We start from the raw sequence: 72,089 nt of genomic DNA on the forward strand, positions 1-72,089 counted from the left end.
TTAAGTGATGGTTTTATGTTATCAAATACTCTCGTTGAAGTTTTTGATGCTTGCACTAGTTCATCTCCTAGTCCGGATGGAAAAAGATCACGGAGATATGCAAGACACAAGAACGTTAGGAATATACAACTTAATTGTACTTACTCTTTACCAATTACCAAACTATACAAACCTTTTGTCTTGTACTTCTTAGTTAAATCCGAGCCTAGTGTAGATACCGATGTCCTTAAGACAGATTTTCCCCTCCACGATGCTTGAAGGTTGATAGAAAGCTGTTTCCCAAGATAGAAGCGGATTTCTTTACGTAGAAAGCTAGCACTTCAATTCTATAGAATCGCCGACACAACATAGTATTTGACTAAGAGCGGGGAGAAGAGAAAGATCGAGAACTTCTGTGTGATCCGGTGTGTCTTTCTCTCCAAATTCATTCACTATTTATAGGTGAGTGGTGCCTCTTGAAACAACCACGGTGACTCTTGGGAAAAAAGTAAGCAACTCTTTGAAAAGTCACATGTTTCGAAAAGACACATCATTTCGGCATAAAGCACTGTTTCGAACCAGTGCCTATTTTGAAAGGTCACACCCTTTCGGCATGATGCACTGTTTCGAACCAGTGCACATTTCTAAAGGTCGCACCTTTTCGGCATAATGCACTGTTTCGAACTAGTGCATTCTTTTGAAAAGGTTTTTCTTACTTTATGTACTGTTTCAAAAGAAACCCATTTCATCTCAATGTGGGATAACTTAGGAGACAAATTACTCATTCATATCTCAATGGATTTGTGCCAATCCATTTTTCTAACAATCCCCATATGAATGAAAATTTGGCTTATTCTATCATAAACATCGGTTTTCTATTTTTTACAAATGAAAAGATACATCAAGTTAAGTAGCATGGGAGGCCTTGAACTTGCCTTAGTGAAAGGCGATCGGTTTAATGGATGATCAATAGACTTCAATTAATGTCCTTGAACTATCACCCGTTTGTATAAACCTAGACAATCATCTTCACGCAGTACCTTCTCGAATACTGTTGGTTCTCACGTTTGTGTTTATTTTAGCCTTGAACACTTCTTGGTTTCAGATAGTGCTTTTAAGACATTTACCTTTAAAATTCTCATAGAAGCGGCCCCACTTCACGCTAACATAAGTGATTTCTATAAAGAGTATCCTGCAATACTCCACTTAGATAACATAATTTTCCAAGATATAGTAAATCATTAAAAGCTTGACTTATCACGGTTACCATGACGGATATGCCTTTGTCTTATATAGGAATGGGTTATAGTATAATATTACTCTCTAGTGCTAACCGGAGTCACAAACATAATTTAGTTGGCCCATTGAACCTAGATCTTGGGATCTCCAATCCAACTAGGTTGGTTTTCCATTATGAGGACTCTTAGTTGATTATCTCAAAGGCTTTAAGCTCATTCCCTTGATAATCTTTCCACTTGCTCTCTTGTTAAACCTTTTGTAAGCGGATCCGCAATGTTATCTTTTGACCTTACATAGTCGATTGAGATAACTCCATTTGAGAGTAATTGTCTAACGGTGTTATGTCTACGACGTATGTGTCGAGACTTCTCGTTATACATGCTACTTTGTGCTCTACCAATAGCAGATTGGCAGTCACAGTGTATACACACTGCTGGCACAAGTTTAGCCCAGTTGGAATATCCTCTAAGAAATTTTGAAGCCACTCTGCTTCTTCTCCAGCCTTGTCCAATGTAATGAATTCTGATTCCATAGTGGACCTCGCTATGCACGTTTGTTTTGGGGATTTCCAAGAAACAAATTTGCACCTCAAGTGTAAGGACATATCCACTTGTGGACTTTGAGTCTTTAGTGTCAGATATCCAATTAGCATCGCAGTATCCTTTTGGAATAGCTTGATATCTTGTATAGTGCAGACCAAAATTCTGAGTATACTTTAAGTATCCCAAAACTTCATGATATGGCATCCAATGATCTTTGCTAGGATTACTTTCATTATATCGACTTAGCTTGCTCCACGAGTATGCTATGTTAGGCCTTGTCTGATTCATGACATACATTAAACTACCAAGTATCACGAGTACTCTAGTTGAGATATGCTATCTCTAGTATTTTTGGCTAGATGAAGATTTACATTAACTGGTGACCTTTTTTGGTGTGATGTTATATTTCTTGAACTTTTCAAGAATCGTCTCAATATATAATGAGATTGTGATAGAACAAGTCCATCCTCTCCTCTAGAAATTTTTAATTCCTAGGATAACATCAACGACACCTAAATCTTTCATGTCAAACTTACTAGACAACATTTGTTTGGTAGATTTTATGACATGCATATTACTACCCAAAATTAGCATATCGTCTACATAGAGACAAACAATGACACATCCCTTTTGAGTGCTTTTGACATAGACACACTTGTCACACTCATTTATTTTGAAACCGTTTGACAACATTGCGTTGTCAAATTTCTCATGCCATTGTTTAGTTGCTTGCTTTAATCCATATAAGGATTTAACAAGCTTGCAAACTTTCCTTTCTTGTCTAGGAGCAATAAACCCTTTGGGTTGTTCCATGTATATTTCTTCATCTAGCTCACCATTCAAGAATGCCGTCTTTACATCCATTTGATGTATCTCAAATCCATGTATTGATGCTATTACTATTAGCATCCTTATGGAAGTTATTCTTGTAACTGGAGAGTAAGTGTCAAAATAATCCAATCATTCCTTTTGTCTAAAGCCTTTGACCACAAGTCTAGTGATAAGCACCCAAAAGTGTATTATGAAACCCCCATTGAGACATATAAATTTGGTTAATTATGTGTTTAATAATCATGAAATAAATATGTTTTCATACTTTTGCAGGTATTCGCGATAAACATGGAAATATTATTTAAACCTGCGATAAAGCCGCGAGGAGCGACATATATATGAATTCTTCCAAATCCGCGAAGCATCAAACTTCGAAGCTCCTACCTCTTGAACTAGGACTCGAATCGACAAGTGAGCTGCTTTCGGACAATCGTAGGCGATGAACTCTAATGTAGATAGGGAAGTTGTAAAATTGCCCCAAGACCAAACCGCCAACTGGACTACACATAGGACCCATTATGCAGCCCCCAAGATTGGATGAGTCATCAATCATGGAGCATGTCAAGACAAAATGACAAATTATTGGTGCAAAGTTGACACCTTGCATGTAATTAATTAGATTAGGTGTTAATAGTGAAAAAAAAAAGCAAAGGTGTCACTTTGTTTTAATGTGGTGGATAAAAATGAAGTAAATGTGGTTTTGATGTTTCACATGGGAGGAAATGAGATGTCTCTCAAATGGAGAAGAAAACAAAACAAAGGGGGGACACTCCCTTGACTTCTTTTCCTTACCTTGTATTATTTTTTAGTTCCTTAGCCATTTTTATTATTTAGTTTTAGTTTTGTAAGAAAAGCTTGTAATAGTTTTAATGGAGGAAACTTTGGTTTTCTTCTAGAAAATAAATAAAAATCAAGTGAGTTTAGATAGTTACTTTTCTTTTTCTTCTTTCTCTCTCTCTCTTTGTATTTCTAACTAATAATCCTTTATCCCAAGGATCATGAGCTAACTTCCCTTTTGGGGAGTTAATCCAACTCATGTGAGGGAAAATATTTGTTGTTAGGTTGGTAAGTTATTTAGGAAGAATAACTAGACATACATCCTATCCCAAAATGATAGTTGGTGTAGTGTCTAGTTAGGAATCAAAGTGATGAGCTTAGAGATAAGTCATTGCTTGGTTCCATTTGCTAACATGTATGAGCTTAGAGATGAGCCATACATGTTAGGGATCAAGTTTTCTTCCATTAGGGCCTGTCTATGAGTCTAGGAAGAATCAAATGAACCTATTCAATTCAACAACAAAAGTTATTTTCACATGAGGAGGATTAGCTCTCCACCTTTTCTTTAGCAATTTGTATTTTGTCTTAGTTTCATGATTTCTAATCTTAATGTTTTTCTTTAATGTTTGTGTAGGAAAGAAACTTAGTATTTGTATTCACTTACTCACTAGTTCCCTAAGAGTAAAACCAAATTGTAGTTGTCCTAGACTTTAGGTTGGTTCGAATCCTTATTTCAACTTTTACTGAACACGAAGATGCGTGGAGTAAGGAAACTTTGAATTAAACTCTTTTCGCCAAATTAGAGAGTCAAATCTCTAACGTGAGTAAAAAGCTTATATCATCTAGCTTTATACTTGTTGATTGATCCATCAGTCTTAAATTTCTTTGTGAATATCCAAGTATATCCCAAAGTCTTGGAATCTAGTGGTAAATCTACCAATTCTCATGTATGATTTTGCATTATGGATTCAATCTAAGCTATTTATTGCTTCTTTCCAATAAGTAGCTTCGGAGATGACATTGCCTCCTTGAATGTTTGAGGATTATTTTCCAACAAGTATGTTAGAAAATCAGGTCCAAAAGACGTTGACGTCCTTGACCTTTTGCTACGTCTAGGTTCCTCCCTCAATTTCACTTTGTGTAGGATGGTTACTAGTTGTAGCGTCTAAAGTTCTCTTTGTTGAACTTGGCTCTATACACATGTTATCTGAAAACGTATTTTCAAAGAATGAAGCATTCCTTGACTCAATAATCGTATTAACATGTATATCTTGAATCTCTGATTTATGAACCAAAAAATGATATGCACTACTATTGTTTGCATATCCAATGAACACACAATCAATAGTCTTGGGTCCTATCTTCACCTTCTTAGGTTTAGAGACTTCCACTTTAGCAAGACACCCCCACAATTTTAAGAATTCGTAGGAAGTCTGATGACCTTTCCACAATTCGTATGGTGTTTTAAGCGTCTTCTTGTTAGGAATCTTGTTGAGAATGTAATTGGCGGAAAGGAAAGCTTCTCCTCACAAATTCTGGGGTAAACCATAACTTAACAACATAACATTCATCATCTCTTTTAGAGTTCGGTTTTTTCGTTCCGCAATACCGTTTGATTGAGGTGAATAAGGAGCCGTAGTTTGATGAATGATTCCATGTTCAGAACAGAAACCTTCAAAAGGTGATTCATATTCACCTCCTCTATCAATCCTTATAGCCTTAATCTTTTTTGCTTAGTTGATTTTCAACTTCATTTTATAGTGTTTGAACACTTCAATTGCTTCATCTTTACTTCTCGACAAGTAAACATAACTATATTTAGTGCTATCGTCAATAAAAGTAATGAAATACTTTTTATCACCTTTAGTTTGTCGTGCGTTAAGATCACATATATCCGTGTGTGTATTAAGTCTAGAGATTCAAGATACTTCTTTCAATGGAATGAAAGGATGATCACAGTCAACTTGGATTCTACACAAATTTCACATTTATGGTGTGGGTCTATTTTTATCTTTGGTATATAGTCCAAATTAATTAATCTACATAAAAGTATCATAATTAACATGTCATAATCTACCATGCCATACATGTAAAGACTCAATCAAGTAAACGAAGATTCAACTTTATTGGGCTCTTTGACCGCAATAGTAAAACAAGACATCCTAAAGAGCCCATCCCGAAGATGGCCCTTACCCACCGAATACATCATTCTTAGTTAGCACAAATTTATCGAAACAAAGACTAACTTAAAGCCATTCTTGCTCAAGATGACCCGTGAAACCAAGTTCTTGCGAATGGCGCACATAGAGCACCTCATTTAGAGTTAGTTCCTTCCCGGAAGTCAACCTCATCACCACCTTTCCTTTGCCTTCAACCTTGGATGTAGAAGAGTTTCCTATAAAAAGTTGTTCTTCCTTTTCCACAACATGATAAGTGGTGAACATCGACTTGTTGGAGCATATTTGGCGAGTAGCACCAGTATCCACCCACCATTCCCTTTCATTTCCAATCATGAGACATTCAGAAACCACAATAGATAGGTTCATGTCATTAACATTGTCGGAAAGCGTGTCCATTGTCACATTTGCTTCCAGTCTTTTTGTTTTTGTACTTTTTGGCTTGCGACATTCACTTACCTTATGTCCAAATTTCTTCCCATAGTTAGAAGCACTTGCCCTTGAACTTAGTAGGCACACTACCATCTTCTCCTTGAGTTTTTGTCTTGGCGGCTTCCTCTTTCCCCAGCACTTGATCCTTCCACAACATTGGCCTTTGCCACCATGGGATCCTTGCCCTTCTTCTAAGATAGACGGTTATCTTCCTCTATCCTTAGACGGACAATCAGTTCTTCAAGATTCATATCTTTGCGTTTATGCTTAAGATAGTTCTTAAAATCCTTCCAAGATGGTGGTAATTTCTCAATCATAGCAGCCACTTGGAAAGATTCTCCTAGGGTCATTCCTTCAGCAATGACATCATGGAGGATTACTTGAAGTTCTTGGACTTGGCTTATGACGGTCTTACTATCCGTCATTTTGAAATTAAAAAATATGCCAACTATGAATTTCTTCATGCCAGCATCTTCACTCTTGTATTTCTTGTCCAACGAATCCCAAAGTTCCTTAGCAGTCTTGAACACACTATACACATTATATAATGAGTCAGCCAACCCGCTAAGGACATAATTTCTACACAAGAAATCAACATGAAACCAAGCATCCTTGGCCAAAACCTTCTCCTTGTCGGTTTCATCAAGGCTTACATCAGGAGCCTTACCCCACATAAACCTTGCCAAGTTAAGGGTGGTCAGATAAAAGAGCATCTTTTGTTGCCAGCGCTTGAAATTAGTTCCATTGAACTTTTCAGGCTTCTCCCCATGAGGAACAGAATGGGGAACAATAGTAGGAACACGATAACAACAGTGTGGCGGTGGTGTTGCCATATTCTCAAAATATAACCACACTTTGTTATTCCTTTAAACCAAAAAGAAAAGAAAATGTAAACAAATTCTGTTCGGTAAAAAAGAAGAAGAAAAAAAAATATGTCTTAAGTTGTTAGGAATATACAACTTAATTGTACTTACTCTTTACCAATTACCAAACTATACAAACCTTTTGTCTTGTACGTGTCTTGTACTTCTTAAATCCGAGCCTAGTGTAGATACACTATGTCCTTAAAATAGATTTTCCCCCTCACGGTGCTTGAAGATTGATGGGAAACTGTCTCCCAAGATATAACGGATTTCCTTCTATAGAAAGCTAGTACTTCACTTCTATAGAATTAGCGAACACAACATAGTATTTGACTAAGAACAGGGGGAGAAGAGAAAGATAAAAACTCTGTGTGATCTGGTGTGTCTTTCTCTCCAAATTCATCCACTATTTATAGGTGAGTGGTGCCTCTTCGAAACAACCGCGGTGACTCTTGGGAAAAAGTAAGCAACTCTTTGAAAAGTCACATGTTTCGAAAAGACACACCATTTCGGCATAAAACACTGTTTGGAAAGGTCACACCTTTTCGGCATGATGCATTGTTTCGAACTAGTGCATCCTTTTGAAAAGGTTTTTCTCACTTTTACGTCTTTGTTTCAAGATAAACCCATTTCATCTCAATGTGAGATAACTTGGGAGACAAATTACTCATTCATATCTCAATGGATTTGTGCAAATCTATTTTTCTAACAAACAAATCAACACGTTTAATGCCTTGCTAATTCAAATTTTTATACCAAAGATAGAGTATACGTAGCATAATCTTTGATTTAATCTTTTTGAGAAAGTGAAAGGCCATACACTGGAGATCGAAGGGAGCGACGTCCTTATTGGTGACATGTCTCCAAAGACCACCACAACCTCTTCTCTGAGTGAGGGGGAACAACCTCGGTTTCTTATAACCACCTTTAGTCACACACTAATCGCACCACCCTCATGATCGGGTTTGTCATCCTTTACCACATATTTATCATTGGAAGCTACAAGAATTGAACGCATATTTTCTTGTTGTTTGTTTGGCAAATCAACCTCTCTGCAATTACCCATCAGCCGAGATGAAGCAAAGGAGGGGATCACCACTTTGTAGTGTAAGTTCTTTGGAACCAAACGAGCTAAAGCCATGTTTGGTTCCTACAGCTCTCGACTACAGAATACTATTAGTTTAAAGAACTGATAACATATACAACACATGCTAAGTTGAAACAGTTTTTCTACGGCAACACACATTATGAATCGAATAGGCAAACACAATGACGTGGCAAGGGAAACTCACGTGCCTTATTTTGCTAACACCAACTCCCATCGACCCATCTTTAACCTCAATATCATCTACTATTTCTACATACCAAACAAGAACTGATTCTTGTAAACCGCCATTAATTGTTTTCCTTATTTTCACTTTAACCATTTATCTCTTGATATATTGCATCCATCTATCTTAGTTTTCCGATGATCCAAAAATCGCATAAGAGACAACCCATGGATAAATATCCTAAACTTTTTGACCTATTACTTAAGACAATTTTTTTGTAAAGTTGTAAATCTTGTTTCTTGTATTAATTAATCATCAATGTACCTATCCGGTATCCCACTTGTTATCATCATCGATTAATGGGGGCCGACTCATCCATGTAGCAAAATAAAGCGGCTTAGGGCCCCACAGCTCAAGGGCCCCAATATATTCCAGGTCCAAAGGTGATCCACTACCCAAATCCACTATCGCGGTAAGAGGAAAAAAAAGCGTTTTACATTGGAAAGGAAAAAAAAAGCGGTATCTGATAACGAACCCTTTGTTTCCCTTTGCCTTCACCGGCTTCTCCACCGTTTCCCACACCTTCAATTCTCAAGCAAAATAATGCACACTTCCATAACTAATCAACGTTCTTCTTCACCTCTTTATAAAACCAACAATAGACTCTTACCTCTATCATCTTCTTTTTGCCTTCTTTGGTTTTATAATCCCTCATTCTCTTTGACTCTCTATATTTTTCTTCTTCTCTCTATTTTCAAGAAAGATAAAAGAAAAGAAAAGGTTGGTGTCTTTTTTTACTTTAATTGTTAAATTGTTATCTTATAAATTCTAATTTAATTCCACTCAAATTCATTCTTTTCTTTTTTGGATAGTGTATAATGGTTTTAATAGGTATAATTGGGCTAGTTGCTTAGCCAAAGTGGTTGACTGGTTGTCGTGGTCTCGTGGATTGTCTACTTTTTTACCCTATACTTGAGCGACTTGGCTATCAATTAAAAGCTTCATCTCATGGTGATTGTTTCCATTTTATTTTATTTTTTGGTATGTTATGTGACTAGGTGAGGACTTATTGCTTGCTGCTTGCATATTATTTTACTGTTTTAACATGAACTGAAAGTATAAATCCGGTAATCAAAATCGTCAAGAAAAGAGAAAAGTAGATGAGGCGATTGAATCTCAAAGAGGAGCTGTTTTTAAATTTATAAAAAACTATAAACAAAGTGAATCGGTTAGTTCAAGTGATAATTTAGTAAATGAACAACCCGACCAACCAATAGAAGTGGATAATGATGAAAATATAGAACACATTGATCATCGATCCTAATGTAAATTTTGCTCCTAGTGTTTTACGTTCAAGATAACATTGAAGAAAATCAAACAAATGAAAGAAATGATAACTCAAATGTAAGACTTGCTTGCTAGTATTGATGAGAACCTCAATGAACAATCCAACTCTTTAGTTCAAGATATTTATGACCCTGGACGATGGGGTAAAATTGATACAAAACTAAGAGATTTGTTAGTTAAGAAGGGTCCAATTAGAGTTAGTGACGTAGAATTTCCTATTGATATGAAAACAAAAAGAAAATTTTCAGCTAAATTTTACACCCAAGTAGCACCAAATGGAGAGAAGTTTGATAGAAATTGGTTAGTATATTCAAAATATTGCAATAAGGTTTTTTGTTTATGTTGTAAGTTATTTAACTCAAGTTGCACCCAATTTCAATTAAACGGTGAAGGGACTGATGATTGGCAAAATATTGGTACCAAACTTAAAAAACATGAACTTTCTACTGGTCACATTGATAATTTGACACGTTGGGAAGAGTTAAGTGAAAGATTAAACAGCAAAACAACAATTGATAAGCATATCCAAGAGCAAATTGATAGGGAAAAAGAACATTGGAGTAATGTACTACTAAGAATTATTGTTGTTGTTAAGACAATTTCTAAAAACAATATGACATTTCGTGGAAAGAATGAGAAAATTTATGAAGCTAATAATGGTATGTGTTTTAGCTTAATTGAAATGATTGCAGAGTTTGACCCAATTATGCAAGAACATCTCCGGCGTATCAAACATGATAAATTAAAGGTTCATTATCTTAGTCACAATATACAAAATGAATTGATATAATTGTTGGCATCTGAAATAAAAAAAAATAAAATTATTCTGAAAATTAAGGAAGCAAAATATTATTTTGTTATACTTGATTGCACTCCTGATATTAGTCACCAAGAACAAATGACTGTCATATTACGTTGTGTAGATGTTTCCTCAAGTCTCATAAGAATCGAAGAGTATTTTCTAGACTTTTGAAGACACGTCAGGTAAAGGACTTTTTAATGAGCTATTACGTGTTTTAGAAGAATATAAATTAGATTTTAACGACATAAGAGGTCAAGGGTATGATAATGGATCAAATATGAAAGGTTAAAATCAAAGGCCAAAAAGATTGTTAGATATAAATCCTAGAGCATTTTACTCTCCATGTGGATGTCAGTCTTAACTTAGTATTATGTGATATGGCTTAATTCTTGTTGAAAGGCAATATCATTTTTGGAATTTTGCAACATATTTATTGTTTGTTTTCTTCCCTACAAAACGATGGGATGTTTTATGTAAGTATTTAACTAAGTATACGGTGAAGACTTTGTCACCAACACGTTGGGAAAGTCAAGTTGAGAGTGTTAAAGCATTGATTACTCAAAGCGCCAGAAATTAGGGATGCTCTATTTGAGCTAGCAAAAATTAGTGAGGATCAAAACAAATAGTGAAGCCGAAAAAGTCTAGCATTGCATGATTTAGAAAATTATGAGTTTTTGTTTGGAATGGTTATTTGGTATGATATATGAGCTACTGTGAATTTGGTTAGTAAGGATTTACAATCTAAAGATATGCCCATTGACATGGCTATAAATCAAATAAAAGGTCTAATCACATTTTTTAAAAAGTACAGAGAAGATGGATTTGAAAAGGCTAAAATAGCATCTGTGGATATTGCACGTCAAATGGATATAGAACCGGTATTTCATGAAAAACGTGTAATTCGGAGAAAGAGACAATTTGATGAGAATGTTGACAATGAAGTAACTCAAACATCTGAAGAGTCATTTAGAACTAATTTTTTCTTATATATAATTGATCAAGCGATATCATATTTTAATAATAGATTTGACCAGTTAAAAAGTTTTGAAGAAACGTTCGGATTTTTATTTGACGTGAAAAAATTGAAATCAATAGATGATGATAGGTTAAAAGAATATTGTCTTAATCTTGAAAGTTTTCTGAAACATGGAGAGAGTTGTGATATTTATGGTACAGATTTGTTTTTAGAATTAAGACTACTAAGAGAAATTTTAGATACCAAAAATGAATCTGCAATTAAAATATTGAACTATCTAAAAAGAATATAATTTTTTCCAAATGCTTATATAGGTTATAGAATATTGTTGACAGTACCTGTAACCGTTGCTTCAGCAGAAAGGAGTTTTTCAAAACTAAATTAATTAAATCTTACTTAAGATCAACCATGTCACAAGAAAGATTGAGTGGATTAGCTACATTATCTATAGAAAGAGATTTTCTAGAAAAACTTGAATACAAAGATTTAATTAGTGATTTTGCAGCTCAAAAAATAAGAAAAATGAAATTTAATTGAAGTTTGTGACATGTAAAAATTTCTTTAGCGTAAAAAAAAAATTTAAATCCGCCAAAGTATTTTGATAATACATTGCCGGTCCCAAGCCGGATAAAAAGATGAGGATTTGCACTCATATGATGAAATAACGTAAATAAAGCAATAAATTGTAAACAATTTTTATTGGTATTAATTGTAGAAGGCCCCTATTTGAACTTCGCTTATGGCCCGAATAGCCTTGAGCTGCCCCTGTCAGTGTAATGTCGATTAGTTTCAAATAAGAAAACATAATTAGGAAAGGTTAAAATCGTTCAATCCTTAGTTAACTGGATGTTCAAAATGAGAAATGAATACATATTAAAAGGTAAATCTTCTGTCAATTTGATAGTGGTAATTAATGGTAGAATCAACAACAACCAAGTCATAGAAGTTCAAATTGCGCATTCGGTTCAAATTGTGTGATGCTATAGAATTTTTGAAGTTGAAAATATAGGACTAGAAACGTGAGAAGATATGCAATTAGTTTGATTATTTGGTAGACGAGAAAGAGTTTACTAATGTTCTAAGTGCTTCTGGTATGTACTTGAGAAAGCAGTCTGTGTTATCTTGTTTTCCTTTCATTCTCTTGCGTCAGGTGTTAGTCCAAGAGACGTCCAGTGGACAACTGTACATAAAATGTAGTGCCCGACTGCCACATGCCATGCATTATAACTCTACTATCTTGTTTGTCAGGTAACAATTGTTAACACGGTTGATCAAAGATTCAAGCACTGTTTGCGCTCTCAAAAGGAATAACACATTCATTTTCCATCCCAAAAAAGAAATGTTAAAAAGAAATGTTTGATAACTTTTTGGCTCCGTTATTCAGACGCACGGTTTTTTCACTGTTTTCTTCTTTTCCGTGTTTTTTAACTATAACAATATCGAACGTGAAACGAAAGACAAACAAGGGAATGACGAAATCAGAGGGTGCTTTCAAATGTCAAGTAAAAAAATGAAGAGATAACATAAGTGATCTTCCAAACGGTAGTAAAAGGTGGGAAGAGTACGATTTTGCTTACTATTCAGTTGCATACGGAACTGTGTAAGCCATTTTTCTATTTTCTGTACATCACATCCAACGGAGAAGAACATGAAACGGCCAGACTCAAATATTACAATTAACACAATTAAATGCCTATTTGCTCCCCAGCGTCTTTACAATAGTAGAAGGCACCCCCCGATTAGAAAACCTTTGATTGATCATATCCTTGCAGCCTCACTCATTTAATCATACATTCCCTCCTGCTCCCAAACATCAACAAGAAAATCCACCATTTCCTGCAAGTTGTCCAAGCCAACGGCAGTTAATAACCTAATAGAAATCTAGTACATGCCTAACTTAGCACATTTACAGAGTATACTTACAGAAAGGGTAATGGGTTGGGGGAAAGGCTTGTTGGTCCCAAGTAAACTGTCGTAGGTCACATTCCAACTGCAAAGCCAGAACGATTTAACGTTGCAGAGACAATAATTTCTGACCAAAAGATTCACCAACATCATGAATATGGAATGTAACTTTTAATAACACATGATATATTTGACTGGGGACTGCATTCTATGAGGTCCCGCATGTCTAAAAGATAAATCAGCTCACACGAGATCAGGGCCAAATATATTTCCTTTCTAAGCATAATCAGTCCATTTGATGAAACTCTACACAGCTGCACATGGAGAATTTTCCAGAACAACCAGAAAAATAAAATGGTCAGAAAATTACTTTTCGGTATCCTGATGTCTCAAACAACTTGAAATGGAGCACAAAAATAGGTTGATCCATTTCTGCAAAGGATGTTGTGGATTATCACTTAATTTCTTCTTTATTTAGAGGAGAAATATACACTACATGTAACATCAAAGGCTTAAAATCAGGCTTTTTACATTCTTTTAACGTAATTTTCATGAGTTTGTTACTTGGGGACAAAGTTGTCTTCCACTTAATAAGGTAAAACCAGTTTCTTACCCACGTTTTATGCATTCTTTAACCCAATTTATACCACTACGCCTCTATAAAAAGTTAGTTCCAAAATGGAACCAATCCAGATTCTCTCACACCATTACATTTGAGGACCCTTGCTCCTGCTATAGTAGGTCATTAGATTGATTTATATCTTCCAGAGTTCCAGAGTTAAAAAGTTAAAAATAGTTGGACCTCCTAACTACTAGGAATGCATCTTTTGCGGTACTAATTTGAATTGTAAGTAACGGTTTAGTGTAATAGTAAATGTTAAATTTTGTAATATGATATTAACAACTAATTGTTTTATTCTCTCTAAATTTGTGAACATGCTTTTACTTCTGTCATCTTTGTATTTTGATGTTCCCTAAAAATCCAGCATACAATTGATTACTTGAAACAACAAAAAAAAAGCGTCAACCATATTTGGCGACTTTTTTCCACCGTCTAATGTGAAAAAAGAATATATTATCCCATATTATTGTTCCACTGTCATGACTTGTGAGTGTTGACCACATAAATGTGCCACTTTACTATTTGACATAGTTCAGAAAAGGATTCAGTTCAACAAATCCCTATACTACAACTGCCTATGTATCACCAGCATAACCCAGAAAAAGAGCACACAACAAACCTTAATCGTGGTTCTCGAACATGATGTGTCCGATTCCTGGGCCTATTTCCAATCCATTGCTGCCTAGTTTGGTTCCAAAGAATATATAACCTGAAAGAAAGTAGTTACCACAACTTAAAGGAGATTACTCAAAGATAATGAGCAGAAAACACAGAACAAACCCCACGGCGGTAAAATCGGGTGCACACTTGCCACAATGACTATATTCACCAATACCCCACATCCTAAAAATGATGCAGATGCAATGCCTGTTTGACACATTTAGCAGCTTGGTGATGAGTGAATCATTTAAAGGAGTCGTGAGACATGAAACTAAAATACAAGTTGAATTCAATGGTTGATAGTTGCACTCTGACAGGAAGAATGTGACTTTTGATTCATGTTTATATGGTAATTAAAATATTTCGATGGGAAGGAGCAATCCACTTGCTTTTCAAGCCAGGATGCATATGGGTTTTATCAATGGACTTATTATGGACTGTACATCATAGATAAGACAAGAATGTTTTTTGAATCTAGTATCATAAGTCCTACAAAAGAACATTGAAAACTTTTATACTTGCCATGATTTACAAACTTCGGTAGGGCTGCTTGTGCTACCAAGCCCACAATGGGCTTCAAGGGTTTGATTAGATGTGCTGATAGAAGAAACTTCTCTGAGATTGAATTGCACTGGTATCCATCTCACAGGTGCTTGTGCTCCAAAAATCTTCTGATATACTGGGTTTTTCACTGTCCGGCCTTGAATTTTCAGCCCCTTGATGGCTCATCAGCGGCAATAATTGGTGTTGCCTTAGTACAGCATCAAGACAACCTCTGTTCTGTTACAAATCAGTTTACCACAACAATGATTAATATCAGCAAATCAATACCAATAACTTGCAGTTGCAACAATCAACTATGATTATTCAAGAAAAAGTAACACTAAAAAATATTCCATAATCTCAACTTAAGGTACATTCACTTCCAAAAAGCATATTAGGTCGTTTGAGCAAAAATCTACAGTTAGATTTTTATTTATTTACTAACTCTTTTCTTCCCATCATCTTCCATCCACTTAGGGTGTGTTTGTTAAATTTTAACTCATGGAAAGGAAAGGAAATAAAATGGGTGGTCCACTATGGAATGGAATGGAATGGAATGGAAAGGAAATAATTTTAAATGGTATGTGTTTGGTAAAAATTTGGAGAAAGGAAAGTAAAAGCTGGGGAAAAGGAATAATCATGTTTGTTTGCAAAAGCAATGGAAAGGAATAATTGTATTGTTGGGTCATGGGTGTATTAGTAGTAAGTCCTGTCTATCTATTTCCCTTTCCTTTCCTTTCCACAAAATTTTTAGGGGTTAGTTAAGGACACAAAACCTTTTCCATTTCTATGATTTTGTTTCCATATGGAAAAGCCCATTTCCTTTCCATAGATAAACAAACGCCTTTAAAAAAAACTATGGAAAAGGTGGACCACTCTTATTTTCCTTTCCTTTCCATAGTGTTTCCATCATAACAAACACACCCTTAAATTCATCCCTAAAGGCAAAACAGCACAGCCCTTTTATGTTTACACCTTTACTGAACTTCGACAGGTAAAATAACTCATCTCTTATGTTTCTCCACTTACCAAAAGAATGAACACACAATTTCAGGTATGTCATTCTGAACAGAATTGCAACATGTCTTTTTACTTTTAAGCGTTAACTTATTCTACTGAACATTGCTAATAGACAACAGTTCCAGTACTTGGACACCACAGGCACCTAAGAATCACACTTTAAACCGTATCAATTATTACTACCTGTAGCCAACCTGAGTGCTATCAGTTTCAATGTTATCCCCTAACACATCTGAGTAAGTGTTCGAACAACTGTGAAGAGTGAAAACATAATTCAGAACCTAAGTCACATTAACATCGGATACGTGTGGCTGTCTGACACGGATACCTGTGGACACAACTAATTAAAAACAAAACTTTTACTATTCTTTAGTCACACAACTAATTCTTGGGCTCAGCACCTTATAAAAGCCTCCTTACAAATAAATAACCATGAAAGGTGGCATATCATTGCGTTGTAACTATCTGAATAGATTATTTCTTAGTCTTCTAGGGTACTGAAGAAACCCTAGTTTGAAATCAAATGCACAACGTGTCCGTGTGTCTTGTGTGTCAGACACATATATTTTTAATAATATGAAGTGTCCACTATTTCTTCTTGAAGTAAAAATGTAGGTTCCTTGTGAGCCTAGGCAGCACACTTTGTAAAATCCCTTGCACTTGTTTGCCTTGGTAAGAAACAAGTGAATTTGTAATCTCAAACATAGAATGACTCAACGAAATGAATAAGCTACGCTAAAACCATAGTTCAAAATGACAAATAAAATGATTATATTATAGGAAATGAATGAAATATAAAAGTAACGTGGAATCAATTGAATTTACCCCATACAAGCAAAAAAATGACGGATCCAAGCTCCAATAGATCTGCCGAGTAGCATTTAAATTTTATTAATTCAGATATTGAATTCAGGAAGGAAAGATATATAGCCACTGCATTTAATTTTCTTTTCCTTTCCTGAATTCTTTTAGCCCACTTTGGAATTCCAAACCTCTCTCTCTCGTCAATGGGACTTTTGAAAATATATATATATAAATAAATCATTGAACTCCTTATTCTCACCCCCAACATCTATTTACTCCCCCACCCCGTCCCAAAACTGCCAAAAGTAATAAAGTTTTATTCTAAGGGTGGGCCCGGTTTTCATTAGTCGATGATGATGGCGAAAGAATATATTGTGGCTTTGTTGTATGAGATTTTGAAAGATAATGTATCGGTCTCGAGATAATGATGGATGCCTATAAGAAAGATAAGAACTCAGTTTTAGAGTTGACACTCCATCTTACTTTACTTTAGACAAGTAGTAGAGCAGGACATGGAATTTGACTTGGTTTTAGTGCTCAAAATCCCATGCAAGCATAAATGTATGGAGGTGGTAGCCGCTAGACTCAAAGACAGGCAACAGCTGAGACAAGTGCTGGTGCTGGGTGATAATAAGGAGCTTATGAAGACTCTCTAATCAGTGGAGGACTTAGCTGATTAATTATTGTTTTGTAATCTATGTCAGTCAAGTTATTTTCTTTTTGGGCCAGTAGGGCAACCACTGGGGAGGCTCATGAAGTAGCCCAGTCGGCCATAGATGCTGTGTTTGTACCTCTGCCTTCATTAATTTTAAAGTTAATGAAGGATCTTTAACAAAAAGAAAAAAAAAATAGATTAACACGATAGTACAAACTACAAAGACTACCATATTTCAATCATCTTGGCAGTACTATTGTTTTAAACAGTAATTGGCAGTGTGTAAACCTTAACAACAACTGCGAATTCAACAAGCTAAAAGTACACCAACCCACAGTTACACAATCAGCTTACAGTAACATTTATCAAAGCTTTCCAAGCTACCTGGCAGAAAAGCTTCATTCTAAGCAAAACTCATACAAGCATCAACAGTCGAAGTATGACTGATATGAGCAACTTCAAACTGGGAAGGGCGGAAGAAGGCCAACTTATTGCTACTGCTAATGCAGTGAGCCAGAGACAGAGAAAAAGGAAGATGTGATTATTAGTTTATTGCCATCAGTAGAAACAGAGGCCATTTATGTAGTGAGAATTGGAGGAAGATAGTCAGATTTGGCACCAAGTTACCGCGCGAGCCTTAGTGTCAGGGGAAGAACTCAGTTCCTGGAAGCTCTGTAACCACACCATCACTGGCGACTCCAACAGGATGGGCGAGCAGGTGACCGGCAGGTCTTGTTCCAAAGTCTCACTTTCGAAAGGTCCCAGTACTTGTCAGCAATCTTGTTAACCTTCTGGACACATTCCACACTATCAGGCTGGAGGAATGTGTCATCAAGCATGTCACCAAGGTGCTCGTACCACAATGCCATCCTGAAACCATGGATCTGGCCCTGGCTGGTTGGCCAGCTGCTAACTGATGTGGTTGATAGGCACCCATTGCAATCTCGAGTCCCTTGCACCATCCATTGACCTCTGATTTATGTTGGCAGATCCAATGATTATGTATTCATCATCAACTGCAAGAACATATTACCAATAATGAAATTAAGCCATCACGTTATCAGAAATGAAAGCTCAAAACTTAATAGTGCTGTACAAAGACTTGTGAAAGAACTCTCTTTACAAATGAGCTTCAAGTTAACTGGACTGAAAGGGTTGTGATTTGGAGAGTTTTCACGATTAATTTTGATTATAAAAGTTAATAGGAGTTAAAATTGAATTTCTGGGTAAACACTAAACCTTCACTTACCTATCATCATTTTGTATGAACATATATCATGAAGCGCCGAGATACTTGAGCTCTGCTGTAATCTGTATCAGGCTCTGGTTGCTCCAGGTGCATACTCTCCCTCTTCTTCACTTCCGATTCCCCAGACAGAAGAAGCGTCAAATATTCCTTCGGGTTTGCTTGTATTCCTTTAGCCTCAAGAGCCTGAATAATGTCAGTGTACATCATCTCCATTGTCCTCTTCTGCCAGTCTAAGATTGCCTGAACAGATCCACTCTCTGGTATCCCTTCACAGCCACATTGGGACCACAACATAGACAGTAAACCTTTCTCCAGCTTCAATTTTACTTACAATTTTCAGGGAAAGTTCTTTGGGAATAAGATGCAAACAACCAACGTCTTCACACTTGATGCCATCTGGCTTCCAGGAGAATGAGCTCCCAAGGAAAATACTGATTTTCAATGTAAATGAAATTTTTTTTGCCGCCCGAATGGCGTTTATATAAGCATCCTGAATGCTCCTGTCAATGATGTTATCTTTCCCACTGACAAGCCCTGCCTAGCTGGTCCTCAGGAGTCTCAGGAAGCCAAAAGCAGCTCCTCCGTCAATTGATCGAATAACTGAACATTCCATGTTTCCACGGTCTTCTTGAAACATAACTGGAGATGGTGGAATTATGCTGTCAGCAAGGTCTCTGAGCTGAACAAGGGGAGGTCCTTCCCACCCTGCTTCCTCCACCGCTGCTCGAAGTTGTACAACACATCCCATCCATAATAGGTCCTTCCAGTCTGCAGTGAATATCATGCCAGGGCTCTCTCGGGCCACCTTTTAGTGATTGGCGCATCAGGGAAATGGGTTGATGGAAGTCGTCATGGTGAACAGTGTCAAAGGTTCTGAAAGGGAATGGAAAGCCGTGTCATACCTTCCGTCACACAGATCAATACCTCCAACGAAACTCACAATCCTCCTCTGTTGAGACCCTTCAGTGGGCATGTCACCATCCACTACCACAATCTTTTGGTGATGAGTGAACATTGTAGAGATTTGCAAGTCCTGTACTATGCTTCCTCCATTGTCTGGATTACGGGGACACAAGACGCAATGCACATCGGAACCTTGAAGTAATTTGAAGTTTCTTCATCATGTGTAACCATCAATCCATCCTTCTTCAAATAAAATCCACAGAGGTTCTGTCATCCCAAACAAGCATAAGAACCCTAACTCCTTCACTTGCCTTCTTCTTGAGCAGCTCCCCAATGGTAATATCTCCTCCTGGCTTTGGTCTCCTCGAGTCCCTCACCAAGGAAATCTCGGTATACACAGACCAACCTGTGATGTAAAATCAGATGCCTTTAGCGTTAGAGATCGCATCAAAGATATCTTCCAACATCGATGGGGCTCATAATTGTTCCCATCAGAAGAGGGATTTTTGGTATGAAATTATGGGGACATGGGCATCTTGGTACAAGGCAACTCGGCATCCATGTCTCTGAGTGAAGAATGTGTAAGGAACCCCAGGAAACTTTTGACTCGAATCCCAGAAGACCAGTTACGATCTTTAGATACGTCAAAATATTGCAGCTTCACATGGATCCTAGCACCACCTTTAACAGGGTTCTTGTCATCATCCAGGATATCAAGCCATCTGTCCACTTCTTCACCATTTAGAAGTTCTTCAACAGGCATATATGCTCTTCAATCAAGCGTTGCCCCAATAGGGTTATCATCCTTAACAATTAGAAGACAACATTAGAAGCGAATGGGCACAATATATGTGAAAAGACTCGCCTGCGAGGGATTGATAGGTTCTTTTCAATCATTCTGGTCCGGCCAACTCTAGCTTTTTCCAAATCAATTGTCGCATAGAGTTTGGAAGTGCCTTTACCAACACCAACAGTTTCTTGAACGTTTTCCACAAGCTACAAGAAATATACAAAGGTTAAAATTGAAACAGAGGAGTCAAATACATCCAAAACAGAAAAGACATATAAGACAGAAAAAGGAAATGAAACAAAACATCCAAAAGCAATGTAAAATATGGTCAAACAGATATCTGTTGTCTAATGGAATAGAGGGACAATACATACTAGAATGACATACAATGACCCTTCTATATTACGTAACTTTGAGACACAACCAGATTTCTAAAACAGTTTCTCACAAGCATCCAAGAGGTCGTATTTATATTTTCACAAGGTAAAACTTAATAAGAAAAAAAATCAAAACATAAAAATACAGACAGATCTAAACATACCAAGATATACAAAACCCAAAAACATATTATTTACAACGAGATCACAGTATAACTTTTGGTTGAATGATTCAAGACAAGAAAGCACATAGTGACCAAATAAATGAAATACATCCATTTTTCATCCTCTGACAGAATGAACAATGCACATAGTTGAAAACATGTATTGAATGTTCAAACTTGTTAACTAAAAGAGTTGCACACAAAATGCTGCAACTTAGAATCTATCAAAATCATTTCGAACAAAACTAATCCAAGTTGCCATCATGTACTGTAACATGAAACATATATAGTGTGTGATAGACAGTTCTACAAGATCCAAAGCTCAATTTCAAACAAAGGCAATGATAGGTTAATTGTATCATACATATCACGAGCTATAACATTGGGCAACTTCCTTTTTCTTTTTTATAATATTACAATGTATAAAATGTGAAAGACAGCAATAATAATAAAAATACAATCAAGTATATACCCTTCTAAAAGAGCTTGAGGGGCAGCACCGGTAGCTCTATGGGATTCTCAATGGAATCAACTGAATATGGTGACATGCAGTGTACCATGGAGCAAATCATAGCCATCTTTTCACACCAAATGAATTGAAAGAGACAGATAAAAGAACTTGAAGCCCAAAGGAGAAAGATAAAAAGAAAAAAAAGGAGAGAAGGAGGAAAAGTATACTACTTAGTTTCCTCTACCCAGGTTCATTCACTTCATTTACGTTTAGGTTGTTTAATTATTTATATTATTTCTTAAGGGGTTCGATGGGTCAACTAAATATGGTGGAAGCAACAAATTTGGATGATTCTGAGGCAAGCATTTGTTGGACAACGACTTCATATGAAACTTGATGGGGCGTCGAGGTTTGTACGAGTTTTTTTTCTGTTCATATTTGGCTAATCAGTTCCTGTATTGGATTTTGTAGTATGTACTTGAACAAGCTTGTAAAAATCAAGTGATTTTAGGTTGCTTTTGGGATTCAAGTTTAAAATATAGGCTGTCATTTTCTTTTAACATGCATTGCACAACCTAAAAATCTATGGGCGATATATTAGACAACTTAGTTGCTTTTATATTAGAAAAAATGGAAGCTATGTGATAAGCATTAAAAGAATAGTTTTACCAATGACTAAAGCTTTGTGAGAACTCTAAAAAGCTAGTAAAACTAGAACTTTTCGTGCGAAATTATCAAAGATTTCTCTCTCAATCCTATTGAGATATAGTGGAGTAGATGATTAGTTCCTCTAGTTCTTTCACATAGTAATGTTCTCTAAGTATAAATAATCTTAACTAAAAGTCTAATGAGAGATTTATGAATTATAAACTACGATGCAACTACCCGAATCACGACTAATTAACTTCTGAATCTGCGTTGATTACATGATAAGGAATTAGGAGGATTGATTCCACCTTAATTCAACTTAACTTACTAACGGACGAATCATAAGTAATCCGAATTGAGCTACCGCGGAACAATTGGTTCTTCCTAATCCCTAATTACACGTGGCACTTCTACCAATTCATAACTAGCATGTGAGCGATTAAACCCGTTATCATGGTGAATTAATCGTTTCTAGATGGAATAGAAATTGCGGCGACTCTACGATAATAGGAATCAAACTTTCATCAGGACACCGACCCCCTCTAATGGAGGTTTAGCCGAGAATCATTATTGATCATTTCCATATGAATCTAAACTAAACATAATATCAAGATTCCAACTTTACTAATTTAACAAACAATAATTGAAATCTAATTAATAATTAAGAAATGATATCAGCAAGAATTTAAACTAGATCTATAAATGTAATGTGAAAAAGCGAATTTAATAATAATAAACTATTTTATTAATCTAATCGATGAAGAACAATGATTTAAAGTTTAATCTAAAACAAAATTGAATTGAAACTAAACTTAATTAAAAACCATTAAAACTAGATCTAGAATTATCTATAGTTTAGGTCTAATTAGCTACTTTCTATCCTAAGCTCCTAGAACTAAGGAACTAGTTTTCTAAATAAAACTAGATTACTTAAGAACTAAGCTTTTCTTTGTTTTTATATGTTTGGATCAAAATCGTGCGTAGGCTTGGACCCGATTCTTTTTAGTCCAAAAGGCCTCTTGTTGGAGTTGGCTTTGACAAACTTTTCGTCCACTTTTACTCCTCTGATTGGGTCAAGGCTTAGACCATTGGAAAGCTCTTTCCGAGCCGGTCGTTTTGACATAAGGTAAGGCCCAATTCGAGGTTTGAGTCAAAGATATGGTCTTGGCGGTTTTCTCGACTTTGTGTGTTGTTTTACCCGCGTGGACTTTGACTTTTCATCTTTTGGCCGGGCTTTCTGGAGGCTTTTCTTCTTGAAAATTGGCCTTTAATCACAGAACTCCTTAGCAACCGACCTTTGCTCCTTTATCTCATTAAAGTGGCACATTTCTGCACATAATGGACTTTGAAGCTGAAATGCATAAAAAACGTGTCGGTATTAACTTTCTTGCTTATTATTCCATAATTGGTCTAAAAATGCGATTGTTAAAGGGGGTTAAAACTACAGTTTTGGGCTCTTATCAAACCACCCCAAACAGCATTTTGCTTGTCCTCAAGCAAATATGAGAAATTAGAATAAGTGACCAAAAATGGAGTTAACTACTCTCGTTTATTTGAATGTGATTGCATTGACCATATGCTGACAAGGCCTTAAACCACTAGGAATTCCCTAGTGGGCCGAGTTCTAGCCTCGTGAGAGTTTTCGATGAAGGTACTCACAAACTTCATTTACTACTGGCGACTAGAAATCAAACTATTGTTTCCTTATTCATGCTCCCAAATTATCTATACATCTCACTATGTAATGCATACTGAAATATCAAAGTGAAACCTAAGTTAATATATGCATAATAATCGATCATCTATGAATAAACATATATCTGATAGTAATACTATGAAATGCATTAACGAGGTCCGTTTTAAAACTTCGGAATAAGCGTCTTTAAGTAGGTTCTCCACAATAATAGTCAAGATCTGACACTCGATTTTTCCACTCAAGTTTAAGCTACTCCGGTCTTGTGATGGGCACACTTTACCTTACAATCTCAATGACACACAACAAAGGCGGAGTCGATCAAACATCGCCACTTACTATCACACTAACCTATTCCCAATTGGGCTAGAGGTCTTATTAGGTGTTGCGGGGATTAGGAGATGGTTTGAGAAGGAAGAAATGGATATTCAAAAGGACAAGTCGAGATAATAGAGTCTTCATATTATGTAACTAGAAACCCTTGTTATTTACTTTTTGCTTCTACACTTTGTTTCCATCCTTGCCATATATATATTTTTTTTTTTATTTTTTCTTTTCTTTGGCTTTTGATTCCTTTTATTCTATTTTTTGGAGTTTTTATTTATTTCTATTTTTCTTTTTCTTTTCCTTGGATGGAAACTTCTTTTCTTTTTAAAGCAACTAACTAATTTTTGTTTACGGGGTTTTCTCTTCTTCTTTTCTTCACTCATTCTATTCTCGGACTTATTCTAGATTGGGTAAGTTGAATTTTTTATTTTGTTTTGTTTTGTAGCGGGGGTAAAAGGATTTGCGGTTTATTGAAGGTAAAGAAAAGGCTCGAAGGCGACTAGCGGAAAATAATTTCATAATGGTTGAATTTGGCTATATCGATCCAAAGAGGGCCTAAATTCTCGCTTAGGATATGGTATAGTGATCAAACAAAGTGGGCGTGTGATTTCTCTATCGGTTTTACTTCTCCCTTGTGTCATTTCTCAAATGTTTCACTCATATAAGGCTTTAGGCTATATTCTCAGGGATTTGTAGAATAAGTACTCTAGCCTAGAGTTGAACTTCTTGTTAACAATCATAGATACTCATGTAATATATTTATAGATAGATGCAAAATTATTACCTACATATTAACCTAAGTTTCTAAAGACTATTCTAATCTGACACTACATGAGACTTCTAGATTATTAAGAGCATAGAGAAAGAACAATACCGATATTCCTAAGTGTATAGCATAAACATTTTTGTATATTTTTGAATTTTTGAAATTTTAACTAGAAAACAAATGCATATTATACATATCTATATCTTAACGGATGCCTTAATTACCGCGTGTTTCTATGCCCCCCAAAACAAGAAGCATGTTTTGTCCTCAAAACATTTAAATAAGAGGGTAGAAAAATACCATGGAAGCAGCGTGAAATTTTGGAACATCGCAAAACAAAGGTTAGAAGAACATACTAAAATAAAAAAAAAAAAAAAAAAAAACTGGCCTAACTCCATAAAGAGTTCCACCCATTATGGGGTTAATAGGAATTAAATTGCTTGGGACATAGCGGACACTAGCTGGAATTAAAACTTACCTTATCTCGGCTTTTTATTCTTCATCCTCCTCATCCTCTTCTTCTATAAAAAGTGAGGTTCGCCAGCGTCTGCCATGCCATGATAATTTGTCGGGCTTCCGCCATTTATCATCTATTATTGCTAACCTATTAAAGCCCACTTACGTGGGGTGTAGGGTGCAACTGATGAGGTTATCCTCCTCCGCCTGCCAAATCGTTACCGCGGAAAGATCTAATAATACTATTGGTGGGTGCGCCGCGATTAATGCGGCCGTAATCAATCCGTGAAAGCGTGTACAAAAAGCGAGGGAAGAAACATAGCATAATCGAGGAAATTAGAGCGGGCATAAGAAGATGCTTATGCCTCATGCTATGGGCTCGTGCTAAACTAGACATCAAAAGGTTACGGGAAGGTCATGGCGCATCGTCCGTGGCTAAAAGCAAGAAAAAGCGGCTGCAAGTGGCATCATTCCGAGGAAAGAAAAGCGTCATTCCCCTAAAATGTTTAGCATGATCCAAAACATAGCAGTTCCTATGTTCATGGACCGAGGGCTACCAAAGGCGACGTTATATTCCCCTTGGTCCTCGATCTGGAAAATGCCGCCCCATCGACTCATGCAAAACTTCGTAAGTGTAGACATGCATATTATCTACCCAATAGCACTATGGGTCTTGTATTTCGGCGGGCATAGCAAGTCAAGAACAAATGCTAGCAAGAACACGGTAATTTCCATTGGTTCATCATTAATGTTGATGGAGAACACTTGTTCTCCATCCGGTCTCTTAAAGAAAATATAATTATCATAAAAATAAGATGCAAGTCTTTGGAGAATAAAGTTCATCGAGTGCTTACCATAAAAGCGGTTCCGACTACGTATGTGATCACCTCATGAAACCAAGCACCATAAGTAGTGCTTTGGAACAAATCTTGAAAGAGCATTTCGATATTATTGTAGGATATGTCATCTCAAAAGCGACCCTCTGGAACAGTTGCAACTGATCGGGGAACAACCATATGAAAATTGGAAATTTATGGTCTAAAAAGGTCGGGAGGAGCAGGCTTCGGGTGCTTTAGTTCTGATGGGCGAGTGCGCTCGGGTAAAATTTCGACAATGGCTTTGAAGTAGCGGAGTGCGCTCAGGTGCTGATTTTTGAAAATGGTGAAGAACAACGGGAAGCGTAGGGGTGAAAGGTGAGAGATGGAAGTTAGGTGTAGTGTGGGTTGTGAGTGTAGAATGAATGAAGTTTTTATAAGTTTTAAGTTGCTAAAGCGAATCGGGAAGTTGCCAAAAAGCTTTTACGGCAATTTCGGAAATACTAAAATTTTCAAACCGAAGCGAAAACAACTCATATTCTTGATTCTAAAACAACCCTAGTATCTTTTAGGTTGAATTTAGGATAAAACTACCTAACTTTTGAGATTTCATCTAACCAATATTTATTCATAGATATGTCCCAAATCGGCAATATTCTCACCACAACTCGAAATAACTTCTAAAAAAGGGTCATATAAAAATCATCTTTGGAATAGATAATACCACCCCAAACAATTTGGGAAGGTGGGATCAATATTAAACAACCAGCATTATATTAAATTTTCATTCAAATTACATTTCACTAGAAAATTCAAATTACCGAATTAAAACTTACATTAAAATAACTAACAATAATAAAACTACAAATAAAATCATCAAGCTATACTATCCCTAAACCGTGGGTCTTGGTGGCGGAGGGCTGCCTTCGGGAGATGGCTCACGAGCTCGATGGAGCCGACACCATGCGATCTTTTTGGCAGCGGCGCTCGTGCCTCGATGATGTATCCTCGGAAGGAGAATAGTGAGGTGGAAGCGTGCAAACATATCATTTCGAAACTGGCTGAGATTCCAGCTCAGCCCTCATCTATTCCACCGCTCATCCTCACCATTTGGAGTACGAATCTCTGGAAGTTATGGTGCATAGTAGCTATCGAGTCGGAGGTTGTTTTAGACCCCACCCTACATTGGCAAAGCGTTCATTAGTAGGGGGGTCTCTATTTTATTCATTTTAATCAGCGGGGCTAAAGCCCGATTAAGCAATATCATGGATCAATGTACGAGGCCCATTAACTCATGTGTCTAAAGGTTTGAACCTTAGCGCGTGGCTTGCCCACTAATGTACATTGATTTATGTCGATTCATTTCTTATCAAAGAGATAATTATCGGTTGAGAGTTATATTCTATCACTGATTACTTTCAAGCAACAAGATTACTTGACTCTAAGGGACTCTCTACTCTACCTATATAAATACCACATTATTTTTTCATAAGGGAACATTGGAAACTTGATCCATAGAGAATAGATCTTGGGTACATAGGCAGCCATTATTTGGTTGGTTTCATCTCCCCGACATCAAAATCCTGTTGTTTCTTAGATGCGTTCGTCACCATTGCTCCGTTGTGTTGAAGCATATTCTTGCCAGAGGTCTTAAATAGATAGTATTGAGTGAGCATGTACCCGCGATGAATCACAGCCATGCGTTACGACATCGACCAACACCTCTCAAGGCATCGGCATCAAAACATGTCAAGTCCTCCTCATCCTCCGAGTCATTCTCATTTCCGGCGTCCTCATAAATCCGACTACCTATCCTCGGGCAACCTCAAACTTGTTGGATACACTCCTTATAAATCCGAGGATTTGGTGTAGGGTGAGGCAAATCCTATCAAATGTCGAATTAAGCTCTCAACCGGCATGATCTTGGTTATCAAAGCGGGGAGAGGTGCAATAGACTTCCCCACTCCCCTAATCATATTAAGCAAAAACTCAAGATCTGAGAACTCATACTTACGCTCTGGGGTATCCATAGAATGTGAAGGCGGATTCGGACCGATGTCGGTGACCTTCTCCTTCCTATGACATTCTACCAATCCAGCGGTGCGGCCAATTTGGTTGGATTCGAGGATGCTGGCGAACACAATCGAGCTCCATTTGTAGTTCCGCCGGTAACGATCAGCGTGCATCAAAGGCTCTACCCGGTATATTGGGACTCTGTAGCGTGGCATCAAGATGGATTCTAGGCGGAATGCCTAGAATCTCGACCAACAACCAATGATTACTTCTTTTCTCCTCTTTGCCACCGTAACAAAAATTTTATTCCCTCGACTCCCTCGTGTTGTAAAACCGTCGGACTAACTCTTACGTGGTAAAAGTGGTTGGTCGAGTACCACAAGCTATTCAATCTCTACTAACCATTTTCATCACGTAAAAGCGGTGCGAAGTGGTCGCCAGTAAATGTTTGCTCTGGCAAAATCCGACGTCTTTGAGCCATTGGAGGTTTGAACTGATTTGGGGTTTGTAGAAGGTGTAGGAAGCAATGAGGAACAACCTCACTGGAACAACAATGGTGGTGGTGCGGTGGTGGGGGATGATGGTGGATCGGCAGCTCAATCTTTGGATTTTTTGGTGGTTTTTTGGTTTTGCAAAATGATGGAGGTGGTGGTGGAAAGGTTTTTGAGAAGATTTGAAATTGATTTGGATGTTTGGCGTGGTGTAGTTAGGTTTCTTTTTAAATTTTTTTTCTTAGGGTTTGAAGCTTGGATGTTTGTCAATGGAGGTTTGGAAGATGAAACTCACGACTGTTGTTGGTGGAAACAAAGGTTTGAGTCTTGTTGCCGGTGTCTTGTGAGTTGGGCCCCAAGCCCGATTCGAATTTTCGAATTTTTGTCGATTTTTAGTGCGACTTCAAACTAATATTGCAGCCGTTACGGTCCGATTTTTGCGAATGAGATATGGAAATGATCAGGAGAGAATTTCTAATCAATGATCCATAAAACACTCTATTCAACCGTGGATGACATATAAGATAGTGGAAAATGCCTCAAAGTCGTGCATGGCGTAAGTTATGCGAATGAATGAACTCTAAATTCATAGATTATGTCAACCCGAATCGAATACAATTAAATGGCCTAAACAACTCTAATGGGACATAAAATATTCTGGGGCGGAAACCACGAACACCCCACCCCAAACAAATTTTTTATAGCGAGTTTAGAAAATTTGTTTTTTTTTTTTTTTTTTTTTTTAAAAAAGTGGGTCTTTTAAAAGTCAGATTCGAGACTTCCTAGATTATTATGTTTATTATTTAATATTTTTTTACTTTTATAAGGAAAAACAATAAGCAATAAGGACATAATGCACCCCATAGAAACATGACTCAAAAATCGAGAAAACATGCAAGAGTGGAAGCGTGAATTATGTTAACCGTGGACTTAGGATCCGGTACTTACAGCCACACACTCCATAAGGAGGGGCCGGTTACCTTAATGGTGCACTCACCAATATCTGGAAATGAAAGGAAATGCACCAAACACAAAAATTGAGTGGTTTATAGTCAAATACTCGAGACTTTATCTAAACATATGTATGAACATGCGGTTTATCATATATCGACAACCGAAATAGTTGTAGATCATTCCATAAATAAATATCACAAAAACATACCCAAAACATAAATCAAGCACCAAGATTTCCTATGGAAGCAACCTAGTGAAATGAAAGTGAAAAGTCGGATAAACCTATAAGCGTAACCTAGCATGCACCTTCTTTTTCATCTTTGAGCGAGAGGGTGTCCTAGTGAATAAGTGTGGAAAAGTGAATGGTTGTGGAGAATATGGTGGATATGGATAAGTTGTAGAAGGAAAGCATGGAAAAATGAGGATGTGGGTTTAGCACAAAACTTCATTCATGGTGTAGGTAGTTGTCTCAATTCGAAAATGAAGGTGTCAAATGGTTTGTCTTACGAGTATTTGTTTTCTAGGAGGATTTAAAAATTATGAAACAGGGAGAAACAAAAGGATCGAGTGCAAACTTCGAGATTCCTTTGAAAGGGTGGAAGGAGAGTCGAGGTGGATGTTGTGCAAAGTAGTTCTTGATAGGGTGACTCATCACTGCTCTAGAAAACTCATCCGAATTCCGTCATCTAGCTTGGTCATATCCACATTACTATGGTATTCCTCTATATCTTTGAAAGTCATCTATCTCGTCCTCATCCATAATATGTGTATCGACTAGTGTAGGGATGAAAATGTTAGAATCTGAACTTTCAAAGGAAAGAAATTTGGGCATCGATTATCGGGGAGCGTGTTGTTGAAATAATCTCGGCGAAGCTCTCGATCATGCTAACCTCTCCATCCATAGGCGAATCGGGATGCTTGTGTCTTTGTTTTAAAACATTTACTTCATGAGAAAGATAGCCAAAAGACATGGACATCGAACCATCAGCGGCAATTTATGGCGCATTGGCGGTTGCCGGGAAAGGGCGCCCTAAGATGATCGGGACCAGTCGTTAGGGACTTTTGTATCGAGGATGGCCGAAATCGGTAGGATAGTAGAAATCTGAACCTTTACACACGTTTTCAACCACCCCCTTAGGATGCTTAATAGACCGATCAACTAATTGCAGCGTCATTTTAGTGGGTTGCATCTCCTCTAGACCTATTTGTCTATACAAATAAAATGGGAGTAAGTTAACACTAGCCCCAGTCTAATACTTGGATCGTCGTATAGGAATCTCCTAAGATGCATTTATAGTAGGGCGACCGGGGTCCTTGTACTTAACAATTATGTTATGTTGGATAGAGTTGGGAATTGTTACATTAAAAGCGTCTTTTGGTATATTGGTCTTACGCCTAGTAGTACACAACTCCTTAAGAAACTTAGCATGGTGTGGTAGCTTTTTAATAGCCCGAGGAAGGGAAGGTTTATAGTTAGATTCTTGAAAAGCGTCCCTATAATCTCCTCATAATTTGTATCCCTAGTTAACATGGCTAATTTTTGTGGAAGCGGTGGTTTCTCTCTATATTTAGCATATGTATCACCTAGATGTTTAACCTTGGCTTTTCTGTTTCTTAGGTTGTGTTATGCTGCGGTACCCTCTACGGTGGTAGGCTCTTGAGTTTCTATTTGGTATCTAGTAAAGTAGCATGTGTAGGGACTCTTGATGGGGTAACTATAGGCATAGTTACTTTGTTATCAACCACTCTGCGAGCGGAGAGTGGTGATGGCATTAGCTTCACCTACATTTTCATTTTCATTACTAGTATTACGGTTACCTTAAAAAATTTGTTTGTTGTTTTAGGATTAGGTATCGCGTGACCTGGAAACAAACCTTTGGGTTGGGCTTTATCTTGGGCCAAGCTGTTGGCTTAAATTATTAGCGGATTGTAGATTTGTTGGTTAGATTGAGCCATGGTTTGGAAAAAGTTGTTGGCTCACTTGTATGAAGGTGTCAAGGCGATCGGTTGGGTGGGTGTAGTGGTCACGGGTGGTGTGACTGGAACTATCTCGCGTTGATTATTTATGGGAGTTGTGATAGTTATTATTTACGGAGCGATACCTCTATTAGCATTATAATTATTATAACTACCTTGACCTTGTGCTTGACTTTGTCGAGGTTGCTTAGTTGTTATAATTATTATAATTACCACGACCGATCGTCCTTGTCGTGGTGGAGCTTGGTTATAAGCGTGCGTTGGCTAACATATTGATTATTGTACCACGGAGGTGTGACTTGTTGGTTATTTCTCCAACCCGAAGTTGGGATTTTGTCTCAAGGGGCATTAGGTTCACTATTAATGGAACAAGCATGTTCATAGGCTATAGGACGATTGAAAGTCGGGATGCTCGGGACTCAGCCGAGAAACTACATGGATTGGAATTTACATTCATGGCCGGGGGATAGACTTTTGTTGTCGAGAAATGGCCTCTACCCTTTTAGTGGGTGATTCGATTAGAGTTTTAAGCTTGGGATCGTGTTTCATCTCAAACATACCGTGACCTTAAGCTGAATTAGAAGAACTAGCGGGTGGTGGATATCGTCACTACCCCGGTTGTTATTTAAGCTTAGTTTGATCCTCTAAAATTTATAAGCCTCGGGGCTCCTTTACTTAGAAAACTACCCCATTCATTATGTCGAGGACTTCTTTATGATGGTGTAGAAGTCCTTTTGAAAAAGGCACGAACTAACGTGTCTTTAAGCTAGGTTATGATGTGGACACTCTATAAGGAGATCGGTGAAGCGATTCCAAGCCTCTGAAAATGATTCATGAGGATTTTGTCGAAAGAAATAAATCTTGGAAAGCATCTCATCCGTCTTTAGGGGTGGGTAAAATGTTCCATAAAATTGGTGAACAAGTTTAGCCCACGAGTCCCGAGAATTAGAATTAGGCAGGCAGTTAACCCAAGGCGCCTTATCGGCTAAAGTGAAAGGAAATACCACGAGTTTAATTTGTTCGGCACTCAGTAGGATGGTGGAATGTTGTAAGAACTTGTTCAATCCCTACGCGTAATGGCGATAAGGTTTTCATGGTCTAAACCATGGAAAGCGGGTAACAAATTAAAATATTTGGGAGGATTTGGAAATCCCCTTTGGGTCTACTGAAAGCGATGCAAGATTTGGGGCTATCGCTCAAGGCTTTATAAAAGTCGAGAGAGGAGTCTCTGCCGTCGGGCATTGTGTCGGGGTAGAGTATGTGGAATAGTAGCTAGAGGTGCAATGAGTGGTATACTAGATAGGCGTGCTTGTTGGCGTTGCCGTGTAATTCGTTAGGTGTTTTTGTTCGACCCGGATCTTAATCTCCTACAAGGTTAAGACCAAACTTAACTAAACCGACAACCTCGAACAATCATGATATTCTAGTATAAACCTCTAACGAGAAGATGTGAGGTGTGGAAGAAAGGAATACGATTGCATCCTTGCTTCGGCTTATGAATAAGCGTCTTGTCTGGCGTGTTTAGTATATATAACAAGTTAGAACACTGAAAAACTTGAAAAATCGAAGTTGAAACAAACTGTGGAAATTAGAACAAAAAAAATCAGCTGAGGCGGGTCGCTCACTTTGAAGCGCAGAGTCGCTCGGTGTAAACTTCGATTCAGATTTTTTGAACGTTCGGTTTTCGGTTTGAAGCGCTTTCGGGGGCTCAGGGAGCTCGGCGTGTGAAGCTGAATGTCAGCTCCTTTAGGCGCAAGCAGCTCCGTGTATTTTTCGAGGAACTTTCAATTCTTTGAAGCGGATGACCACGGTTAGAATCAAACAAGGGTGGGTGGGTGAAATGGGACTTTAAGAAGAGTACTTATACTACGAAAACAATGCGAAAGTGAAACTAAGATGGCGGTGGCCATTTGATAAGCGTAAAAGAATAGTTTTACCAATGACTAAAGCGCGAGAACTCTAAGCGCTAGTAAAACTAGAACTTTTTTCGTGCCTAAATTATCAAAGATTTCTACTCTCAATCTTATTGAGATATAGTAAAGTAGATGATTAGTTCCACTCCTAGTTCTTTCACATAGTAATGTTCTCTAAGTATAAATAATCTTAACTAAAGTCTAATGAGATTTTCTGAATTATAAACTTCGATGCAACTACCCATGATATCGACTAATTAACTTCTGAATCTTTGCGTTGATTCTATGATAAGGAATTAGGGGGATTGATTCTACCTTAATTGACTTAACTTACTAACGACGAATCATCGTAATCCGAATTGAGCTACTACAGAACAATTGGTTCTTCCTAATCCCTAATTACACATGGCACTTCTACCAATTCATAACTAGTATGTGAGCGATTAAACCCGTTATCATGGTGAATTAATCGTTTCTAGAGTAGAATAGAAATTATGGCGACTCTACGATAACTGAATCAAGCTTTCATCAAGGCTTCTCAACCCCTCTAATGGAGGTTTAGGCGAGAATCATTCATAAATCATTTCCATATGAATCTAAACTAAACATAATATCAAGATTCCAACTTTACTAATTTAACAAACAATAATTGAAATCTAATTAATAATTAAATAATGATATCAATGAGAATTTAAACTAGATCTATAAATGTAATGAAACGAATTTAATAATAATAAACTATTTTTATTAATCTAATCGATGAATAACAATGATTTAAGAGTTTAATTTAAAACAAAATTGAATTGAAACTAAACTTAATTAAAACCATTAAAACTAGATCTAGAATTATCTATAGTTTAGGTCCTAATTAGCTACTTTCTATCCTAAGCTCCTAGATACAAGGAACTAGTTTTCTAAATAAAACTAGATTACTTAAGAACTAAGCTTTTCTTTGTTTTATATGTTTCAGATCAAAATCGTGCATGGGCTTGGAGCCATGTTTTGGGCGAAGAATCGGGCCCAAAACCCAGTCTTCGATCAAAAAGGCCTCTTTTGGAGTTGGCTTTGACAAACTTTTCGTCCATTTTACTCCTCTGATTGGATCAAGGCTTAGACCATTGGAAAGCTCTTTCGAGGCGGTCGTTTTGACATAAGGTAGGCCCAATTCGAGGTTTGAGTCCAAAGATATGGTCTTGGGAAGTTCTAGCGACTTTGTGCCTTGTTTACGCCGCGTGGACTTTGACTTTTCATCTTTTGGCCCGGGCTTTCTGAGGCTTTTCTTCTTGAAAATTGGCCTTTAATCACGAAACTCCTTAACCGACCTTTGCTCCTTTATCGCTAAAGTGGCACATTTCTGCACATAATGGACTTTGAAGCTTTGAAATGCATAAAACACGTGTCGGTATTAACTCTTACTTATTATTCACATAATTGGTCTACAAATACGATTGTTAAAGGGGTTAAAACTACAGTTTTGGGCTCTTATCACTATGCTATATTGCTATTGCTTTACAATAGATCGTCTCGCCACATTACATGGACGGATAATGTTCATGGCTTTATTAGCACACTTTCTTTACATTTTCATTTCTTTGTTTTGATAAATGAAATTATTTGTACAATATGGGAGTTGGTTGGGGTTGGATTCTTTGTGATTGTGGCGTCTGATTTTTTAGAAGTTGATTCATACAATATTAGTTTCAGTTGCATGTTTAATAACTTTATCATTTGTTTGTTAAAAGCCCGCGATTACATCACAAATACACCAAACATTTGTTCCATATATCCTCAGACACACACACAAATACACCACATAAGAATTTCGACATCGTTTACATTTGATTCTGAGTTTTTCTTGCATTGTTGTGAAGTTTCCAGTAATATCATCATTAGGATTCTTCGTTAGGAAGCTGTTAAAGCTTCCCTATATGCAACTGAACTTATCAGTTGTTCAATAGGAGAATAATTTCCATGGATTATAGCAAGGTATAAAGATGGGATACAAAACAATGGATGTAGTCTTGAGACTAAATAAAGAAATTCAAGTTGTCAAGCATAAGACAAATCTACTTTAGGTAATTAGGTCTGCTATCACGTAGCATATAGGGTATGTGGAAGAATCAAGATCAAGCTATGAAGGGACTCAAACAACAACTTGCGGGTTTACTAGCTTTTCTAAAGGTCCCATCAAGGTGCGGCGTTGAACCATGACTTATTATTAATTTGGAATATTTCTTTTATTGTAAAACCTTTTGTTTTGCAGCGGTGCAAGTGTTTCCATTATGTAAGGCTTTAGATATAAACTTCACAATCTATTACTATCATTTCAAAATACTTCTAATGTAGATGTTGAGAAGAAAGTGGAATTTGAAGGGCCAAAGATGGAGGAATTGGCGAGTCGAAGGAAGGGGTGGAAGTGCGAGTTATTGATGTCGATCTGCGGAGGTTATTGAACCCGTTGAAGAAGTTGTTTTAGGTGATTGAAGAGGTGGTTCACCAAGTGACCATAATTAGTATGTATACAATTCATCTTCTATAAATTCTATTCTATTATTTGAACTACTATTAAGTTGTTTCGATTGCATTGTTTTGATCTCGGTGTTTGTTCCTTGGTAGTGGTATGGTGATAAGTATTTTTTTGAGCGTTTATTGGTTTCGGTTACTTATTTTCTTAAGTCGAGGTCGAGTCAAAGTCCGAAGTCAAAGACCCAAGTCAAAGTCAAATTCCAAGCGTCCAGGTATAGTAAATGCGTTTTAGTCAAGTTACCTTACTCCGTGGGTTTGGTAGGATAGGTCGAGTAAGGGATCGTCAAACCTTAGGGCTCGGATAGGTTCTGGCTGGAATTACAACTTTTAGTGAGTAGGATTTTTAGGTTTCTTTTTAGTTGGTTTTAATTAAATTAGCGATAATGCAAATAATGTAAATTACTCACGGCGATTATATGTAGGTAAACAAAATGAGAAGCGAGGGAGAGAGTTAATCATGCTCATGCAAGAATCATTTTTAACGGTTTATATTACCAAATCACTACACATCTCGCCGTCTTGTTTTAGGAGGCGGCGTCAAGTATTGATCCCTAAGCATGCCCACATCTCTAGGTGCATTTCACTAGCATAAGGAGTTTCAATAATACCTCATCTACGGTATATTATTTCAGCTCTCGGCTCGATTCACATCAATTTGACCCGAATTGGAGGTTTGTCGACACTAGAGATTCGTAGCGAGACATTTTAGGTGAAGCTGTCTGGAGCATCGGTGATCCAACTTTTATGCATCTCGATCATTTTGGGACGGATGTCAATTCTATGCCTAATTCTAAGTAGTGATTCTAGAATATTAGCGAGTCAATCGGTTTTTACACGGCGCATAATAAGTAAATAAATGCTCATGGTCATAGAAGGAATAATAAAACTTGCGGTATACATTAAGTAAATAAAAATGCAGGGACAAAAATTAAACTAGAAAAGAAATGATTTGTTATTAAGGGTAAAATAACTACGATATTTAAAATTTCTTTGGAATGGAAATGGCGAGAATGTAAATCTTGAAGAAGAAAAATCTAACTAAGCGGAAGCTAAAGCATTAATATCTTTGAAGGGGTAATAATGAAGGCGACCCCCTCATATATATAGGCTGATCGTCTGGGAATGCTATCCGTGAATGTTTTAGATTTTGGCTTTATGCTAATTGAATGGTTGAAACAAAATTTTGTTTTAAGTTTTGTTTTAATTTTTGTCTTTTTGCTTTGATTTAAGGTTTTGTTTTAGCTTCATTTCAATTCAAACCACTGGTTTGAATTAGTGCGATAATCTTCTCTCTTGCGAGGTGGTACCAATTTGAAACCATTCTTTGCCACACCTTTATCTTTGACTTCGTCATGCCTTACGGGCTTGAGTAAGGTCCACCTTTAGTGTGTCCGATTGGTGCGCGATTTTTGGCGTTTTACGACTTTTTGTCCTTCTTTGAGTTAAATTAAGCCGAATTCGCTTTATGGCGACTTCACTAGCTTGGCGTCGGCATCTAGATTTATCGATTTGAGCTTTGAAGTTTCTTTGCTTCTTTATATGTGGACCATTCTGCCTTGGTTTTGTTCTTTTGGAAACTTGGCTCTAGTCGGGCTTTGTTGGGCTTCCGCGGGGTTGAGTGGGAAACTCAAATATTCGTATTCTGTACTTGGCGGCTTCACTAGCTAACGATCGGCATCTAGATTTATTCGATTTGAGCGGAAGTTTCTTTGCTTCTTTATATGTGGACATTCTCTCCTTTGGTTTTGTTCTTTTGGAAACTTGGCTCTCTAGTCGGGCTTTGTTGGGCTTCCGCGGGGGTTGAGTGGGAAACTCAAATATTCCGTATTCTTGTGCCGATGCATGTTTTATCACTATATTTATTTTAATTGTGGAATCCGCAAAAGTACGAAAATATAATTATTACATGATTATTAAAACACATGTCGACCAAAATGCTATGTCTACCTCGGGGTTTAATATTACAGTTTTGGGTGCTTATCACACCACCCCCAAACGACACTTTGCTTGTCCTCAAGCAAAGAAGATTGTGATAAAGCGATAAGTGGTCAAAAATGTGTTGTCCTAAGCTAAATCTCATTTCGCGAGTGCGGTTGCATTGACCGTATGCAACAAGGCCTTGAACCACTAGGAATTCCCTAGTGGGCCGAGTTATAACCTCGTGAGAGTTTTCGAGAGAAGATACTCACAAACTTCATTTATACTACTGGCGACTTCGGTAACAAAGGCTTGTTTCCTTAATTAATCTCGGTATCTAGACATCTCTGCTAGCGAGGGAAACAAGGATTTTATTCTTTGAAATTCAAGTTAATATACATACAATAATTGAAACATCTACGTATGAGCATGCATGCGGTAATCTAATAATGAAATGTCTGGCGAGGGCGTTTCTGGATCCTTTGGATAAGCGTCCTTAATTAGGTTCTCCGCGGTATGTGTTGGAACCACAATTTCTCTCTTATTTTTCCACTCAAGCTTTGCTATCTCGATTAATGCGGTGGGCTGCGTTTCCTCATACTCGATAGCGGTTAGAGGGCGAATTAGAAGTCACAACTACTACTTATTATCACACTATCCTATTCCTAATTGAGCTAGAGGTCTTTATTAGGTGTTATGGGGCTTAGGTGGTAGTGTAGAAGAAAATGGAATGGAAAGTTCAAAAATGATAAGTATGAGAGAATAAGGTCTTGAGATATTTATACTAGAGAATCCTTAATTTTCTTTCCTGCTTCTAACATGGGTTTCCATACTTGGATTTTTCAAGCTTTTGTATTCCCTTTTGATTTGATTTTTTTTTGGGGGAATTCTAACCTTGACATTTCTTTTGATTTTTGTAACATATTTCTATTTTTTTTTTTTTTCTTACGAAGCAGTGGCTGATTTTTGATTTGTGACAAGTTTTTCTCTTCATTTTTACGCACTTCATCCTATTTCTCATACTCATCATCTAGGTAGGCTTATTTATTTGTGGTTACTAGATGGGTAATGATTTTTGGTGAAGTAGAAAGGATTAATGAAAGGTTGATTAGGGCGACTAGTGGGTTTTTTTTTCACAGGTGTGAATTTTTGGCTATATCGATCCAAAGAAGGCCTAAATTCTAGCGCCTAGGATTTGGGTAGTGATCAAGTAAGTAGGCGTGTGAACTTCTCTATTAGGAAGAACTACTCCTCGTGTCATTACTCATATATCATACATTTTGAGGCTTTTGGTTAGATTCTTATAGGGATATGGAAACTAAGTTGTCTAAGCGTGGGTCCCGAAACTTCTTGTTGTGTACATTTAATGATAGTCGGTGCATGAATGCTCATGAAAAGATGTAAAACTATTGCATACATATTAAATTAAGTTTCTAAGAACAAGTCCTAATTTTGATGCTAGGGTGAGATTTCTAAATATTTTTTCATCATAGAAAGAAAGCGAGAATTTGTCACTAAATCGTTTATTTAGACATTAAGTAAAACTATATACAACTATGCATGCCTAATTTTTGCAAAAGGTTCTCACCACCCCCCAAACGGTCGGACCTTTGTGTCCTCAAAGTGTTAAGAGGAAGAAAGAGTATACGAGAGGCTTTGAGCAAAATAAAGTGACATCTTCCCCAGAAATTTATTGTAACACACTATATATTATACATCATAAAAGTAGAAGCACCTTTGTTAGAGTAGCACTTTGTTAGGTTATTTATTTATTTCACATCAAAGCGTAAAACAAATATGTACATGCATCGACTCACATTGCCCATCCTTGGGCGGGGGATAGTCCCTCCTTGCCTCGTCCCTGTAGAAATGCCATTCCTTTGCATCCGCCAATCTATCATAGCTTTCGGACTTCCTCCACTTCCTCTTCTTTGCATTGTCTAGATGAGCTATCATTTTATCATCGTTAGGGAAAAGAGCGAACTTTCTTAAGATACCTTGCAGGGGCGTGTCCATGTCGAAATCATAAAAGAGCGAATTATCTTGTTTGTTGGACACATAGAATCGACCTTTACCCGATCTGAAGGTGGCTGCAAACTTCGAGGGAAATGCGTCCTCACTATCACGCATCTATAAGCTGGCGGGGTGATATAGTTGTTGCGAAAAGGCCGAGCCTTCTTAAGATTCTCAATTACTAGTTACGTAATGTCGAAGGTGGTATGTTCTTTGGGCCGATGCATGGAATGTCTTACATGCTGATTTTGATGCGGTGGAAAAATGCAATCCCCATGATGTTGAAGAATAAATAACATGGCGGTTCAACATTCATGGTCATCTTGGCTAGTGGAATAGTGAATCCGGCCATCGGCCCCAACCGACCGCGTTCTTTGGCGTGGGCAAGGCCATCGCCATCTTGGGCGACAAAATCTTCCCTAGAATAGTCATTAAGGTCATTCTCTATCATGTATTGAATGGGGAGATCTGGCTGAAGAGGAGGAAGGTCTAGAGCCATAGCCCTTTGTTGGCTCATAAAAAGCGTGTCGGGTGTTACCAATCGTGAGTGTAAAAACCATTCAAAAGGAAACCACGGACCGGTGGTAGATCTTCCATGTTATCATAAAATAAGTTGCCAAACTTGGGGGTATATGCGCTCGGGTGTAGAATGAAGAGTTCAACCAACTTGAGTGATGTAGTCTCACGAAAAGATGTCCATATCTTGGGAGAATTCAGCAATGAATGGAAAGATTGTTACGGAATCATCTTTGGAGCTTCCATTGTGTGAAAAAAATGTGACTGTTTAGACAAGGATAAACAAATATTAGAGTATGATGAGAATAATTAAGTAAAAACAAATTACCATATGAAAATTAAAAACTAAAAAGAAAATGATAAATAATATAAAATTGCAAAATTTAAATGGTTTCATTGGCCCAAGTAGCTTGGCGAGGATCCTTTTGTGGGAGGGATCCGTTTATAAGATTTTCTATGCCGTCAATCCGTTGCAATGACACATTTGCAACATTTTGTTTTAAATGCGGTAAATCTGGCGTGGTTCTCCATTATGAGAGTGTGATTTGCCAAAAATTGGTTGTGGTATGCAAAATTGTGCTTGTTCCTCTTCGTTTATTGTCATGAGTCACGAAATTCAAGAAATTTGGTGATAATAATGTTACGGCGTTTGAATAATGTCATCGAGTCCTTGTTGAATTAAAGCGAAGCCCTTCCATGGGATTAAATCGTTGCATAATGCATTTTCAGTAAAGATGTTGTCGGTGGAACAATCTTCGTTGGTTCTGTACCGACATGGTTCTTCTAGCGTCGGGGTTCGAGAATCCGTTCCTACATCTTGAGTGAATGGTAAGAATGTTAGGCTGTTGAAGAGGTGTATGAGGAGAAGTACTAGAAAAACCCCAATGTATCATGATAAGTGTCACAATGGTTGGTAAAGGGGCTGCCTTTTTTCACGCGCGTCGATCGCATTCGAGAGAAATTTAATAATGCAAAAATCATTGCGGTTACTCTGCAAAACCCAAAGTAAATGGAGGAGGGTTTGGTTTGCCCGGAAGTCTTAGGCGTGCCTAGGACATTATGAGCTACCCATTGGATCCACAGATAATTGGTTCTTTTGTAAAGATCTTTGATAAACAATACGGTTTTCGGTTGTATTAGCCGTGAAGGATAGTTGCAAACATCGGATGCGGATATTATCGAAAGGTGAATCTGAAGGTGTACTCCTTGGTTTGTAATAGGAATTTGAAGTACCTCGAGAGATGATTTCCATAGTCAATTCATGTTCAGCATCCGTTAGCACGGACAAAAGAATTGTCCGTTTTGGAAATAACGCTTTTATAAAATAACAAGACCAATTCTACGGAATAAAATGCTTGCTTATGGTGTAAAGAGGGTACCATCCTCGGCGTAATATTTGAGTGTCAAAAAGGGATGAAAAAGACCATTTTGGAAATTTTCCATAAAATTTTGCTTTCGGACCGCGAAACCAGTGAGGGCCATTAAAGATGGAGTGGTGAAAAAATTATTTTGGAAAAAGGGAAGTTAAATTTTTTGAGGTGTCTATCCTTGTTATAAATAGGCACCCATCGAAAATGTAAAAGATCGTTTGAGGTGTCCGCGGGGGTAGTTAGACCACGTGTATCTTCTAAGATATGCACAAAAGTGGATGTAGTGTGGATGAAGAATGGGGCATGTGACAAGGAGTGCTTTTTTTTTTTTTTTTTTTTTTTTTTTTTTTAGAAAAGCGTAAGTAGAAGGACAAAGGAAAATGTAGATATATCGATTACAATAAGATGTAAGAGCATTACAGCGGTATGGAAACACAACATAATGATCACGATGACTTAAATACAAACCTAAATGTTAGATAGAACTATATGCCACATGAACAACATGACTATAATAAAACAACCGAGCATGAAGACTTGAGTAGCATATTCAATCTGCTGCTTTGCTCAAACTTTTCTAGTGCATCCATGAATCTTGAGCTTGGAGTGATCTAAAAGCGGTTTTAGAATAAGAAGTGTAGAGAGGGAAGAATATGAAATGAGTGAATATGGAGGAAGAGTTGAACTTATTTATAGAAAGAAAATTTCCGTTTTTTTCGACCGTTTTTAGATGTGGTTCATGACCGTTTTGACCGTTTTTAGATGTGGTTCATGACCGTTTTCGACCGTTTTTATCGTTTTCATTATCGGTTTTACGAGCGTTTTATAAAAGCGTTAGTTCACGTTAAAATTTGTTGTTTAAGTATGACATTTAAAATATATATTTATATATGTATATAATTTATTATTACCAATATATGTTCCTACCTATATACTATAATATTAGATATAGCTAATATATCAAGATAGAAATATTTAGGAACCATCTACTATTAAAAGCTGGAAAATGCAAACCGTAAATAAAATATCGATATAAATATTATACAAGACCCGGAAAAAATAAATCTAGCTCTTGATGATCCTCGGGTCTTTTGTAGCGAGAATCCTCGAGGGCTCGAGAAGAAGAACCGGGGAGTCTGCGGCGTCGTGCGATCTGAGCTCCGTGGAGGCTAAGCTGCTCTGGATATCACCAAAGTATCCATCACGAGCACTGGCCCGATCTTTGGCTCGCCATGAACATTATTTGGGCTGGTTACGGCGAGTAAGCATATTAATCTGAAATGCAGTCATGGAGGCTCTCATTTCCTCTTGGAATTAGCCCATCTTTATGCATCATCATCGACTTCGTGGCGAGTGGTCATATCATGTCCTTAACTTCGCCCAAAGTGCGTCTCATCGATACTGGCGAGTGTACATGTCTCTCGGACCCTTTGTTCAGCACGTAAAGGCCTCTATGGGTTGGGTGATCTTACTCATGGCAGTCTCATCAAAGTATGGTGGGTGAGAGGATCCTACGCTAAGCGTGCTTTCGGCAGCCACAGGTCTTTGTGGGTTCCCAAAGGGTCTGTATGCATTTCTTGAAGACAAGCATATTCTCATATTGTGGTATAGGGAGTAGTGGGGTGGCGGACGAGAAAACCCAGTTAATCATAACTTGCGTTACTAGAGCGGCAAGGGGTGACCTAAGAGTGGCATGTGTGATAATATCAAAAAGAAAGGTAACGATGCAGAAGTTACCCTTTCGCTCTGGAGGATCAGAGAGAAGGTGGAGGAAGGTCTTGTTGATGTCGAAGGCCGAGGGTGCCAATGGCGTTGAGTCCAGCCATTGAGTCTTTGCTAGCTGGTTCGTCGTCGCGCCGCCGTGATCTGGCGCATTTCCGTCGATGTTGTACTCTCCCTCGATTAAGCGTGTCGAGCATTGGGGTCGTAAGTCGTGGGTGGGTACATGGACTGCTTCTGAAGTCGATGCGTGGTCGACCCGGAGGAATGCCGTGATCGGGAGAGCAACCACAGGTGTGACCGTGGCGCACACCCTCGGCGGTGACCCAAAATGGTAGCCATTAAAGCTCCCATTGTCGTAGAATTTCATCACCAAATCCTTGGAATAAAGCCCTCCATTGGCATATAACAAACTCTCCCATCCTCTAGAGTGAATTTAAGTGATCAAAGAATGGAGCAAACATCCGTTTTCAAACAAATTTCCAAAATTTCTTTCCACACAAATCCGTTTGTTTCCGGCCATTTTTGGTCTTAGAGAGGATGGCTATTGATTCTTGATGAGGGAAGAAATGGGATGTTCTGACGGAAGGAAAACTTGGTCGGAGATGTGAGGGTCTCGCGCGAGACCTGGTTTTAGTGTGGGCCTGTCTCGTGCGAGACTAAATCGAGAGGGGGCAAGATCCGGTTTTTTAGGAAGAAGAGTGATGTAAATGTGACGCGTGTTATCGGTTTTTTTGGGTTTAAATGGACCGAGAAATCGATATTTTGGTTGGGCCAAAAATTTTCTCGAAGCCCAAATCAAGCCTAAAGCCCGATTTAAACCTAAAAAATCTAAATGCTTACCCGACTTCGTTTGGACTCGAATTGGGCCGAATGAGATACGAAGCGATCGGCACGAAAAATGCTATCAATTGTATGAGTCATTCTTGAAAGTCACAATTTTTTTTTTTTTTTTTTTTAAAAAAAAAAGAGTGTTTTATTTATAAACAAAGGTTTTATTTACATACAAAGGGAGATATCGTGAAAAACATTGGATGTCGGGAGAGTCACCATCTTAAATCATAGACAACTGTCATGTCGGCTCTGGGGCGAACCCAATCAGCAATTTGTGGCTTCACCTCTATGTATTATGGGGTTAGAGGCGGGGATGGTACCATCTGGACCCGTCTTGTATTTCTGATCTAATAAAATTGCCCTTATTACATCACGGCTATCCTCAAACGCCCCAAAGGGACTCAAAGTAACCAATTCTAGGGTTGAGTGTGCGGTGGAATCCATTGCCGTTTGTGTTTCAAGTATGCAACATCGAGGTTTGACCACGAATCCATGTGCAAAACTTAATGCAAAGGGAAAAGGCAACAATATAAACATATTTACAAAGGTGAGTCTTTTAACGTCGGATCCTCAAGGCGAATCGAGTCTTTTAACGTCGATTCTCAAGGCGAATCGAGTCTTTTAACGTCGATTCTCGAAGCGAAATTATATGGGAGAAGCGGTAGCGGCGGCGAAGATTAGACGGTGGTGTTAGACAAAAGTATACCTTAAAGCTGGCTAGTATCGGATAGGAAGTCGGGGCCTAAGCGAAGGGTGTTTGGCAATGCATACACAGCCCCATCCTTCAGCGCCGCGTCGTTTACGAGCAAAAGAACTATGACCATTCCCTATTAAGTGATGAGTGAGACTTACACCAAATGATTAGCTGAAGTTAGCGAGGTAGAGAGTAGAAAAGGGAAGAGAAGGAAGGAGGTGAAATTTTAGGTACCCATCGTTTACGAAAAATACGTTTGCTTTCGTGTTGCGAAGACATTTATACTCGATTCTGAAAAAAGTTTTAAGTGGACTAAGGTTCGGCTTGCAACCACACACTTCAAAGAACTTTGGAGATCATAAGATAGAAGATGGCCCGGCTACCAAAATGGCGTACCCTCTATAGAAACAAGATTGATGCGCAAAGCGAAACATCTAGTCGGTGTATCTTTGGATTACGAAGAAGAGTACATTCAACATCGGTGGCGTAATTCGTGGTAATGTTTTAGGCGTTGTCCATTGACTTGAAATTCATTTGTTATCTTTTGGATTAAGCAAAGAGATTGCCCCATAATGTTTCACGGTGACCTGATGAAAGGACCCGGACCATCGTGTTTTCAATTTACCGGGAAAGATGTGTAACGGGTTATGCTGATAAAACTTTTGGCCAATTTTGAAATCCTTACGCCAAAATGTGCTTGTCGTGCACTCTTTTTTTCATATTAGCTTTGTAGGATTTGAGAGATCATAAGCATCACTCGAATCTCCTCCAGCTCATTTAATTGCAGTTTTAAACTTCTCCTGCCTGCGATGATGATATTGTAATTGAGGCTTTTGATGGCCGAAAGGCCGCGATGCTCAAGTTATTTGGCGGATGACAAAGGTTTTCAAAACAATGCGGTAAGGAGACATCCTATAGGTGTCTTAAATCTTTGTTCGGTATGCCCACAAGGCATCGAAGCGGAGAAGACCGATCCTTCCTTGATGGGTTGGCAGTTTTCTCGAATAGACTTTATCTCTGTTGGAGACTTCCAGCAGCCACTTTCGTTTGTGGGTGGTATGGAGTAACAACCTTGTGAGTAACTCCATATTTCTTCATTAAAACCAAAAATTTTGTTACAAAAATGTGTACCCCATCAGCGATGATAGCTTTGGGAACACCAAAGCGAGAGAAAATGTTTTCTTTTACAAATCTCACGACAGTCTTATGGTCATTTGAAGCGACATCATCGCGAGTGCCTCAATCCATTTGGACACATAGTCTACAGCGACTAAAATGTATAGAAAACCTTGAGAAATAGGGAAGGGTCCCATAAAATCAATGCCCCAAACATAAAAATTTCCACAATCAAGATAGGATTTAGGGGCATCATATTTTGGTTTGGTAATTCGACCTAGGTGTTGACACGAATGCAAGCTATGCAATGTTAGGTGTGCATCGCGAAAAAGGGTAGGCGATAAAACCACATTGTAACACCTTGGCATGAGTTTTCTTTCCTTTGAAATGACCTCCATAAAGATTGTTCATGGCAAAAGGATAATCGTCGGTGTGTTCCCGGTCGGGAATCACGGCGGCGAATGAGTTAGTCGAACAATACTTAAAAGGTAGGGTTCATCGAAATAATATTTTCTGATGGATAAGAACTTTTTATGATCGGGGCGTGACCAAAAGGAGGGACTTCCTCGGTAACTAGGTAGTTAACGATATCCGGCGTACCATGGAGATGAGAAAATAGAAAGTACAAGTATTAGATGCAGGAAGGAATCACCGATAGCCGGAATCACTATCGATGTCACCAACCGGCCTTGATAAATGGTGACTCGACATTTTCGGTTCCTTTCTTGTCTTTGATTTCGGGGTGAATTCTTGTAAGAGAAGGATCAGTGGAACAATCGTTGTTTTCGTCCTTTTTGCAGTAAGTACCGAATTCTTTGCATGAATGGTATATACGATGACGATGGTCGATGTTCAACTAGGTAGAAGCGAAACTTATCAAAGCATAGACAACAACTAGGAACTCTTTCTCGGTTGTGGTATAATTACGTTGGCGTCGTTAAGAGTTTTACTAAGCGTAGTAAATGACAATGGGTTTGTCGTCCGTCGTTGGCCTATACGGCACCAATAGCAAAGTCGCTAGCGTCACACATCGATTCGAATGGTTGAGACCAATCGGGGGTTGAATGATAGGGCGGTAGTCGAGGCGGTTTTAGAGTATCAAAAGCTTGTTTGCAATTGAAATTGAAGTCGAAATCACTGCATCCTTAAGCGGGGAGATTGGTTAAGGGTCGAGCAACTTTAGAAAAATCTGAATGAATCTCTGTAAAACCAGTGGCCTAAAAGGCCGCGGATATCCGCAGCTATGCGTGGGAAAGGTAGCGAAGAAATTTTAACAATTTTAGCTTTATCAACCTCTATCCGTCTTTTGAAACAATATGACCTAGAACAAGTCCTTTGGTAACCATGAAATGACACTTCTCCCGATTGAGTACCAGATTTTCTCTTCCATGGCGTTAATACTTTAGAAAGGTTGGATAAGCGGTCGTTAAAGGAATTTCCGTAAAATGGAAAAGTCGTCCATGAAGACTTCCATATAGCGTTCCACCATATCACTAAAAATGTGAAGCATCAGCGTTGGAAAGTGCACGGGGCATTACAAAGACCAAAAGGCATTAGATGCGTATGCAAAGGTTCAAAGGGACCGTGAAAGTTGTCTTTTCTTGATGGCGGGGATCGATGACAATTTGGAAGTATCGGAATAGCCATCAAAAAAATAGTAGTAAGCATGACCCATTTAAGCGTTCTAGCATCTGGTCAATGAATGGGAGAGGAAGTGATCTTTCACGGGTTACGGCATTAAGTTTTGCGATAGTCGATGCAAATTCTCCATTTCAAAGGAATGCGAGTGGAGATGCACTCACCATTTTCATTTTGTACAACTTGAATGCGGACTTTTTGGGAACAAGCGTGGGCCGAGGACTAACCGATCACTATCGAGATAGGGTATATGATACCGCATCAAGTAAAGCGTAAAACTTCTCTCTCTCACTCCTTCCTTCATGGCGGGATTAAAGGCGTTGTGGTTCTCCGCGATGTCTTTGTGCGTCATCAAGATGTATCACGATCGTGCATATGCTAGGGTCTATTCCTTGATATCATCTAAGGACCATCCGATAGCGGGCGGTGTTCACGAATGACATGAATCAAAGCGTGCCTCTTAAATGCGTAGTCAAGTGAGCAGAAATTATTATAGGGTGACTACCATCGAGATCGAGATACCGCGTACTTCAAATCGGAGGGTAGAGGTTTTAAATCCGGAGTTGGAGGATTGGGGATCAAGGATTAAGTGAGGGATCATCTCTTCAATGGAAAAAGCGAATCGGTTCTTACGAATCGGTTTGCACGAAGCATTAGGGTCAAATAGTAGTGCTTGACTCTAATAATGCATGGACATCCCTTATGTGAGTCATCGTCAAACTCGGATTATCAAAAAAAAGAAATTGGTGTATCTCGTGCGGGGAAAAGAGTTTGTGAAATAATCATGTTCGGACTATCAACCCAAGCTAATCTAAGCCCTCCATTATAGGATCGGAAAGCTGTTTCATTAATTTGAACCGTTGAGTTAAATGAGAAAGGTTCGAAAGACAATGTCATTGAACCGTCGACAATTTATGAGGCGTTAGCGTTGCAAGAAAAGGGCGTCCCAAGATGATAGGGATGGAGTCGAGCTACTACCGAGTATCTAGAATGACAAAATCAAGCTGGGTAGTAAAATCTTGGACCTTTACTATAGCGTTCTCTACTATGCCTTTTGGGTACTTGATGGGGCGATCCAGCGAGTTGCGAGTCATATTGGTAGGTTTTAATTCATGAAGACCCTAGCTGCTTAAATAAGTAGTAGGGAAGTAGGTTAACTGCTTGGCACCTAGGTCTAAAAGTGCGATGGCGGTATACTTGTGCATGGCGTGCATGAATACGGTTAATTCGACACGGGTCCTTATGCTTTACCACACCATTGGTAGTGGTGTCGAGGAAGCTGCTTTCGATGAGGAGCGGCTTGTTGAGGTACATTAAATGCGTCGTTTGGTGGTGCACATGTCCTTCAAAAACTTGGCATGCTTGGGCAAATGCTTTAAGCGCATCTAGGAAAGGTAAGTTTATGGTCAAATTTTTGAAGGTTTCCGCGGATCTCATCAAAATGTTCATCATGTTTGTTCTTTACCAAGCGGGCGGGGAGCGGAGCTTTTGGGCCGAATGCGATATAAGGATCGATGGCGTCTTTCCACTAGGGGCGTGGGTGTAGATTTTGAAGGTACAACCGTCCGTTATAGGTTGAGTAGGTAGGAGTTGGAAGGGCGTCGGTCGTGACTTCCGTCGATTCCTCGTCGGCATCGTATATTATTGTCGATGGTTCGGCCCGAGCGAAGAGTGGTAATGGCATTTACCTCACCACGGCTTGGATTACTAGGTCTGGTGCATTGTTGAGTTCAAAGGCGGTGTTTGTAGGCTTAGGGTTTGGAAGCTGCTTGGCGGGGAACGCCCTTTTTGACTTTATCTGAGCTAACGGTGAAGAATTTGTTGGATAGAAGCTAGGATTTGATTATGTTGATTCATGTATGTCGGGGAAAGTTTCAGCCGTTTTATCGGTATGGATTATACCAAAGGAGCGGCGGGGAACTAGTTCGCGGTTATTATTCGCGGGTTGATTTTGGTAGCCATATCCTTGATTAAGCGGGAACAAGGTTGCGGTTGTTTTGGTACCCTATATTTGCGTTGTTGGGAAAATTACTTTGCCCTTGCTTGCTGGAATTGTGGAGGATTTCCTTGGCGATAGGAATTGTAGTTCGGGTGGTCGTATAGGAGCGTTGTTGCCACTGAAGGAGCTTGTTGTTGGGCCGGGGTGCCCAAGCTAAATCCGGATGTTGTCGCCAAAGGTGCATTAGGGATGTTGAAAGCCACAAGCCTCTTGAAGGAGAAGGTTGGGGGGACTTTCGTATACAAAGGACAATAAGAATCGGCGTGCTTTCGGGGACTTAAGCAAAGAGGGCATGGGGAAGCGTTGGCGACCATGACTTTGTTTGGGTTTTGTTCATTTACTTGTGCCGAAAGAGCATCGACCTTTTTGTTTAGGGACTTCGATTAGAGTTTTTAATTCGGATCGGGTTTGACCTCGAACATAGGCGTAACTTTGGTAGGAGTGTCTTTAGAAGATCTAGAAGAATCGGTGTTTCCTTGATGGGTGCCATTGAGGGCTGTTTCTCGAAAAGTGTATGCTTGATGGCGCCCTTGTCCATAAAACAACCATAGCCGTTCATGATATCTAATGTTTCCTTTTGATGGTGGAGAGAGACCATTAAAGAATGAAACGGACTAATCTGGCAGCGGTGTCGAGTTGATGATGGGGACATTAGAAGTAGATCGGTAAATCTGCTCCGCTTCCGAAAAGGATTCACTGGGAAGTCTTTGAAAAAATTGAATCTTTTGAAGCGGGGTAGTTTTCGAAAGAATATAAAACTTTATCATGAATGCTTGAACAAGTTTGGCCCTTGTGTCAATGGAACTTTGTCGAGCCAATGCTGAAGCTTTTCGGCTAAGGTGAAGGGAAACAACCTAAGCAAGACTTGTTAGTTAGTAGCGGATTCGGATGGCGGAAAGTGGTGACTACTTGTTGCATCCGGCGAAGATGATTTATGGTTTTCATGGTCTAAACCATGGTAAGCAGGTAACAAACCGAAAATGTTTGGCGGAATACGAAAATCACCTACAATCGCATCGAGTTTAATGCAGGGAGGGAGTCCTTCTGTAAAGGTAGTATAGAAATCGAAGGGGTTTCTTGATTTGTGAGATTTTCCTCGACCATAATTAAAGGAGATAATAATAGCGGAGATGTTTGGCGAGGTTGATTTCGGAGGAGGAACTATGTCTAGGAGATAACATAAGCAGTTGTTTCTTGTATTTTTGGCGACAATATGTAAGTTCTAATTCCTTATGTTTACCGGACCGTAGTCTCATACAAATATAAATTTTAATTTAAGGCTCATAAAGGAGCGAATAATGGTGGAGGTTTTAGAATTTAGGAAGGAGGGAGTTGAAGCGCGTCTTCGGTACATTGCTAACTAACTTCGGCGGGGAAGCTAGGATAGCGTGTGAATATTCGGCGACCAGGTCACTTTGAGAGAATTGAGGGGAGGTTGTTCATGCTATACGTTCCTTAATTAGGCAACCTCAATTTTTTCAAGTTTCCTAGGCAGCGATGGAATAGGATGTTGATTTATGATGGTGTATTATGCGGGGGTGTTATTAAGATGATTTAGATGAAATTTTTAATTACTATGATTTTTTATTTATTTTTTTTATATTTTTATATTTTTTTTATATTTTATATTTTATATATTTTTTTATTTACGTAATTAGTGTATTATGGAGACGTGATTACGAAATATGCAATTAAAAACGATAGATGCCAAAATAGAAACTAACTAACATATACTAGTTTACGCAGAAAGTCTACCCATGCAAATCTATATTACCTATACGTGCAACTATATGTAAGTTATACGTGAGCTAGGGGAATGTCGAGAACGAACTCATGCAATTGAATACCGTGTACGTGAATTGATGTAACATACACATACAAAAATATTCTAAGCGAGATGGTTTGGCCTTCTGCGCATATATCAAAATATATTTGAATCATATTGTGTTAGCGTGAATATGTAATGACGAACCACCTTTACATGCAAGGAGTCCCCATGCCAACATACAAATATCACGAGGTAAAAACGGGTTATAGCAAATAATATCCTCGACAAAGTTTGAGGAGTTTAAGAGTTTGAAACACGGCGTCCGCGATTCCTAAAATATAGCGATTGACTAACTCTCGAGCTTATGCTTACTAGAAAAAGCAGGACCGAGAGCCCAAAAGTCTTGAAAAGGAAAGTGGCATGTACCTGAAAACCCGGTGTTGATACTCGGGTTAGTCTCGCGTGCTACTAATTCAGTCTCGTCGAGACTCTTTTGTCTATTCGGTACTTCAAATTCCTACGAATTACTTAAATTTGTGCTAATGAAAATAAACAAAACTTGGTTCCACGGATATTTGTTAGTAGAAAAAGTTAAGGTAAACTGTTAAAAGTAACTTCGTTAGTATTTAAATGAAATGAAAATTAAAAGATGAGGAGGTAGGGGAGGGGTTTTATGGATGTATTCCGGTTATTACGTTAAGTCGAGTCCTTCGATGCGGTGGCGCCATCGATAAAAACACACTTATACACGTTTTTGGTTTTGAGTTACTTATTTTCTTAAGTCGAGGGTCCACGGTCAAAGTCCGAGGTCCAAAGACCCAAGTCAAGTCCAAGTCAAAGCGTCCGTATAGTGGTATGCGTTTTAGTCAAAGTTACCTTACTCGCGTGGGTTTGGTAGGATAGGTCGAGTAAGGGATCGTCAAACCTTAGGGCTCGGATAGGTTCACAACCGCGCTGGAATTACAACTTTTGGTGAGTAGGATTTTTAGGTTTCTTTTTAGTTGGTTTTAATTAAAATAGCGGTAATGCACGGATAATGTAAATTGCTGGCGATTATATGTAGGTAAACAAAATAGAAAAAGGAGAGAGAGTTAATCATGCTCATGCAAGAATCATTTTTCAACGGTTTTTATTACCAAATCACTACATCTCTAGTTCGTCTCGTTTCGGAGACGACGTCGAGTATTGATCCCTAGTGCATGCCCACATCTTTAGGTCGCATTTCACTAGCATAAGGAGTTTCAATAATACCTCATCTTTGGTATATTATTTCAGCTCCTGGCTCGATTTCACATTAGCTGGACGAATTGGAGAGCTGTTTGACACCAGAAAGTCGCGCGAGAGACATTTTGGAGTGCGAGGCATCTTGGAGCATCGGCGATCAACTTTATGCGAGTCTCGGTCATTTTGGGACGGATGTCAATTCTATGCCTAATTCCTAAGTAGTGATTCTAGAATATTAGCGAGTCAATCCGGATTTTCACACGGCGGCATAACCCTCCCACGGGGATTAACTCATGGTCATAGAAGGAATAATAAAACTTGTTGTATACATTAAATAAATAAATGGAGGACATGAATTAAACTAGAAAGAAATGAACTTTTATTAAGGGTAAAAATAACTACGATATTTAAGTTCTTTGGAATGGAAATGACATAATATAAGTACTGAAGTAATAAACTAACTAGGCGGAAGCTAAAACATTAATATGCTGAAGGGGTAATAATGAAGCGACCCCCTCATATATATAGCTCGTCACGGGAAGGCTATCCGTGAATGTTTTAGATTTTGGCTTTATGCTAATTGAATGGTTGAAACAAAATTTTGTTTTAACTGTTTTAATTTTTGTCTTTTGCTTTTAAGGTTTTGTTTGTTAGTTCATTTCAATTCAAACCACGGTTTGAATTAGTGCGATAATCTTCTCTCTTGCCGGTGTTATCAAATTGAAACCATCCTTTGCCACTGCCTATATCTTGACTCATCATGCCTACGGGCCCTTGAGTGGATCCACCTAGTGTGTCCGATTGGTTCGCCCGATTTTGGCGTTTTCACGACTTTTGTCCTTGAGTTAAATTAAGCCGAGTCGCTATGGCAGCTTCACTAGCCAACGTCGGCATCTAGATTTATCGATTTGAGCTTGGAAGTTTCTTTGCTTCTTTATATGTGGGCCCGTTACCGGTTTGGTTTTGTTATTTTGGAAACCCGGCTCTAGTCGAGGGCTTTGTTGGGCTTCCACGGAGGTTGAGTGGGAAACTTCAAATATTCCTGTATTCCCGTACTTCTATGCATGTTTTATCACTATATTTATTTTAATTGCGGAAACCTACAAAAGTACGAAAATATAATTATTACATGATTATTAAACACATAATCGACCAAAATGCTATGTCTCTCGGGGTTTAATATTACAGTTTTGGGTGCTTATCACTGATTGGTCATGGGAACATCTAGATACTCGTCCCAATGGTATATTTTGCTATCCAGTCTCAAAGATATGGGACATGTGTGCTTAGTCTCTTCTCGGACATATCTAAGGATTCGACTGTGGGCAAACGAGGTAACCCTCAGTGTTGACTATCCATGAGTCACTCGAGCACCGAATGCTTATCAGGCTTGTGCATGGTCGAGTTACACGATCATGTACGCCGCACGAACCCCTCTCAGCATATACTTCAGGATGTGTCCATGGTAGTTGGTATCAGAGTATAATTTTATTGCCTGGTGGTTGCGTATGAGTGAGCCTAAGTAAGCTTCTCTATGGGACGCGTCGGTGCATAATCTTAATATGGGTACAAGGCCTAGGGATCCATCGAGTGGATCGAGTTCCAGTATTTGGTGTTTATTGATGCTTATCTATTTGGTACTATTTTACATGTAATGTGGTAGCACAGATACCTTAATGAGCAATATTGTGGTTCCTAGCAAAAGAATGGAATGCTAGGAAATTAGTTAGCAGATTGTTGAAAATGGATGGTATGGGACTTTTTCGACCGAAGTTAGTTGATTGACCGTGTAGTTGCTATTAATGGATTGATTGTCTTCGGGCACATTTACACCTATAAGGTGTTCGTTGGAATCGCCTAATGGTGAGGATATGCGAGTAATCTCTTGATGGGACAACTAGGAGTCAAAATTTCACAAACAACAAAACACAACTAGTGGATAGGACTTGACATTATGGGAGTTGTTAGCCAAGTTTGTCAGTTGATTGATACTAATTAGAATTCAGGTATTGACATGGATGCAAAATGGGATCGACGGAGTGGAACAAGTAAACAGTAGCCCAACCAAAAGTGTGTGGACCTCTCGAACCATCAGTTGAAGCTGTCCAAAAGGTTGTAGTATTTGGTTGCACAAACGCAATGTCTCTTTGGGTGGTTTGTGGACCTAGCTTATCCATTTTTGGGGACAATATTTTCCCTGGAAGTGACTGCGAAGCAGCACTACCTTATTTGCAGCGATGTGATTGAAACATGACCGTTACCTTATTATGGCTTAGGAAAGCGAAGAATACTAGAGTTCCATTCTAGTATGCTTACGAGCGGTATTGGATGGATTTGTGTCCCATGTGTAGTTGTGAATGGAACCCATTACCCACAGGTTCAGGATCAACCACACTAAGACCAGTGTATTGGTTTACTGAGGGAGTGATTGCTTGCATCAATGGTGTGAATACTATTAGCCTCTAGTGCATGACTGATTTCTCAATTCACTCCTCAGCACTTAAAAGGAAGGAGTGATGCCACAGTTATGAAAGTAGAGTGGCTCAAGACGCAATGGAGCCTATGTTTTAAAGTGCATTGGCAAACCCTGTGTACATGGACAAAGAATGTATAGCATGTGGATTTTAAGTCTTGGTGATAGACTTCTGTACAGATGATGAATCTCCTCACAGGTATCCCCATTTGTTTTCCAAGTTTTCATAAGAAGCCAGCCATGTCCAAGAACAAAAGGGTCCGGTATTGTCAGTGTAAGAAGATGCCCACAATTGCTCAATCCAAAGTCGATAAACATCTCTCGACGCGGACGTTGAGAATTAAATGGGGTAGAGTGCAAGTGGTAGAGTACCATAGTTTCCTAGTACATAATGGTACATTATATGGACAGTATAATATGGTCTCAAGGTAAACAAGGATTCCTTTCCCACATTATCACAAGTTCCTTTCGCTTCCACAATAATGATCATATAGTTTGGTTCACCTTGTTCATATTAATTCAAAGTTGTGTTGGAAGAGATGACAAGTTAACAATTCAAGATCGCAATGGTGTTCTAGAGTGGTCCTCAATATGGATTCCTTCGTTATGGCCAAGAGAGTTGTTCGTGTCAGTTCAAAGGGGATTGTTATGCATTAGTGCGCTACTACCTCTAACAAGTCTGAGTAACCAGAGTTTAATTAGTGGTACGGTACAACCCGTAGTACAAGGGAAAAAGTAACAATATGGAAAGGGATCTGTGAATAGAGAGACACATTGCTCAAGGAGGAGCACTTGTCCTGGCAGAAGGCCAGAGTTATTTTGGTATGGAGCCATATCATTGCTCAAGAAGGAGCACAATTCCTGGAACAATGCCAGAGATGTTCTACTGTGGAGTCATCTTGTCCTTTAGGACATTGCTTAAGATGATTTAGGATGACCAAATAAACCAGGGACAATCATATAGAATGGGAGAGTTGGTTGATTGGGCAAGCAGTTTCTCCTTAGCCATGATGTTAGTGCTTTCTTCCCACAAGTAATTACAACAATAGAAGTGCAGTGTTCACATCGTCAAGGGTCAGAGTGAAAGTTTGGATGAATACAAGCTTGTTTCATCAGATATGACAGATCGAGTTGATCGTCTGAAGTGTTTGAGTCAAGTATTGAGCCAGTAGGTGGCAGATATGGAGGAACCAAGATGGAGCACATGTACAACAGAAGAATTGCTCTCTCGCTGATGATGTCGAGAATTAAGTGAGGTAGAATGTGACGGGGTCATAGAAGTGAACTTATTTATGCCAAATAGAATGTCCAAACCTATCCAAACATCACGGGCTGAGAAAAATCAACAAAAGTCAACTCATGGTCAAACCATGAGTCAGGTGCTCCTAATTCTATTTCCATCTTTTAATACATTTCGAGACATACCAAATAGAGTGGTCGGAAGTCTAATTTGGAGCACCGAGATAGGAGTTATGCCTAGGAGAAATTCACACCTGGATCAATGTTCCCTTTTGGTTCTAGTGGAAAATCCTTATTCACTATATTAGGGACCTCCTCATAGTCTCCAGACTTTCAGCTAGGAACTTCCTTGGTGTAATACCAGGGCCAATTCATGACGACACTCAAGGGTGCGCCATGGATTCTCGACGACTCTAGGATGGGTTTAGAGACGTATCGCATTGGAGCATGCATACGTGGTACCGTTGGGAATTTTTTTTGCCAAATACCACGTACTAGCGCTTCGCTCTACGCTATGCTGATTGGTCGTGGGAACATCTAGATACTTGTCCCATTGGTATATTCAACTATCTAGTCACAAAGATATGGGACATGTACATGTGCTTAGTCTCCTCTCTGACATATGTGAGGATTTGACTGTGGGCAAATGGGGTAACCTTCAATCTTGACTATCCGTGAGTCACTCAAGTACTGAATGTTTATCAGGCTTGTGCATGATTGAGCTGCACGATCATGTATGCCGCACAAACCCTTCTCGGCACATGTTTCGGGATGTGTCCGTGACACCAAGGCAAACACCCCATATATGATCAATTGGTTCTACGATATATATTAGAGAAATGTCGTTTGTAAGAGTTGACCAGGAGACAGAGATTTAAGACCAAACAAGAGACCAACTAGCCTAAATGGTCACACCACGGCAAAAATGTTAATAGTATAATTATTTTATGTAACAAGGGGCCTTAATTTGTGTGGGCGCAAGCCAACCGCCAGTCTCGCATGTGCTCAGGGCCACCCCTAACCATAATAATCCCTATAAAAACACCACATTGGGAACCGCCAAACCCAAAGGTATATTTCCCTCCCTTCCCTTTCCCCAAACTATCTTTTTTCTCCTCATGTCTCAAGCTCACCTTCCCTTTCTAATCTTAACCTTAGCTTCTCCTCCACTTCTAGTGATTCGAGCATTCCATCTAAGTATAACAAAAGATAGTTTATGGACATCTTTGATTGCTGAAAGTTTCTTTTCTTTATTAAGCTTGTATTGGGTCCATAAACACTATCCTGCTAACTGTATCCACTGTATTATTGTGGTTTGGTGTTTTAGCGCACCAAACCATTGGACTCGGCCTTACAAATACTTACCAAAAAGGTTTCTTCCATCTTTTGTACCTTAAAGGCTTAAACATATTCATCTGCCATCTTCCTCCTCTAAGAACCCAACAACTCAATGTAGATATTTTCAAATCTAAGAATCAAAAGTTCAATCATTAATGCTACAAGGAGTTATTTTGAGCAATTTTATTCAATTAGACCAGATCTTGATATTTGAACGTTTTTTCTATTTTGATTGCTGAAAGTTTCTTTTCTTTATTAAGCTTGTGTTTATAGATAGAAATTTCTATTCAAAATTTAATGCCCAAAATAGAGAAATTCTTGTTGAAAGTGGTGCTAAGAGGGAGAGAAGGTTGTGTACTATTGGTGTGGAGCCTTGTGTTTAGATTTCGTCCCCATTTAAGTGTACTATTGGTGTTAAACCTTGTGTTGAGATTTCAACCCCATTTAAGTGGTAGGAGATGGAGATGAAACCTTTGTGGTGGCCTGGTGGCGTTGGCATAGAAGACAAAGGCTTTGAGGGTTATGTAATACTAGCAAAATACACGTGCTCTGCACATGAACGATACACAAATTTTATTGAAGAGAATGTGAACATAGTTATCAAGAGGAAACAGAAATGAATCTAACAGCAACATCTACTGAATTGAACCAGCTTTGATCAGCTATGTTAAGTAGTTGTAGCCTTTTCTATAACAAATTATATATCTATCTGACAGAATACTTGGTACAGTTGTTGGCCTTTTATCTACCTGGTACATTTCAAATTCATTATAATACATACAAAAAGTATGCCTTTGGCACTTCGGGTTGTCGAGGTTGATACATAATCTATGCTAATTCGAGGGTAGTCGGTGAGTGGAAGCGAAAATTGCGCTTATGCCTCTGCAGAAACTTCCTGAGAAGATTCCTGCAAGTTATTCATTTGTATGTAACTACTCAGGCTGTATTGTGAGACCAGGCTGTATTGTGAGACTTCAGATCCATCAATTTGTGCCTCTTAACCAACCTTGCAAGTGAAAGCAAGATGCATATACAAGAAATCAAGCTACGGTTTCTCTTAAGTCGGCTTTTCCCTTGGCGATCATATCCTCAAGTTCCTTAATTTTTTGGTGATACCATTGCTAGCATAAGCTTTGATAATGGTGCTGTAGGTAATTACGTCGGCTTTACAACCTCTCTCATCATCATTTCTGATGCCTCTTTCATCTCTCTGAGGTAACCCATTCGCCCATATGCATCAAGCAGACAATTGAAAAATGTAGTATCTAACGTTACATCTGAGTTCTCAATGAACCTTAATACGCTTCCAATCTTCAATTCTCTATAGATCCTACTCTCCCATATGCCTTTACAAGCGAGCTCAATGTGATGCAATTGGGTTTGATTTTCTCACTTCGCATCAACCTGAACAGGTACTCCATCTGCTTCAGATCCCCAGCCCTCCCGAATGCATCTATAACCCCATTATAGGTCACAATTGTCCATGAGAAGTAGTACTTCTGCATGTACTCCATCACAGCACTTATTTTCTCATAGCTCCCAGCCTTCCCAAAGGAATACAAAAGTATATTGAATGTCTTAATGTCAGGATGGATATCGGAGTTCTGGAACTTCTCGTAACAACTCTCCATTGTTTCAATCTACCCACTGCCACCAAAGGCTCTTAATGTTGCGTTCATGGTCCATACATCAGGCTCACATTCCCGCTCACGGAGCATCTCCATGAGTGTTGATTCCATCTCCCCATATATTTTAACAAAATAAACAACAAAATCAATACACGAATCACTTGACCTTTAAGAAAGCAAAAACTTCGAGACTACGGACTAATACAAGCGATAAAAAACAAAAGAATCTGCGGGGATACCGCTTCTTTCGTCCATAGGCATTAATGAGAGTGTTATATGTCACAGTGCTAGGCTTAATTCCTTGATCTGCCATATCAGACAACAGAGTTTTCCCTCGATATTATGATAACCACATATCACTTTTACAACTTTCATTTATATTCCAACCAATGGAAAAAAATAAAAAATAAAAAATAGCTTTGGCGAGTATTAGATTCAAAGAAATTAATTATATGAATAATAAACATACTAAATTCATGAAAAAGCGAGAAGGGTGGTTTTTGCATAATGGAACTACATTTTTCTCCTACTCGTATACTCATTCAGTAAAAACAAAAACAAAAACAAAAATCATAATTTGGAAATGAATAGTGGAGTGGAGGTGTGTCTTGTGAAATTTAAAGAGATTTCATAGAGCAGTTGGTTCTTAACTGTTTCCACTTTTGACCCAGATTTAACACAAAGCCTATTGGTATTACAATATGTTCACCATATTTTTTTTACTAACAAATTCATCTCACGATTTACATATCTAGGAAAGTGGAATTCATAACACAATCAATTTCGAACAATTAAAACTAATTCCAATTCACTAAGACCAAGGTTAAGAGCTAATAAAATTAAATATACATTCAAATCCTATAGCTTAGCCGCTTCCCACAACTGCATTTCACGCCTCTCAAATATATAGCCAGATTTTATAACTTAAAAGCTTGCTTAATCGACGGCTTCCTCAGTTATATAAGTAATTTCGACCAGTGTATTCCCATCCTCATCTAAAACATCACCTCCTTTGATACTAAAAGTAATATAAGCTCCGTTAAGGATATGCATATAAGCAAGCACACATAGGCTAATCTAGATTCCTCCACGACAGGCCATACGTGCTAGGACAATTCTAGTGAACTGTACTTCTCCACCTTATACTTGACATGATACCAAAGTTGCAACTTAATTACAACAATCCTTTACCATTTTTGCATACAAACAACATAAGTAAAATCTTAATTGTAAAAGCACATATAACCGATAGATACTGACTGTTCACGCCTTTGAAATTAATTGGAATGATAATACAATGGTTCATTCTGTCTTAGAAAGGATTCACAATCGAAGACGCCTGAAACATAAACACAAACACACAAAAAAAAAAAAAAAAAAAGGTTTATCAAGTATATATACGACAAAAAACTTTGGATCCTAAACTGAAATAAGTATAGTAGCCTATGTTCAAGTAAGTACCCCGTTGGTACATGAATCCATGTAAAAGAATGTTGAAATCCAAACTAATCCCCTAGTAAAAAATAGAGAAATGCAAACTAATCTTGAAATGCAAGCCAATTCACCCATACTAATTAACAACTCTTAGTATGACAGGACTGATTGACTACCCATTCCAATTGATTAACCAAAAAAACTCTTATTGTGTTAGTAGGTCACATGCATGTTAGTATGGGAATGGAGAAAAAATGACATTGCATGACTATTGTGGATCCAATCATGTGCAGAAAAGAATTCAGCAACCGGTGTAAAGCGACACCATTTGGTTACGCTAGTATGCATACCACAAGTTGTTTTCTGGTGATGCTACTGACAGATATTGTGTTCATTTGAAATGACATATAAGGAAGTCAGGATGACTGATAATGCTATTTTCTCCTTCCATGTAGTGTGACACATGAAACCTTATTAAAATTTTGATAACGGTGTATAAAAATAGATAGAAAGACATATGAATGCCAAATTCATAGGATAGTACATTATAATACAAAATCCATGGTATACTATCCTCAAAATGTAAACCTAATACAACGATTATAGAACAAAAAATATTAAAGTAGAACAAACATAAACATCAAATAAGCATTTAATCAAAAAGTTCGTGATTACCAACATAAATTCCAAAAAAACTATATACAGAAGGCTACGCAACAATTTGGTGTGTGGAAATTTATTTTTGCCTAAAGTGAACAGTAAAAGTTAAACTGGTGATTACAAAAAAAAAAAGCTAACGCATTTAACTAATTGAAATGGTCAGTAGTATCCCAACAACATATGTTGAAAGGCCAAAAATTCAATAAAAAAATAGAAATAATTTAGGCAGAAGACCATACCTTTGCATTTGAAATGAGAAGTTGCAAATTGCACTTGATGAGATAACAGTAACCTGAAATTGGAACAATCCTTGAAATGAATATTCGAAGTGTAAACCGTAAAAAAGGAAAAATCAAAGCATAAATTATATGATTATTTATAACACAATTAAAGTTAACTTGAGAAAAAGAATAACTTATGCATTACCTTATGGATTTATCATACGGTAAGTAGGGTGATCTCGGTCTTTCATTGTGTAGTGATCCCTACTCTTCCTTATCTTTATCTTTATTAAGTTTGAGTGATTGACTGACTATAAACTGTAATAGTACCTCATCAAGAGCATGATTTATTTCAAGATTGAACCTTATTTTGTGTCTAGCGTTTGGCTCTCCCAAAAATTTGAAATCAACTCGCCAAGGTGAATAATCAGTTGCATTCACGAAATAAAAACTAAATAATCATATGGAATATTGAAAAGAGGAGAGCAACCCTTTGTTGGTGAGAGCGAAGTTTAAGGTCTTTTCGTTTTTTTTAACGGCTAATAAATTAAATTGCTTAATTAAATGCCTAATTAAATGCATTTATGGTATGCATAATTGAAATAATGGCGTGGTTTTGATTTTTTTTTCACTAGCACATGAAATGACCAATTACTCCTAATTAAAGTACTAACCAATAGTTTCATTTAAGGACAATATGGGTACCATATATTAACAAAAGCAGAAAAAGACCAAGGCATACCACACATATTCTTAAAGAGAAAGAAGAAATTATTTGCAATTTGATAGAAACCATAAACACACACCAATCAATGGTATGCAAAGTACTGGGCACAAATAAAAACACCATTTGATTCATTTGTTGAGCACCTTGCTTCTACTAAAGCCCTTTTCCACCTTATACCATTTTGTTTCTAATTTCACTTAAACAAATAAAGTAGCGATTAAGCAAAAATATATTGAACTATCAATTACCATTAGTAACAACTATGCTACGGAAAAGGGAGTAGTAGATACTCTAAACCAAGCCCCAAAGAAAATGAAGACAATGATAGACTATAAGTTTCTCAAAAACCAACTTCGTGTTAGGATCATTTTAAGTATATCGCAGCTGCAAGATTATTGTAAAGAAAAGTTCGTTCATAAATCAATACAAAATATAACTATATCTGGAAATTAACATTATTGCAACACACCATAAAATAGATTTATTGATTTGTAATTGAATAACCCTAGTCTTTTCTAATTGATGCATCATTGATCTGTGACCGTAGATGCCAAAAGCATAAACAAATTTCACATTACATATTACACATTGATATAACCAAGAGCATAGACAAATTTCACATTGCACATTGATATGATTAATAACATAGTAAAGGTCAAGTGTTATATATCCTATGTGGTAGGCCAAGAAATGGCTTTGAAAGGGCTATTAGGTGAATCACTCCAAGTGAATTTATAACCTTCCTTGAACTCAAACCACCATCGTCAATCAAATTTTTTGATTACCAAGCATCAATACTCTATTATCTTAAATACCATGTTGCCATTGACACTCTCAGTATAATGAATGATAACTATATCGATGAAAATCAGATAGAGAAAAGAATAGAAATAGACAACTACTGAAATACAACCCAAAGGTATTCTCTAAGGTAAAACCCCCATAAAACTTTCAGGGTGACTAACAACAGACAATGTTATAGTTATTTCAAAGTCACTACAATGTCACCTCAAACTGCGACACTGGTTTCTCAAGAGTATATCTTTGATTTTTTTTTAATGAGATCTATGTTCTTGTTATCGGTATATAAAAATTAAAATCCCATAACAAATGAACATACAATTAATCCAAATCAGAGCATAGTTTGTGAATTAGATTAAATGTAAATGAAAGAAGAAAGAATGAAAAGTTTTTGAAACTTACTTTTGATGTCTCGATTTCGTCTGTAGCTCTCAAAGTTTTCACCTTCTTTTCTCGTTGTGAGTAGCATGTGGCATATTTCTAATTAGCTCACCTATAAGAGTTTCAAACCAAATTCATAAGTTCATGGCCTCTATAACTTGATATAAAAGAGAGACACAGGTTTGTAGTCTAGTTACCTTCACCACCTAATCAGTATGTCCTAATTGAGATTTTCCATCTCCACCCAAGTTAAGCTTGAAAACTGCATTGAATATTACCAATCAAATAAAGCACAATATCAAAAACTAAATGATAGAAGAAGAAGAAAATATAACATTATGTAAAGTAGAAAATGCCGATCAGTAGGAGTGCAGTAATAAATGTTCACAACAAAGGGTAACAGAGCCAAGGAAAAAGCAAAAGTGAGTTAAAATTTTTAATTAAAATGATTGATCCAAGTATCCAATCAACGCTTTGAGTTACCTGATTGTTACATTTATTTTTAAGACATTCTTCATCCCTAACAATTTTTAAAACAAATTTCAAGTGCAGTTCAGATTAATGTGCTAGATTCTTGTTAGATCTCCTATCTGGGACACTGGGATTAATGAACCACATAACCCATGTATTTGTGTGTTAGCCTTTTTTGCTTGAATTGGAATTAAGGTCCATCAGTGTTGTTGAGCAATGGAGACATCATGTTTACTAACCGACCTCCCATGTATTTATATATCTTTCTTAGCTTAATGGGTTTGCACAAGATGCATAAACGGCAATAAGGATTAATACCTTGGCAGTAAGGATTAAATCACATGTATTGGTACAAAAATGCTAAACGTTGTAGCACTACCAAAAGCTACTTCTGCATCACTTTGCTTATTTAAAACTACTCTCGCACTGCAAGTGTCCCTTATAGTTTTTGTTTTTGATTCCTTGAAAGCCCCAAATCGTCTGTATATCTTATTCAGGTTCATTTCTGAGGGAATACAACCTAACTCGGGAAAGCTCATCAAAAGTGGTGAAGGGGGAAAGACAGAAAAAAACAATATATGGATAGTCATTTTCAATCAAAACAAATAAGACATGTGAAAGCTTAGTACCTGCTTATGGAGGCGTTACGTTTCGCGTGCCAATTGCATCACCATATCTGTAATTACTTTAGCCCTTTTATTGATTTCATTTGCAGTTATTGTATTTTCTTCATCGGCTTGATGCAAAGATGTCTCTAAGGATTCCATTCTATCCCTCGAGAAACTTACTTCTTCGTTCAATTCCGAATTAGTTTCAGATAACGAAGCACACTTTGCTTTAGATTTTTCAGCTATAATTTCAGCTCTTAATACCTTCGACTTCAAATCATTAATTAGATTTTCCATGTCTGTGATTGCAGAATACAACATGTTACATTACGTTGTTCGACTTGCTTCCCACGGACACCTTTGCATCTTTGTAAATGCATATCAGATTCCCTCAATTGCTTCTCAAGTAAGTTGACCTTCTCGATTACATTTTCACTACCTTTAAGCAAAGCCAGCTCTTCATTAAGTACCTCTTCTAACAAAGAACATTTGGCTTCCGCAGTCTCTGCCTTAGTCTCTACTTCCAATAAATGCACTTCAAGATCCTCGATCACGACTTTCATTTCACTTAATTCAGGACTTACAAGGTTGGCCTCTAAAGTTTCTATCCGCGTCTCAATTGATTTGTGAAAGCTTGCACTACTGATTCCAAGCTTATACCTCATCTCTCCTTCTCGTTGAATTGAACTATTTAGACTGAACTGATTGATTTGAAGATGGCCTATTATTTCTTTTGAGATTCCCATCAGAATTTCAACAGCATTTTCGGCTTCAAACAACCTCCATAGAACATCCTCTACTTCTTCATCCATACAAAACATTTATTGTTATGCAGAGTGTAGCTTTAAGACTCTTCTTTACTATTTCTTGAATCAGATAACTTCTTTTCTAAATCTAGCTCTCTCGCAAGAGATTTCTCCAGCATTCTCAGTATATGCCTTTGTTGTTTGGTCGTTTGCATTTTTATCTTTGCATTCTTATTGGAGCCCGATCAATTTGAAACATCTGCATCCTTGCTATTATTTCATGTCATCATTATGCATTAATAAAGTAAATAAGAAACTAAAAACTTCTTTATTAATCGCAAGTATTAGTACTAAGTAATGATCATCAAATGAATGTAACGACTAACAATTTTCTTGCCCACCAAAAGCGAGTAAGGTCTTCTGGAATCATTCTGAAAACCTTGGCCTAGTCCATCCTATTCCTAGACCAAAATTTAAATCTACCTTTATAAGTAGGTAGCCTAGTTATCTGGAAACCAACTCGCCTATACCTGTTCAAGTATCCCCTATAGTCCTTGATTGGGAAAACCTGGGTGGATGTAACATGTATGAATGTATATGCTTATGAGGACATGGTAAGAGGAAACAATAGAAAAGCATCGTATGGTTTGCCAATCAATATTCACCACCATTAGACTCTACTATTACAAGTAAATCTTCATTTTTTTTTCTTTCTTTCTTGAGCTAGTTGTTTCACATATATTCCATTTCCTCAATTATAAATTCACAAATGAAATCCTAAATCATAATTCATTCACAAACTAACAACAAAAGAAATTTGGCATCTCAAAAAAAAAAAAATGTACTGGATTTGTTGTCACGTTTTTATAGAAACGGGTATTGAAATATTCGGTGAGAGAAGGAAGAGGTGTTATATTATATAGCATTATAGCCACTTGGTTACGTGATTGCTCTAAAGATTCTGCAGAATCGTGCAACTTTCATTCCATTTCACTGATACAAATACGAACTGCTTGTGGGTTTGTCGGATACCAAGAATCAAAAGTAAAAAATAATAAACCCAAAGATCAACAAAATTCTATTGTTTATGAGAGAGATAGAGCAAAAGGAGATGGGAAGATGAACTGGCGTGGGAAGATGAGAGAGAGAGACGGCTGGTTTGCTTGCATTTAATTTCGGTATAAATGGTAATAATTTGGCAATTAATATGAAGACTAAGTCATGAACAATTGAATAGTGGCGTGTAGTTGATTTTTGACCTGAATTTACACATACGTCCTTAAGTTACTATGTAATCTTAAGGGTATAGATGGTAGGAAATTTTGAAATGACGGAGTAGTCCTTCTTAAAGGCATTGAATAATTGATTTTAATATTTTATCAAGGGTATTTCACGGTAGAAAAAAGACTGGTCCAATTTAAATATCCATGTTAATTATGGTATACTACTAATTGAGATATGTACTTTTTGTTTTATGTTGTTTTTAGGCCCATCAGTTTTATACACACAAAAAAAACAAAAAAAAAATGATAAAACTAAGAATAAAAGGAAACTTTTTTTTCTTCAATAATTTATTCTACCCTATAATGTGGCGGCGTACACAAGTGAGCCAATTGGGCGTGGCAAATCCATTTGCTACCACTTCAGATGGTTTTGTCCCCAATTTCTATCTTAAATTACAAGAGAGCTAGTCAGCTAAATATAATTGTAATAGTTATTATATTTTAGGGGCTAAAAGGTATACTATAAAGATGAAACTTAGTTTCTTAACGTCGTGGGCCAACTTCTTGATTGAGTTGTCTCTATCGGTACAAGCTATTTTGACGATTATGTCCTTATTTTGCATCTTAAATTACAAGATAATTGTTTTTATATCTTTGTAATAATTGCTATATTTTAGTGGCAAAAAAGTATTAAGAATTTTTTGATAATTTTTTTTTTCGATAATGTATTTTTTGATAGAGCGCTTCTACTCAGACTCCCTCTATAACTCCCTTGGGACTTCATTTCCTACGTGACATCCAAATCCCACTTTGTCTTTCCAAAAATAAAAAACCAAACATAGAAACAAAATAATAACAAATAACATACCTAATTAAATACTAAAAGTAAAAATAGTAATAAATAAATCAACAAACTTACTAATATTTCCACAAAAACTAAAAAAGAAAGAAAATAAAGAAATAACAAAAATCAAAAAGTTGAATTGGGTGTGGCAAACAAATCATCCTATTTTACCATCCGGTCAAAGTCAACATTCTTGCTACTAGTGTCAATTAGTACATGGATGGACTCTTAAGAAAGTTTGAATACTTGGTCATTTAGCATGACAATTAGTGGTATAGTAGTGCAGATTCTAAAGGAAAAAACAAGGGGTACCTTGTACACTAATCTTTGATGAGTATGTGAATGCATAAGTGATAATGATTTCTTTCACTAAATATATAATCAATCATTCCAAGCCACAAGAAAAACTTGTGTTTTTGAGTCAGGAAGCATGTTTGCTATTGGCAATTGTGGTGCCTTGAAAGCATGACAATGTTTTCATAAGTGAACATTCTTTATTTCGCTGAACCTTCATGGTTACAACTTGCACAAAAAAGATGATGATTCCTTGCTCTCATGCTACTGCACTATCAAAAGTTTGAATCTATAGCAGGTGAAAATTAGAGCTCATTCATGCTTTCATAAAGGATTGGTCTTATTTCTATGAGCCTTTCTAGAAAAAGAAATGTCCGCCTTCTTAAGGGGGTGAAATGTAAAGAATTCGCACAATGCTTCTGACAGTATGAGATTCAATAAATGATAGCCACATATGTTTTTCTTCTCAAAATCAATTAAAGTAAGATTAACTCTAACAAATTAAAAAAATAATTTCTAGTTGCACACCATCTCTAAAGTGTTGCATTTATGAATAATGAAGAATTTCCTATATAATTGTTGCATTTATTTATAACAAAACAAAGAAACAATAAACCAAAACTACTCTAGGTTCACATATGGCATAACACCTGCAAATGTGATGGGCACCTTTTTACGCTAGTCATCCAACTTTCCTTAATAAAGAATCTCCCACATTGCTACATCTCGCGTTAAGTTCTAACCGACTTCCAACCTAGGTGAACCAGTGGAAAATGGACATTATCCTTAAGTATAAGTGGCACAAAGTGTGTTCCCCAGCATTCGTGGCAATGGCCACTATTCGGTTTCTCGACATATCTGGAGGTGTCTTGAAGGGGAAGTAGGAATTACATTTTGATCGCCCAACGCCGATAAATGTGCAATTATAAGTTCTTGCAATTAAGCACCCCATATCTGGAAGAGTAAGCCAATCATTTCTATCCATTGTGAAATGAGCAGTACATTGCAAGTTCCTTTTAATCTCCAATTCTTAAATATTTGAAGACCGTAAAACCCTATGTAGTCATTTGCATATCGCAATAAATCTTGCAGTATATCACCCTTCGTTGTATACCATGCAAATTAAATGGATCATTATATATCAACGCAGTTATAGAAGCATAACCACAATGCCCATCCCCGTTAACTGGAGACCATCCCTTCACAAAATCACGAAACATAGGATTTAAATATGATAAGTCATATATCGTCCTCAAAGTTAGCTGTAATTCCTCATCTTTTAAGATCAATTTAGTGCTCTCTATTATGTTTCTCTTTACCATTTTCTTAACGACTTTCTTAGTATCTGCTTGTTCATAATTTTCATTGCCATAATTACCTTCAAACAAAAAGAAAAGTGAAGTATAAACACATTTGTTTTATAAAAAAAATAAATAGAAAAAAGAATAAAAGTGTAATATTAAAAATAAAATTATGTTTACCTTTACCTGGTTGTTTATTCTCTTGCATTTTAGAACGTTCAAAAGCCAAAGGTTCGACCTTTGTGTCATATTTAACTTTCAGTGAAGAAATACACAGAACAAAGTCAAAGGCATAAAAAAACAATTAATCTAATAAACTGAAAGACAGAAAGAAAAAAATTGTATTTCACCTTGAACAGATGATCCATCAACTTGGGTAGATAAACCTTGTGTAACATGTAACATAAGAGAAATGTTTTTTTGCTCCTAACAATTTAAATAAACTATATTTCACATAATATATAATAATATAAAATTTTAATTTACATCTTTCATAAAACAGTAAATACACTACCTTTGCCATCTTTTTACTTGTATTTTGAACAACTTTCTTCGTCTGAGATGACGACAATCTTATTTTAGATGGTGGTCGATCTGAGATGACGACAATCTTATTTTAGATGGTGGTCGATCTCTACAACGAACAACAACTGGAGAACGAATAGTAACACTTTCTTTTGTAACTGTTATTGGAGTTGGTTGACTATTTGCACACACTTTTTCACCAATTCTCAATTGCTTAATTAACTCGATCTGTAATGTACACTACTACATAAAAGCTCATTAACCACTGTTATATACAGTGGTAAAAACTCTTTAACCACTGTTTCTAAATCGTGGTATCAGCTGGGGTGGCAAATACTTCTAGCAAAACCATAGTATTAAGTGCCCCTTATTTACCACGGTTTAAGAACAACTTGTGGTATTATATTTTCGAAAACCGTGGTTAATAGTCTGTATGATGTGCTATTTCTAATGCAAACTGTGGCTTATATAGTCTTCTTATACCACTGTTCTTATAAAACCATGGTATATAGTATATGTTTTTTTTTAAAAATAAATTAAATTAAACCTCATTTAATTCAATAATCAAAACACCACCTAATTAACAACCTGCAAAATAGATTTTGAGCCCATTTTCCATCTTGTTCAATTTTGAACATTCAACATCCAACTTAAAAGTAAAACATAGGGTAACTAACAAGAAAGAAAATAATTAATTGACATCTACCAAACATGAAATACCATTGTAGACTAATATTTCAAATTACTTCAAGTACAATAAGAAAATAACCTTTCAAATCTACGTGTTCTAGCTTGTACAAATTAAAATAGTAATCTAATTGATTATGTTAATAATCTGGTCATTCAATTTGTGCAAGAATTGTCATCCCTTGTTGAGCATTCACCTGCTGACAATAAACAAATGCTAAGATTCTCGTGTATATACATGTATTCCTAGAGCTAGTTTCAAGTTGATTTCAGTTGTTCTTGTGGAAATAAAATGTAAGTTAAGGAAAAGAAAGCAAGAGTCCAAACCTAAATAGAAGGGGGTTCCAATTAAACATAACGACTAAGATGTAAAGTTATCCTCAACTGGTTCAAACTGTCCATTTTCTTTGGATGAATTGAACTTGATAATATGAAGTCGAACAACATCAAACTCATCTTGTGTATATGTATCTTTAAGGGCTAAATTTGTCATCTGGATGAGTAAAAGATCAAGGTAGGATGTTAAGTTAATGACAATCAAAACCCATGCAATGTCCACTACAAAGAAGAAATAAAAAAATTTAACCCTATACAACAACCCTAGCACGCATACATGGTTATTGTTTTTAAGCCTAGTAGATGGCAAGGGATGGTGCTACTAGTGACAGAATTTTGATCAACAATTCTCACCGGGCATGGTTATTTTTAAGCCTAGTACATTCTTGATGTTTGGGGCATGAGCTTCAGTACTTCTTGCTCCACCCAAACACAAGCCATTACTTGGCTTGCACTTGATATGATTTTTAAATTAGCAAGCAAAAATAAACTACACTCCACATTAAATTAACTTAATTAATATAACTTTTTAACTTAACAAGCAAAAAGAAATGACTAATTTAAAAGCACGTGTAGTCGTGTACAACCAATCAATATCCTTACCCTGGGTTGCAAGGGATGAGAACAACTTTTTTTCCGTTTGCATTCCGCTGACTTTCTATAATAATTTGACTCTTCCCAATCCCATCAGCTTCTGCGAAAAATATATGATTGACAAATCCGACGATATCACGACAGCTAGCAAATTCATGATAAAGAATTATGAAAATAGAGTAGAATAACTATTTTATAGTGCTGGAAATACATACCAAATTACTGAAAATATTATAGATTGACGAATACAAAAACTCAACCTTTGGTCTAGCCCCTTAAAACTATGGTCTTGATAGGCAAGGATACCCACACCAGCATCTCAAAACTATTTGGATTTAATCAAGTGAGATAAGACCATACATCCCCACATACCAGGAGAATATCCAGCTAAGTTGCAATTGTACAAGAACCCAAAAACAATATATAATAATTTGTTTAAAGAAAAACCATAAGTAGGATGATGCCAAGAGATGTACAAGGAATAATATCTTCTTTACTCCCAAGGTTCACTCACTACACCTTTGAGTCTCCATCCAACAAGACTCTCAATTCAATGGCTATCGAAGTCATGAAGCCAACAATAGCTTTGCAAACACTTAACATGTCGTAATCTATATATCACCAATGAATTTCAGTAACCAATAATTATTGCAAGAATTAGAACTTATCACCCCTCCTTCCTCCAGCTCATGTTGACATAAAAATATATGGAAGTACATAACATAGCTACGCTGCATCCTAAATTGAAGAAAACATACACCATAAAAGTCTAATAATAATTCAATTCATACA

The 72,089-nt window shown here is 37.4% G+C and overlaps 2 pseudogenes across 1 annotated transcript; both read right to left on the minus strand.

The window, feature by feature from the left end:
* Positions 1-12,706: 12,706 nt before the first annotated feature.
* On the minus strand, positions 12,707-15,183 carry LOC147492060 (uncharacterized; annotated as a pseudogene). Its single transcript, XR_015199433.1, has 4 exons — positions 14,942-15,183; positions 14,383-14,472; positions 13,160-13,226; positions 12,707-13,072 (listed from the first exon to the last, which is right to left on the minus strand). The product of XR_015199433.1 is annotated as an uncharacterized LOC147492060 (transcript).
* Positions 15,184-18,088: 2,905 nt separating this feature from the next.
* On the minus strand, positions 18,089-59,447 carry LOC147492061 (phospholipase D alpha 1-like; annotated as a pseudogene).
* Between the last annotated feature and the right edge of the window lie 12,642 nt (positions 59,448-72,089).

This window comes from Coptis chinensis, chromosome 6, assembly GCF_015680905.1.
Source record: "Coptis chinensis isolate HL-2020 chromosome 6, ASM1568090v1, whole genome shotgun sequence".
Classification (NCBI taxonomy): Eukaryota; Viridiplantae; Streptophyta; class Magnoliopsida; order Ranunculales; family Ranunculaceae; genus Coptis; species Coptis chinensis.